General features: G+C 29.8%; 7 protein-coding genes across 12 annotated transcripts; 3 read left to right on the plus strand and 4 right to left on the minus strand.

Annotated features, from left to right (window-relative positions):
- Window positions 1–14,574: 14,574 nt before the first annotated feature.
- Window positions 14,575–26,219, minus strand: LOC114167527. Its single transcript, XM_028052629.1, has 11 exons — window positions 25,965–26,219; window positions 25,517–25,587; window positions 23,789–23,833; window positions 23,667–23,711; window positions 23,534–23,578; window positions 22,434–22,481; window positions 21,890–21,934; window positions 21,758–21,802; window positions 20,510–20,557; window positions 20,169–20,225; window positions 14,575–15,327 (listed from the first exon to the last, which is right to left on the minus strand). Exons 1-11 carry the CDS (start codon window positions 26,107–26,109, stop codon window positions 14,758–14,760), a joined length of 1,164 nt encoding a protein of 387 aa, XP_027908430.1. The 5' UTR covers window positions 26,110–26,219; the 3' UTR covers window positions 14,575–14,757.
- Window positions 26,220–26,395: 176 nt separating this feature from the next.
- Window positions 26,396–27,429, plus strand: LOC114165051. Its single transcript, XM_028049699.1, has 3 exons — window positions 26,396–26,612; window positions 26,796–26,915; window positions 27,001–27,429. Exons 1-3 carry the CDS (start codon window positions 26,592–26,594, stop codon window positions 27,325–27,327), a joined length of 468 nt encoding a protein of 155 aa, XP_027905500.1. The 5' UTR covers window positions 26,396–26,591; the 3' UTR covers window positions 27,328–27,429.
- A 9,835-nt stretch (window positions 27,430–37,264) lies between these two features.
- On the minus strand, window positions 37,265–41,890 carry LOC114165980. The gene is made up of 6 exons (XM_028050625.1): window positions 41,438–41,890; window positions 40,464–41,367; window positions 39,154–40,374; window positions 38,890–39,082; window positions 37,918–38,792; window positions 37,265–37,842 (listed from the first exon to the last, which is right to left on the minus strand). The coding sequence occupies exons 1-6, from the start codon at window positions 41,888–41,890 to the stop codon at window positions 37,265–37,267; spliced, it is 4,224 nt and encodes a 1,407-aa protein (XP_027906426.1).
- A 3,509-nt stretch (window positions 41,891–45,399) lies between these two features.
- Window positions 45,400–50,219, minus strand: LOC114165898. Of its 6 annotated transcripts, XM_028050524.1 has the most exons (17): window positions 49,942–50,219; window positions 48,552–48,712; window positions 48,210–48,478; window positions 48,054–48,129; window positions 47,840–47,967; window positions 47,664–47,763; window positions 47,406–47,538; window positions 47,163–47,320; window positions 46,967–47,087; window positions 46,726–46,896; window positions 46,544–46,624; window positions 46,379–46,468; window positions 46,204–46,296; window positions 46,036–46,125; window positions 45,868–45,957; window positions 45,715–45,762; window positions 45,400–45,622 (listed from the first exon to the last, which is right to left on the minus strand). In XM_028050524.1, exons 5-17 carry the CDS (start codon window positions 47,916–47,918, stop codon window positions 45,452–45,454), a joined length of 1,425 nt encoding a protein of 474 aa, XP_027906325.1. In that variant the 5' UTR covers window positions 47,919–47,967; window positions 48,054–48,129; window positions 48,210–48,478; window positions 48,552–48,712; window positions 49,942–50,219; the 3' UTR covers window positions 45,400–45,451. The 6 variants fall into 6 exon arrangements, with proteins under 6 accessions (XP_027906325.1, XP_027906326.1, XP_027906323.1 ...); XM_028050525.1 differs by lacking the exon at window positions 48,054–48,129; XM_028050522.1 differs by having other exon boundaries at window positions 47,664–47,751; window positions 48,054–48,478.
- LOC114165900 lies at window positions 49,680–52,964 on the minus strand. Its single transcript, XM_028050527.1, has 7 exons — window positions 52,744–52,964; window positions 52,297–52,376; window positions 51,988–52,047; window positions 51,798–51,839; window positions 51,535–51,591; window positions 51,300–51,344; window positions 49,680–50,604 (listed from the first exon to the last, which is right to left on the minus strand). Exons 1-7 carry the CDS (start codon window positions 52,814–52,816, stop codon window positions 49,942–49,944), a joined length of 1,020 nt encoding a protein of 339 aa, XP_027906328.1. The 5' UTR covers window positions 52,817–52,964; the 3' UTR covers window positions 49,680–49,941.
- A 263-nt stretch (window positions 52,965–53,227) lies between these two features.
- LOC114166328 lies at window positions 53,228–54,308 on the plus strand. The gene is made up of 3 exons (XM_028051041.1): window positions 53,228–53,390; window positions 53,566–53,685; window positions 53,778–54,308. The coding sequence occupies exons 1-3, from the start codon at window positions 53,373–53,375 to the stop codon at window positions 54,138–54,140; spliced, it is 501 nt and encodes a 166-aa protein (XP_027906842.1). The 5' UTR covers window positions 53,228–53,372; the 3' UTR covers window positions 54,141–54,308.
- Window positions 54,309–59,020: 4,712 nt separating this feature from the next.
- LOC114166483 (cyclin-U4-1-like) lies at window positions 59,021–60,645 on the plus strand. Its single transcript, XM_028051220.1, has 2 exons — window positions 59,021–59,431; window positions 60,270–60,645. The coding sequence occupies exons 1-2, from the start codon at window positions 59,082–59,084 to the stop codon at window positions 60,547–60,549; spliced, it is 630 nt and encodes a 209-aa protein (XP_027907021.1). The 5' UTR covers window positions 59,021–59,081; the 3' UTR covers window positions 60,550–60,645.
- Window positions 60,646–62,619: the final 1,974 nt, after the last annotated feature.

The raw sequence follows: 62,619 nt of genomic DNA on the forward strand, positions 1-62,619 counted from the left end.
TAAGTGATGTGTTATTGTCTCAACGTTCATGTTAGCACGTGAGTGGTGCATGTAAGATTACTCACCGCTCGAGTGACAACTCGCTGCTCGAGTGGTACTAAGAGCAATAATTTTACATTTTAGTATAATTACAACTATTACCAATTATATTTAGTTTAAATTATTTGAAACATATATTATACGCTATTAATAATTATATATATTTTTTAAATTTCATAGTAATATTTCAATTCTCCGACAATTCCAAATAAACTTACATATAATTATATCTTAATATCTCCACGTAATTATACCCATTTGTACATAATCATACTCTAAATCAATCCACCTTAAAAACAATACCTTTCACTTATATGATGTAATACATACATGAATTGATGTACTTAATTAGTCTCCTTAATGTAGATAACATGCTTATTAGAAATATTGTTTATGTATACCTTCAAAGTCCAAAATGTGTTAGTGCAACTCCCAAAGTTTAACCTTACACCATTAACACCTCCCTCTAATTAGAAACCAAAAGAAAAGAGGAAAAAAGAGTAAAATCAATATTAAGAAACTGAATACTTACTTTGATTAAAAAAAAGTTGTTCGAATTATCTTAATTTATCAGTTGCTATCTTTGAGCTATTAAACCTATTATGAAAACAGATAACTCAACAACTCAAACTTGAAAAGAGAATAAAGAAATGTAATTCTTATGAAATAAAGAATGATTCTGTTATAGACTATTTGTAAATCTTTTCGTTCTTTATTTATTAAAACTTATATTTTGGAAAGTCAAGTCTTACAAAATGTTGAAAGTCTTTAATTTAAACATCAATGACATCTAAATCAATTTTACAATAATGTGGAATGTCTAGAATAACGTATGTAGAATTCGCTTCTTCTAGTAGTATTATAATAGTTTACTTTTCTTCCTTCAAAATTCTTAGAGTTTTATATACAATAAAAATTTAGATTGATTTTATAATAGATAATAGTAAGAATTTATGTTTATATATATATAAACTATTTTATGTATTTTTTTATTTTTATAAATTTGTTTTGATAAGTGAATTATCATTTATATATAATTATATATCTTCACTATTAATTTACGAGTCTAAATTCTCTACTAATTTTTTTTTACGATCCTCTACTGAACACTAAAAATATACTGTACTGATATTTTAAATATTTTTTTAATATATTTTAAAATATTAAAATTAGTAGTAATTAGTATATTATAAAAGTACAATAGATAAACAACATACAAAGCACAGAATCCAATTTCTTAATTTACTGATATAAAAATAGTTTTGATATTTAGTTGAGGTCATTAATATAGAACTATTTTTAGTTGAGGACATTAAAAAAAAAGTTTATAAAAATAACTTGATCATTAATATCTCTACTTTGTTTGAAAATGTTCAGTATTTATTCATTGTAAATAAATAAACACAAACTTTATATGAAGAGCCATGTAGGAATGTTTGTTCATATAAATAATTAAATAGTGACACAAATTTTATGAACCTTGAATGTGGACATATCTCTTCAATTAAAATAGACCCCAAACCCATTAAAAACCTCTGTTTTTACAAAAGTCATGTCCAATAATTTAAAATAGAGACCCAACTCTGCATCTCTATCAAATACACATTAATTTGTCCAACACAATCATATATACTTTTTTTATTTTATTTTCCTTTTGCAAACTAATATTTTGTCCAGCATTATTACGAGACCAAATATTGATACATTCAAGTTTGTCCCACAAATAGTGGAGCAACGTAGTAATAGGTAGGTTAAAAATGTTCTAACTAGTTGCACAAAAGGGGAAAAAACAACTTTAAATTATTTGCAAAATAACTTGGCTCTTAATCTGTTAACCAAAATTGGAATTTGATTTTTGACCCTTTTTTTATAATATAATGAAATTTAATATTAATCAATCCTAGATACATATTACAGTATCACATTATATAAAGAGATGATAATAAAAAAAAATATTATTTTATTGAAATAATATCGTTATGGTCAATAATTAAATATTCAAAGTATTATTTATTTTTGAGTCTAGAACTTTTGTTGTGATTTTGTATTTTAAAAGTATCTTGGAGTATCGAAGAAGGAATGTATATTTAAGTTTTTCTTGATTTCGACTTCTAAGTATATAAGATTAATAAGTATAACAAAACATGTGCCAAAAATCAATGGATAAAGGTTTGTTCCCCACACATGACATCAATATTTTGATCTTCATTGAGATGACATTATTAATATCAATCACCACATATGAGATGTTGTTTAATGACAAAACTTTGATAGGAGTTTCGCACTCTAAAGTGAACATTACTTCAAATTTGGTGATTGACTTAAAAATGTTATCTTAATAGACTTAAGGTCAGGACACTAATGTCATATGTGGAAATGAAAAACTCTTGTGACCCTCAACTTATCCAATAGTCTCACATCACTTAAGAGTAAAAATCATGGATGAATTAAATATATATTTCTCCTACAATCCTTCAAGACGTCCTTTAAGAATAAAACCATGAAAAAAATTCTAAATTTCAAAACGAACAAATACCTCAAATAAAATAATTAATCATAACTATATTTTCTCAACGTATTTAAGATTGAAATATTTATATAACTAGTGGAATACAATTATACATTTCATACTTAATGACACTTAGTTTTCTCACTCCTATCATATATGAGACACAAAACTCTTATAAATTCACATAGTGTAACTCGATAGAAAAGAATATTATATTTTCGTAAAACATGTCATACATATCGGATACATTCATATTTTGACATTGTAGTTAAAAACAATTAGTTCACAAAAGATCAATGATTTATTAAGTGTCCAATAAAAACTCAATATCTTTTTAGTTAAATTTGAAGACTCAAAACCCCTCTTTGAAGCTACCTTTCATAGTTTTATGATGTATGAGACATGGCACCTTAAAGCAAAGAAAGAAGGCTTAAAAAAGTTAACATTGATCACAAAGCAAGGGTGTGGAAAAGAAGTAGACATGATTGGTGGTGGTTTCCATTTGATGTAATAATAGAAACACACTAGAATTTGTGGGGGAAGAGATATAGAATGATGTGGCATTTCACTTCACATGAGGGCATCACCCCAATTAGGGTACAAGTAGCTTTCACTTTGTCCAACAAGCAAACCAATGATCTAGACAAGAGGCTATGGCATTCCATTTGAAAAAAGAATGACATGGGTCACAAAGTTGAAAATGTTCATGTGGAGTGATATTGGCATGACCAATGAGAAGCAAGTATGTGTAGGGGCATGGTGCTCAATGATGAAGCATGTCTTAGCTTCCTCCAATGTTAGTGAAAATGTGGTACATCTTTTTGTCCTATTGTGTTCATTGGACACTTTCTTATCTTCTTTGTCAAGTGGACAGGTTGGAAAGATAGGACTTTAGGTCTTTGTGGTCTCACATGTCACAAATATATATTATGTACAAAACCTTGTGGCCTTCTCAATGCTATAATAATTTAACCAAACCTTCCCAAGGCCACACACATGAACACTCATTCCTTGGATGGAGAATTTGCTCAAATTATTAATATGTTAAATCATTTTTGTTCTTTTGAGAATCTAGAATGAGTTTGAGTAGTCAAATCAAATCAATTGGTTTCAAATTAAGGTAGAGTAGGGTATAACTCTTTTTTTTCCTTTTTTTTCAAGTTAAAATTGTAATGATTTATTTTTTATAGTTGGATAAATTTATTTTTAGAAGAAGATAAATAATTTTCATAAATTAAATTAATTTATACATATGTTATATTTAGAAAATTATAAAATATAAAAGAAGTTTGTATAATAAATGAATTCTATGTTTAAAAAAAGTTCGTTCATTGTTTTTTCTAAATCGAGTGTTTTTAATTCATGATTGAGTATGAACTACCTTGGCAAAAGTGACAAAACAACTACTTGGTTCGATGCAGACCATGAGTTACAACTCAAATAAAAATAATGTTTTTGAGTTTAATCTGATCTTATAATTTGTTGCTAAAGTAAAGTCTGATCTTAAAGATGGTGGTGACTTTTTATTTGATTTTACAAGGTTTTCTCTTTTCTTAATAATTAAAAAATGGTTAAATATGTTTTTGATCTATCAACTTTTAATGAAAATTGAAATTAGTTTATCTACAAAATTTTAGCCTAATTTAGTATCCAATTTTAAAACTGTGTAGATTTAGTCCTTTCTATCCAATTTTGTTAGATTTATTTAACGTTTCAAATGCATCTCATGATAATATTTGAATTGTTTACCTTGTTTCATACACTTTTGCTTCAATGTGAGCTAATAAAAATCATTGAGCTGATAAAATCATGAAACACATTTGAAACGTCAAATAAACTTAACAAAATTTGATTATAAGGACTAAATTCACGCAATTATAAAGTTGGAGACTAAATTAGACCAAAGTTTTGGAGAGAGTCTAATTTTAATTTTCACTAAAAGTTAAAAGGACCGAATACATATTTAACCCATTAAAGAATATATATGGATTTTTATAATGATTTAAATTTTTTGTTTGTTTTATTATCTCATATCATTCAGCCTAAATAATTTTATTGTTTAAAAAACTATTATTTAATAAGATAAATTTAAAAACAAATAAAGAATAAAAGAAATAAGTTTAATTTTAATGGCTAAAAAATTATTCCCAAAGTAAACACGGTTTTTTGTGGGAAAACACGTATATTAATTATTATTTATTGAAAATGTATTACAATAAAAAAAAATGTTAACGAAGGAAAAGATAAGTTGGTGATGATGCTTTTTCTATATTAGGAATGTATTGAAAACCGATAATATATTTAAATATTTTAAAATTATTTATATGTTTTGTTAACTTTGAGATCTTAGTTCGATGAACCAACCATTTGACCAGTATTTTTTTATTAGATCAATATAAAATATTAGGTATCTGTATAATCTCGATGGAGTATAATTTAGTTGTTTAATGTAAAAGGAATATCGTCATTAAACATTCGAAATTAACATTATATTTATTTTAAACTATATTAATAAGAATTATTTTTATTTGAAATAAGTGAAGATGCCTTTTTATTTTCTTATGTCGCATATTTTCCATTTTAAAAATCTAAATTATTTTGTAACATCTCAAAAACATAAAATATAAATAATATACAAGTATTGTATAAGTTTTATTTAAACATTTGCACGTTTCTACATATAAAATATTGAAATTCAGAAGAAATTTTGTTGGAAAGTTAATAAATGAGACAACTCATGTGCCATGATGTCTCTACATCCGAAATATTATTTGTTTTCCCTTCAAAGCACAATCACAGCAATGTTGGTAAATAATTATAAGATTTTGATAAACAATTTATAGGATGTAATGTTTTGCAATTTACTCAATTTATAGAATATTCAATTCAAAATATTTTAAAACAATTTTACTATAGAATAAACGGAAAACTTATTTCTTTTAAAAATATAATAAAATATAAAAAATCATATTTATAGATACAAATCAAATAGTTAATATAAATCAAATAGTTAATATAAGAATATTTATAAAATAATAAATCATATATATATTAATCATATCAATCATGTGAGTAATGATATCAAATCGATGGACAGTCATTAATTTATAATAAAATTTAATATATTTCTCATCATTGCAAGGAAATATTATATATATAAATTTGAAATTAACTTAATAGTACTCCCTACATTGATTATTTTTTCTTCATCTTAAAAACTAAACTAACTGAAATGCATAAAAAGCACATGAAATAATAATGAAAAAGCTTCTATCCATAAGATATTAAGTATATTTTTTTGTTGCAGCTATCCAACAAAAATGAAACAGTTCTCAAGGTCTTCCAAAGATTTGGTTTGTGTTGGTCAAATCCTGGTGGGACTCATAGGTTTTGTTGTTAAAAATAATTATATTGCAATTTAATCTCAATTCATTTTTCTATAGTGGGGTTCTCTGTTATTGTAACACTTGTCGGTGTATTTATTTTTTATTTTTTTATATTTTTATACAATTTGGTGGTTTTTCATTACAAATAATTGAAATAATAAATAAACACATTGTATTACTCACTATCACATTCTTTCGATTTCCACACTCAAATGTCTTCCATTCGAGACTAGTTTTATTATATTGATAATAGAATATATTTTTTTTTTCATAATATCAATTTTTTAAATATGAAATATGGATTATGAATGAAAGTATTAATGATAAGATGTTGCCTGTAATTTTTTTAATTTTATGAAAAATAAGTTCAATAATAATGGAAAGCATGTTACATAAAAATAATATAAAAAAGATTACATTCAAATTATGACAGTTGAAACATCCATACATTGTAAATAATGACATTTCTAGATGCTATATTTCGCATGACAATTCTTTAAAAATAAACAAATTAAGATGATTTTCATTGTCATTATTTACGCACAAAATATGGCGATTCGAATTGCCATTATTTATACAATGCATTTAATGGCGGGTGTTACATTGTTTCGTCCAAAACCGCTATTCATTGTGGCGGCAAGATATTTGACAGTATCCATACCCGCCATACGCATAAAATATGACAGTCAAAACTGTCATTTTATACTACAAATAATAACTGCTGTATTTAACAATTTTTTTTGTAATGCAACAATAATACTAATTTTAAAATTGAGAAGTGATTTAAAAGTAATCCTCATTTCCATATCTATATAGTTGAAGTAGCAATACCTAATTTGTTCTAGATTTTATTGTTTTTGGTTGTTGGATTATATGATGTAAAAGATGAATAATGTGAATATGTGACACCACAATAATAGCAAAAAGTTTTTTATTTTTTTATGTGAGCTGTGTCATATATGTTAATAATGTCCATCCAATATGAAAGTACATGTAGAAAAAACATACATGCGTATAATTTCCGTATAAAGCAACATATAATAATTAATGAAACTAATTTTTCAATAGTACGTTCAACCAAACATTTTGATCCTTATAAATTTCACCCATTAAAGTTTGATTTGTTAGCATCATAGCAACCCTTTAAGTTAATTTTAAGCTTACAAAATAGAAGTTAATTTCAAATTTTTTGTTTTTTTCTCTCTTTAAACTTTTTATAGAAAAAATCGACCAAACATACATTTAATTTCACACAAAAAATATCTAGATTCAAAAGGATATTTATATTTAATGCTTTAGCATATTTTAGATACATATGTTTTGATAGAAATATTACATATATAGTAACGCATTTACTATTGTTATTATTTATTTTGATATAAAATCCTACTAAAATAATTGATTTCGAATATAAAGTATTATGCATTTTTTTTTTAGTTTAATTATGCCTTTGGTCCTCATTTTGCATTTTGGAGTCAAAATCTCCAAATGGTACCCAAATTTTTAAAAGTCTCAAAATGGTCCCCTTTTTTGTTGAAACGTCTCACGTTTGCCCTTGCTGTTAAGTCAACATTGACGTCGTTAGAGGGAGTGCCACGTGTCAGTTCCTCGATTTTTTGAATTTTTTTTTGAATTTTTTTTTTATTTTTTTTTATTTTTTATTTTTTTTTTGAATTTTTTTAAAAAAATTAAAAAAAATTGCCACGTGTCAAGCTGTCATCGTGCCACGTGGCAGTGACAGTGACACGTGTCAGTATTACGCCACGTGTCATTTTGTTAGTCTCAATTTGGTCCCTTTATTTTAATTTGTTTCAATTTAGTCCCAATTTTTGTAAAAATTAGCAATTTTGTCCCTCTCCAAATTGAAATCAAATTTAATTTTTGTATAAATGTACACAAATATTTCCATCAAAATTGATATTTCAAGTAAATATTTTTAACCAAATTAAGTTCATTTAATTAATATTTTACATTGAACTTTATTTAAAATGGTTTAAAAGTTGTTAATAGAAAATAATGTTAATAGAAAAAAATTATAAATTACCTAGTTCATGTTACAATAAAACACATATAAATTTAAAATTTTAAAACAATTTTAAGTAAAGTTGAATGTGAAACATAATTTTAACTAAACTTAGCTATGTTAAAAATATATAATAAAAATATCAATTTGAATACAAATATCAAATTTAATAAAAATATTTGTATAACATTTATATAAAATTAAATTTTGTTTCAATTTGAAGGGGGACAAAATTGCTTATTTTTAAAAAAATTAAGACTAAATTGAGACAAATTAAAATAAAGGGACCAAATTGAGACTAACAAAATGACACGTGGCGTAATACTGACACGTGTCACTGTCACTGCCACGTGGCACGATGACAGCTTGACACGTGGCAATTTTTTGATTTTTTTTTAAAAAATCAAAAAATCAAAAAAATCAAAATAAAATAAAAAAAATTAATAAAAAAATTCAAAAAATCGAGGAACTGACACGTGACACTCCCTCTAACGCCATCAACCTTGACTTAACGGGAAAGACAAACGTGAGACGTTTCAACAAAAAATGGGACCATTTTGAGACTTTTAAAATTTTGGGTACCATTTTGAGATTTTGACTTCAAAATGGGGACCAAAGGCATAATTAAACTTTTTTTTATAATAAAGTTGCATCGACTTATATCCAGATCAATAATAATTTAATCATGCAAACGAATAGTGTCAGATGAGGATAAACAAGCACACCTCCTAATCTTATTAAGAATATTACTATGTATATAAACAAATTTTATTTTGTCTGCCTTAAATTTTTATATTTTATTACTTAAAAAACTCATATTTTCTATCAATTTTTTTTTGAATTTTTTTTTCGTGGATACTTACAAATTTTGTTGTGAAAAAAATTTGCAAGAAATTGCTGTCAATTTTCTTGCAAAATATTTTGTATAAACACTTTTCGTAACAAATTTTGTAGGAAATACTTACAAATTTTATAATTTTGTAGGAAATGATTACCCACGAAAAAATTACCTGACAATTAAAATTTTTAGAAAAAATAACATAAAAAAGTATTTTCTTACAAATATTTTTAACAAATTTGCAAGAAAAATATCATATAATATGAGAATTTCTAATAGTATTTGTTTCTGCTCAACATATTGCCCACACTAACTTAGAGTTTTATATTCGTCACTAAGTATATGGATTGTTGGTACATGTTAGGTTTCCTTGCTACACCCTTTCCTGATCAAGGATGATACATATCATTATTTTAAAACAAAATATAGGGTAAATTTATTTGGTTGGGTCATGTACCGATGCACAAAAATATGCTTTAAGTAGTAGAACATCATCGTATATTGCTACAAATAAAATGCTTTTAAATATATAATATTTTTTAAATATATGTCCTTGTTATATACATCTTATTCGAATATGAAGTATTATATATGTAATTTTTTTATAATAAATTTAGTAATAACTTAATTAAGCAAATGAATAATGGAATATATATATATATATATATATATATATATATATATATATATATATATATATATATATATATATATATATATATATATATATATATATATATATATATATATATATATGAAAAAGGTAGACAAGGACATCTCGTGATTTTATTAAAATTATTACTAAGTATATGAAAATATTTTGTCTTTTTAATCTTATATATTTGTTCCTTCTCGGCATATTACCCTCACTAATTTAGAGTCTTAAATCTGTCACTAAATATATGAATTATTGGTACACGTTAGGTTTCCTTGCAACACTCCTTCCTAATAAGGGTGATACATATCATTATTTTAAAACCAAATATAGGATAAATTGATTTGGTTGGATCATGTACCGAAGCACAAAAATATGCTTTAAGTACAAGAAAATATTGCTACAAATAAAATGCTTTTAAATATACAATTTTTTTTAAATATATGTCCTTGCTCCATACATAGTGTGATAACCTACAATCACATATATAAAGAGACATATATACCTATCATTTTCACTAGTGGTTTGTAGCTATCACCAACACATCTCCATCATATTTAAAAGTACAATGCAAACCCTTAACAATGACCAAGTGTTTTGCTTTGTAGACAAATTGATTCATGTGTATCTTGATAAGATATGTTTTATTTATGTTTGTCCTACAAAATCAACATTCTTTGAGATTTAAGAAATGTAAACTTAGGGTTTCAGGCAACATCTTAGATATATATTTGTGAAATTGATTAGGAAGTTGGAGTTAGATAAATATATGGTTGGTTAATGCACAAAATTTTTGTTTTATAAGGAATTGATTCTTTAAATTTATATGATACTTTTTTAAGTCAATAATACTCTGAAAATATTAGTAACTTACTCCATTCTTATTTAAACATAAAATATTCATATAACTAATTTCTAATATCATATAACTAATTTCAAATAAGGTCAAGGTTATGTTTGACACCATTATAAACTTTTACATCTCAACTATATCGATAAATTAAAATTTATCAATTATTTATCATCACATGAATATTTATTAAAAAAATAAAATAATGCAAGACAAGGGAAAAACTACACAAAACCATGATGAATTATATCATACATAAACTATACATATACATGTCATGAAAAAAATCTAAATAAATATTATACATATTCATAACTAATTCAAGCTTAAATTTTTTTGTTAATTTATTTAATAATATTAACTTGTTTTTAGCCGTCATATTTTTCAAAAATGCCCTAAAATACGGCGAGAATATAATAATAGTAAGGAAGCTTTAATTTTTGAAACAAAATGATTGAATTCTCTTTTGTTCTCATAAGGGAGAAAAAAGTGATAGTTCATGGTATTTATTGTTTATAAGATAAAATAGTTAAGGCTATTTTAGTCAAAAGTAGTTAATGCAAATGATTGATTGGAAAAACAATAAAAAAATTTGAATTTTTAAGGATAATATCTTATAATTAAGGAGTGGTGTATAGCAACAAACTACTTGTATTTACACAAATATTTGAGCCCGCAATAATGAATGATTAAATAAAAATAATCTTGAATGTTTAAGTACATAATTGGGTGTTTAAATGCATATTACTTAATTAGTGAGTACCAATCTCATTGCCAATGTTCATGTACTTATGCTCCAAACTAAGTGGAAGCCTATTCAACACCATTAATGTCCTCCTAGTGGGTCTACAAGCATGATTAAAAGAAAAAAAATAGGTTTTGGTGATTTTTTTAGGATAAACTTTACTAAACCTACACAAGACATCACACAATAATTTTCTAATAATTTAATAGGCACGATTTACTAATGCACACACTATGCATGTACCCACTAGTTCACTGCATTCTAACACTACAATTTTTATTATTCATTTATAACCTAACTTCTTGATAAGCAATAATACATGTAGCACGGATGAATAGTGGTGAAAAGTAATGATTCCATGTCACAATTTTATGAGAAAATAATAAGTTAGGTTCTTGATTTGGTGTAGGGGAAAAGTTGTATTAAGATCATAAGTACATAGATTATAAGTTTAACAAAAGGAATAAAGAGACTTAAGAGGATTTAAAGAATGTATGAATAAAAGTCCTTTTTTTAAGAAATATCTAAACGAATGGAATTTAACTAACAAACTCCTATACTTATTCATTCATTTATATAATTTCTCATGTTATTCTCACAATTCAAAACATCTAGCCAAAGTTAAAACTAACCAAAAGCAAAAATTAAGCCTAATTGATAATTATTGGAATAGAACCTTTTAAAACACCGCTTCTTCACCAATTAGTTTGCTTTATACCTTAAGCACATGAAGGGTATCATCAATTTTCAAACTGAAAACCCAATTTAAATCCTAAGTTAATATTGAAAGAGATGGTTTCTTTTAAATTATAGTTTCTGTAAAGACTTAGGTTTTCGGAGTTGTTCATGAAGTAAAACATCAAAAGGACTTGTTGATTAATTACTCAAACATAAAAACTTAACCATCAACCAACAATGTTTAATCTCAAATCACAAATGAAATTCCCTTTTTCTCCCACAATTCTACGCATAGGAAGAACAACATAAATTAGTAAAAAATAAAGGGGAGAAAAATTTACTTAGGACAAAAAGATCCCAAAATGAAAACTATACCGAATATCTTTAGCTTAAGTCCCACATCGATTAGAGATAATACTATTTCATTATATATAAGTGGGGTGCAAACCTCACCTTAGAAGCCGATGTTAAGTTAAGCTTAAAGTCCACTTTTTTTACTATCCTGCATCCTATTTTTCTTCTAGCACCCTAGTTCTACAAGTACCTTAAAATTCTCCTTGGTCAGTTTATCATATAAATCATGGAACTCCTACCTACAAATAATAATGGTGTGTTAGGATCAAATAATTTAAGAGAGTAATTCATTTATTTGGAGAATTTGAAATTCACTTAAAAAAGAAAGAAATTGAAATTTTACAATTTGTGGAATTTCTTATTGTTCAAGATGAAAAAAGTCGAGGTGACAATCAACTAGGACTAATTCAACCGAATTCAGTAAAATTTCTGTTGGTACGAACTTAGCCAAAATTCTGTCTGGACTGAGTCGGCCGAATTCAATCAAATTTTGGTTGGGACCGACTCAATCGAATTCGACCTAGTTCAACGAAATATTTGTCTAGGGCCAACTCTATCGAATTTAGTCGGGGCCAACTCGACCAAATTTGGTCAAGGACGACTTGATCGAAATTTGGTCGGAACTAACTTGACCAAATTCAATTGGGGCCTTCTTGACCGAGTATGGTCAAATTTTGGTCAAGATCAACTTGACCTAATTTGGCCAAAGCAGGCTCGGCCAAAATTTGACCAAGTCGTCTGCAACAAAACTTGACTGAATAGCCGAAGTTGGACTTGGTCGAATTCCACTGAAACAAACATGTTTGAAATTTGACCAAACTTTCTGTCTAAAATTTAACCAAATTTAATCAAGTTGACCTTTGCCGAAATGTGGTCGGATTAGGTCAAAATCATGCAAACTACACGTCCATTCTGAAGCCTGGGAAATATGGAATCCAAGGAAATTGAACTTAGGCAATAATAATGTTAAAAAAAAATATGGCCAAAACAGTAAGTGAATGTTAAATTAATGGTGCAGAAATGATTGTTTGTGGTCTTGCAACACATTTTTTTTTCCTTCATTGGTATGCTAGCTACCACTGTAATTATGGGTTCTTTGTGGCAAGTAGTGGCTTCTATAGTTACTTTGCTTAAACTTAGTCATAAAAATTTGTGTGCACAAATACTGAAAAATTTACTACAGTTTTGAAATAGAAATGGTCAGCCAAATGTAATCTGACCTGGAGATTTTTTCCTATCAAAATCTAATCTGCAAATTGAAAGTATGTTGTGAAATATCTATGGATAAATATTAAGAAATATATATTTTGAACAATTGTGTTGTGTATAAAGTAAGCACGATCACCTCTTACTTATTAATCTTTCCATATTCATCTGAATCAGATCATAATGAAAAGAAACCCTCAATTGTTGTACATAAAAATAATAAATATATGATACTTGAGAAATAAAAGTGAATTCTATTTTGATAATAAATTGTTACTATTTGATTTTATAAATACCTTTAACTTGTCTTGTGTCTTCTCATGACAAGGTTCAAAGTACTCCTTCATAAAAACAATAAATATGGTATTTGATAAGTAAAGGTGAATTCAGTTTCAACCAAAAAAGTTCAAACTCAAATCACAAAAAATCCATTTTTTCCCCACAAATATCTACATGCATGTGTTTAATAGTAGAAAATAGTAACAAAGAAAGGAAGAAAAATTTACACAGAGAAAACAAAAAAAAAACCAAAATGAAACCTCTACAAAGTCTCTTTAGCTTTAAAAATGAAGAGGTTTTTGATTTTCAATTTCATGAAGAGAAGAATCAACAAGTTTTTGATGAAGAAGAGTGAAAAAGAAGGGAATGAATGTTTGTGATTTTGAGAAGGAAAGAAAGAATTTAAAAGATTTCTATTGGCACCCCAACTTCAATAAAATAAACTGTCAAAGAAGCCCAAATCTAAAGCTCACCTCACACATTGTTAAGCTCACCTCACACATGGTTAACTAAATCTATCCATTTTTATTAATTGATAAACTATTTTAAGAAATTTATCCTTCATGATTTTGATAAGAAAATTATTCATTCCATCTATTAATATTTTTTCACAAATGAATGTCATTCACCTAAAATCTATAATAGACTACATCCAAGGCATAAATACATAATTACGAAGACTAATTCAAGTAGTTAAATTATTTAGTTTGAATTAATAATACAATAAATTTAAATATTATTTTAAAGCTGCCTATAAGCTAATTAGTTTAAGTCTTAGTTATATTTAATGATACTATTGATAACTGAATATTTTTCAAAAAAACAATGATGACTTTATATATATATATTTCTTTCATATTTTGACTATAGCAAGATTTATCATGTTCTATATATAAGAAAATATATAATTATAGAATTTCACTTTCAAACCCATTCAACCAACCAAATAATAATTTTTAGCACACAACTTTCTTGAGTAAATTGGAAGGATTAGATAATCTATTATGTGCTAACTAAATATCTCTTGATGATAATATTCATGATATGTTTATCAAAATAAATACAAAACAAGATATGATATATGTAAAACGATAAACCACACATTCAATACTTGATGTATTGACATATATTTTATCTCAAAAGCATAATGAAATCATGCTTTTTCTTCTTCATATAAATGAAGCATGGAAAAAGGTTATAACCTAGACTCCTTGAACTCCTTGAAGTAGAACTTTACTCCCATGATAATGGCAGCAGTGAAAACCATAAAGCAAATTGCCCCTCCACAGACAAACAGAAGAGAAGGGATTTGAGTTGAACCCCACAAAACACCAGAACCAGACATTGCTTCTGCTAACGCGAAAATGTAATAGATGAAAAGTAACATCTGGATTGAGTTTGCAGGTCCACGAAAAGCCAATGATTGTGTAAGAATTGTGGTGTAAATGGAGTTCATGAAAAACATTGCACTCAATGTTATGCATGGGAGAAGCACATGAACTGCTTCTCCAAGATTCATAATTGATTGCTCCTTCACCTTACCACTGATTCCCAACTTCGGTAACTTGTCGAAAGGATTACCCAAACAACTTGCTATGCCAATTTGTGCTGTGTAGAAGGTAGCCCATATAGTGAGATCATCATGTTTTGGGTGTTTCTTGTGAACTTTCAAGTGGTTTTGTGTCATATCTGGATCTCCATTTGCCGAAACTTTCTTTCCATCAATATTTATCCGAAGATCAGGGGAATCAGATTCCTTCTTTATCTGCAGATTGTGAGTAAGGCATTTTGATAAAATAATTCAAACATATAAAAACACATAGATTTTGTCATTCAACAAAAAAAAAATAATTGTAAGAATTTTCAAGAAGATTGATAAGCATATATTTAAGACAAAACACTTCTTGCAACCGGATACATAGAAGATATGCGAAAATGAAGAGAGAAAAAAGTAGCATTATATATATATTCTCCACTTCAAGATGGTGTCTATGAAAAGAACAAGAATCATGGAGTCATGAAGATAGATTAATGTTGAAAGAAAATTGTTTTCTACTATTTATGTACTATAAACAATTTATACTTTTATTAAATATCCAACTGACAAAACTCATATCGAAGTTTGGAGTGGACACTTTACCGGTTTGATTAGAAGTTTATAGTAATAATTTGCTAAAGAAAGAAACACACAATTACAGAAATTACAGAGATTATGACCAATATCTTGATGGAGCAATATTGTCCCTAATATATTTTTAGCAAAAATCCACCAGGGTTCTTTTATATACTATGTCTCTTTCATTGATGATTTTAATGGTTTCATTTGGATATTCATTTTATGAAACGTCAATATGATTTTTTCATAATTTTTAAAAATTTTAATGTTCTTATAAAGATCCAATGTTATACTACCATAAAAACCTTTCTTTGTGGCTTTGGGGGTGAATACACTTCTAATGGTTTTACCACTTTACTTGTCTCTAATGGAACTATACATCAAACTTCTTACATTGACACTCCTCAACAAAATGGTGTTGCTGAAAGAAAACATCGTCATCTTGTTGAGACTACAAGATCATTTTTGTTTTCTGTTGATGTGCCAAGTGTATTCTAGGGGAAGCTATTCTTACAGCAACTCATGTTGTGAATCGGATTCTGACTGCACATAATTCTGGTTTGTCTCCTTTTGAAAAATTGTATGACCATGCACCTGATCACTTTGCTTTGCGTGTTTTTAGATGTGCCTTTTTGTTTTGAAATCACATGTTGAGCATACTAAATTATCAGCTAAGTCTGCTTTGTATGTCTTTTTGAGATATGATCTTGGTCAAAAGGGATATCGTTTCTTTGATCCAGTTAGTAAAAAATTGTATGTCTCACGTCATGTTGTGTTTTTAGAACATATTCCATTCTTTTCTATTCTAGCTAGTTCATATTATTTGACTACATCTGATGTCATTAAAATTGATCATTTTGATATTGATGAACTACACCTACTTCCGTACCAACTTCAGAACCTGTCTTAGCACCAATTACAAACACTGCACCGGAGATTGTATATGTTGGTTTCCCTACTACACCTGCTCAATCATCTCTTGAGGTTGTGGTTCCTCTGCCACTTGTTCGACTTAGTCGTAATCGTAAGTCTACTTAACCACCAAATTTTGTTTATTCCTCTTATTTTAGTTCATTTGTTGCTTTTATTGTCTCTATTCATCATCTTCATGAGTCTCCATCCTATAGAGAGGTTGTTTGTGATCAACTTTGGGAAAATGTTGTGGCTAAGGAATTTAGTTCTCTACATCAGACTCATACATGGGACCTAGTTCCATTACCACTAGGAATACATCCTACTGGATCTTGTTGGGTATACAAAATCAAGATAAAATCAAATGGTTCAGTTGAAAGGTATAAAATTAGAATTGTTGCCAAAAAATATACCCAAGAGTATGACATGGATTATGAGGAGACATTTGCTCCCCTGGCAAAGATGACTACTATTTGTACCTTGATTGTTATCGCTTCTATTTTTCAATGGAAGATTTTTCAAATGGATGTGAATAATGCCTTTTTTAACGGGGATTTACATGAGGAATTCCACATGATTCCATCACTAGGTGTCTCTCACAAATTTGGTGAAGTTTGTAAACTTCAAAAAGCCCTCTATGGTCTTAAACAAACACTCGTGCTTGATTTCATAAGTTTTCTACAATAATTGCCTCTCTGGGTTTTGTTGTTAGTAATCATGATTCTGCATTATTTGTCGAGAAAACTAATGCATGACGTATTTTGCTATCCTTATATGTTGATGATATGATTATTGTTGGTGATGATTTTAATGGAATTGCATATTTAAAAACTACATTATCCCATCGTTTTGCTATGAAATATTTGGGTGTACTGCGTTACTTTTTGGGTACTGAGATTGCTTCTTTTCCCGAAGGTTATTTTCTGTCTAAGTCCAAATATATTGCTAACTTATTTGAGTATGCTCGACTTATTGGCAACAAAATTGTTGCTACTCCCCTTAAGACAAGTGTATGATATTCCCCATCTTATGGTGTTCCTTTGATTGATTCTACTTTATATCGAACTATTGTTGGGAGTCTGGTTTATCTTACTGTAACTCGTCCAGACATTGCACATGTTGTCCATGTTGTTAGTCAGTTTGTTTCAGCTTCCACAACAATTCATTAGGGTGTTGTTCTTCGTATTCTCAGATATCTTCGGGGCACTCAGTTTCAGTCTCTTTTGCTTTCTTCTATGTCGTCTTTAGACTTGCGTGCCTGTTGTGATGCGAATTCGAATGGTGATCTTAATGATCGAAAATCTATTATTGGGTGGTGTATTTTTCTTGGTGATTCACTTATATCATGGAAGAGTAAGAAACAAGATGTTACATCTCGATCGTCCACAGAAGCTGAGTATCGCGCCATGGCTTTGACTACCTTTAAGGTTATTTGGTTGCGTTGGTTACTTGTAAATATGGGTGTCTATTTGAAAGATCATGCACCTCTACATTGTGACAATAAAAGTGCTATTCATATTGCTCGCAACTCTATTTTTCATGACCAAACCAAGCATATTAAAACAAATAGTCATTTTACTCGTCATCATTTTCAACTTGACACTATATATCTTTACCATTTGTTCATTCGGCTCTACAGATTGTAGATATATTTAATAAGTCGCACTCCATTTTACGCTTTTGTTTTTTATTTGACAAACTCCCAATGCATTTAATCATAACATTGTGAGTTTGAGGAGATGTTAGCATATGCCCGTGTTTTAGGCCTATTTACTTTTGACTCTTAGGATTAGCTTTATCACACCTCTTGTAACATTTTATTCACACTCAATAATATACAATCACTTTATTCCTATATTTCTTTGTTTTCTACATCTTTTTCATGTAGATTAACAATCACAAATTATTCTAAAGACTTATGTTTAAAAAAGGCAAAAGAGTGGTAATCCATGTGAACTTGATTTACCTAAGCATGTAAGGAATGTGTGGATGGGAGGACTGATTTTAATACCTATAGTCCAGGTTTTCTATTCTATTTGCAGGTGTGGTTACATATGAATGATGAATTGGAAGATGGAGGAAACAAAAGTTGTTCACTATTACAATAAGGCCACATAGATACCAGTGTGACAGTGACCTTCTCTTCTTACGAGATAAGGAACATATTGAAATATTGATTAAAGGATGTGAGAAGTCTGATTTTGAATATAATGCAAAATATATTGCTATTTGGAAAAATAGGTGTGAATAGTTTTGTGGTGTGTTAACACATTGGCCCTTGATGTGTGAATCATATAGTAGCATCTAGAGTTTTCTGATGTATTTTGCTTCTGTGATGTTGTTGATTATATTCATTGGCTTGTGTGAGGTTTTCTATTTTGATGAGACTATGAAGCCAATTTTTTGTTTCTATATATACAAGTTGTACATCCTTCTGTATACGAATTAGAACATCCCTAAAGTATTCTCTTTAATTATTTTATTCTTTGCTAATAAAATAAAAAAAAAACATCATTTTCTTCTCTTACTTTTTTATATAAATCTTCTCAAACCCATCTCCTTTAACCTTATCATCACTTGATCCACCATGAATTTTTATTTTATTTTTTTAATTTTGTGTTTGTTTGTTTCAATTTTGTTAGAAAGGACAACTGAGGCATTAGGGGAGAAACAACTTTTATTTAAATAATTGTTATTCATGCTAAATTAAATAAATTTTGAAATAAAAAATAATTAGCATTGGTTCGGTCGACACTAAATTATATTAATTAAAAATTAATATAAAAAGTAGTGATGTCGCTGAGAATCATTAGTATTCATGTGGTTTTATATCATTGTATGTATGACATAAAAACTTATGCTTTCAGCTAGCGACCATTTTTTACTTGTTAGCATGAACCAAAGTCGACACTAAATCTTTGTCTACTTGTAGTGTGTATGTATTATGATGATAACTATTTTATATTTTGTATTACAAGAATTTTTTTAATTATCAATTAAATTTTACCTGAAAGATTTTACTCTTGAAATTAAAATTTGTCTATCTCAATTAGTTAACAAACATTAAAATTAAAATCAAATAAATATAATTATTTTAATCAAAAATATTAATTTTTTATTCGTGTTAAACAATATTTCAGAATAACATTGAGCCGATCATATTAAATATTGTAAACAACTCGAACATCATCGATATATAAAAAACTTAACTTAATACGGTTGAATTAGGAAAATTATAACTATTTATTTTTTTTAAGATAAACCTATATCAAAGTTTTGAAGAAAAATAAATTATAATTTTATATATATCAAAATTTAAAGATTAACAACATATTTCATTACGTTAGTATTGGTTTCCATAACATTATTTTGTACTAATTCAATTATATAACTTCTAAATCATGTACAAGACAAATGTTGTGTTTTTCTTAATTACAAGGTGCCTACATTAGCTTTTCTTGTATCAACTTTGTTATTAGTGTTCCACTTCAAAGTAAATTAATGATTGATATAACCTCTATAAAAAATTAGCGAATGAAGAAGCAAAAATGACTTGTTAATAATTAATTAATAAGTACCTTAAACGTCTCTACATTCATCTGAGCCACATCATAGCCGGTACGACGTTCCAGTTGCTGTACATAATTGAAAACAATAAACACTTGGCACGTGAGAAAAAAAAAATTACAATTCAATTTCAATAATAAATTGCTACTAATTATAAGTACATTCACACTCTCTTTTATCTTTTTGGAAAAAAATTGTTTAACACTATTTAACAATTATTTAATAATTTGTATAGAATAAAATAGTTAACTTTTATATTTTTAAAAGAAAAAGAAAATAAATAATTATAAAAAATAGTATCAAATGATAATAAGAAAAAATAATGTTAAGATATCAGTGTCCTTTGTCATACCTCATTGTCAAGAAACAGTTTCGATGCATACAAGCCATAGAGCACTTTCTGTACATAAAAAACAATAAAAATTAGGCAATCGAGAGGCATAGAGATTTTCAAATGTTCAATTATGATTTTTTTTAGTTATTTGATTGAAATTTCTTTTACTACTTTTAAAACAGATGCAAACAACCTTCTTCCAGAAAGTAAAATTACCATAATACCAAATAAAATTTTAAATATATCGATTTCATTGAAACTAAATTATTTTCTTTAAGAAATACTTATAAATTTTGTTGCGAAAAGGAATTTGCAAGAAATTGCTACCAATTTTCTTGCAAAATATTTTGTATAAAACACTTTTCGTAACAAATTTTGTAGAAAATACTTGCAAATTTTATTATTTTATAGGAAATGATTACCCACGAAAAAATTACCTACCAATTAAAATTTTTAGAACAAATGGCAAAAAAAAGTATTTTCTTACAAATTTTTTTAATAAATTTGTAAGAAAAATCTCACGTAATATAAAATTTTTTAGTAATGTATCATTTATAGTTAATTTTTTAAAAGTCGATATTAATGAATTAATATTCATCGTTTTACAGTTTCTTGTATGTGCAGTACAAATCCAAAGTTATTAGCTAACCAAATTTCTATTTTCTTGTAATGCGTGTATAATGATGCTGATTTTGCTATGTTTTGAAAAATCAATTTTTCCTTTTTCTTCCAAGTATTGACAATCACTAGCTTAAATTCAAAATTTAATAATATCTGTTGTTAAATTATCATTTAGTTAAAATTAACTTTAATATCTTTATTTTAGATAACTTTGAAATCATTTACAAGACAAAAGTTTTATTTTATTTTTAATCACAAAGTGCCTGCATTAGCTTCTCTCCTGTCAAATTTGTTATTTGTGTTTCAGTTGAAAGTAAATTACTAATAACTGATAAGTCCTATACAAAACATTAATTATATTGTGCATGAAGTAAGAAAAAAAATAGTTAATGTCTCCATATTCATGAGTCAAATCATAATTAATACGAACTAGCAGATTTTGTAGACAAAATTTATAAAAGTATGGTATTTGAGAAACAAGGTGAATTCAGTTAATAAAGTTTTATGTAAGAATAAATCATCAATGAATTTTAAAGTGTCATCATATCTAAGATATCAAAATTTATAATAATAATAATAATACATAACATAATAATCTTGAAGTGAGATGAATTCAATTTAATAATAAACTGTTACTATAAGTACCTTAAACTTCTTCGCCATCGTCTGATAAAGATGATCAATATGTTCCTAAAACCAACAAAGACATGGTATTTGAGAAATGAAAGATGAATTCAATTTCAATAATAAATTGTAATTAATTGGTTCTATAAGTACCTCAAACTTTGTAGGTGTCATATCATTATAAAGATCATGGTAGTCCTGTATACAAACAATAAAGATATGGTACATGAGATGAGATGTAAAAGAGAATTCAATTGAAATAATAAGGGTTAAATATGTTTTTCTCGCTTAATTTTTACTGAAAATTGAAATTAGTCTCTCTTAAAAATTTTGGTCTAATTTAGTCTTTTAAATATAGAAATAAGTAGATTTAGTCATTTTAATCAAATTTTATTAAGTTTATTTGATGTTTAAAAAGTGTTTCATGATAATATTTGAGTTTGTTTACATTGTTTGATACATTTTCGCTTCAATGTTAGCTGAGAAACTTATTTGAAATGTTAAATAAATTTAAATAATTTTGGTTTAAAAGACTAGATTTACGTATTTCTAAATGTAAGGAACTAAATATGTTCAAAATTTAAAAGAGTGATTAATTCTAATTTTCACTAAAAGTTAACGGACCAAAAACATATTTAACCTAAATAATAAATCGTTACTAATTATATAAGTACCTTCACACCCTCTTTTATCTTACCATTTTATAAAAAAACCATCTCCATCCATAAGATCTACGAAGCTCTTCCTGTGCATAAAACAATAAAGATCAGGTAACAGAGAGGTATAGAGATTTTCATTTATCTAATTCAATTATGGAATTTTTTAGTTATTTGATGTAAAAGAGAGATGCAGGCTACCTTCTAGAAAGTAAATCAACATATAGAGCAAAATAATTTTTTAAACAAAAACACAATAGCATTGGCTTTATCAATACTAGTGTTTAATTAAAATGTAGTGATGCAATTAAGATACTACTTATAGTACACTTTCTCGATATTAATAAATTAGAATTCACGATTTTAAAATATGTTGTTTTTTTGTGCTTCCAGTTGAAAGTAAATTACTAATGACAGGTAAACATTATGTTGTGTCTGAAGTAAGGTCAGAGATGTCAAAATGGGTTTCAATTCCTGAGTCAATCTGACTCATCACGGGTTCGAGCCGGGTTGGGTTGAGAAAAATTTAACTTTTTTAAGAGTGGGTTGACCCACTTAACCCACCAACATTTTTTACGATGTTTTTTTAATTTTTTTTAGTAATTATTTACTACTTCTAATTATATAGGTTCACAATTTCATATTTTTAAATGTTAGAATGTTGTTCAATAATATTTTAATAGTTTGAATGTTTTATTGAATAACATGATAGGAAATGTGTAATATCAGCCATGTATTAGACTATATGGACAATTTCTTGGAAACAATTCACCATATATTTGGTGGTGAGCATGATGAAAACATTGGTTCTTGATTTTATTGTGATTGTCATCTCATGGATTGTTTAAAAAATTATTTAAATATCTGAATACTTAAAAATAAATACATAATTTTTTTTTATGTGAGTTGGTGAGCCAACCCACTTAATCCACCAACCCGTGGTGGGTTGAGTCGGGTTGCAAATTTTTGGCTCACGATAAAGTGAGTCGGGTTGGATTCACTCATTTTCAACCCGACTCGTGATGAGCTAACCCGTGTGAGCCAGGTTGGCTCACTTTGACATATTGGTTAACTTTCCATATTTGAAATCATAATCAATAAAGGTGAATTCAATTTCAATAATTTGTTACTAATTAAGTACCTTAAACCTCTCCGCTATCATCTCATAACCATGATCAACTTGTTCCTGAAAACAATAAAGATAGGGTATTTGAGAAGTGCAAGTGAATTCAATTTCAATAATAAATTGTTATTAATTGGTTCTGTATAAGTACCTGAATTTCCTTTGGTGTCATGACATCACAGTTATCAACGTACTCCTACATACATATACAAACAATACTTGGGAAGTAAAAAAGAATTAAGTTGAATTGTTATTAATTAGTTCTATAAGTACCTTAAGCTTTTTCCATGTCAGCTTATTACAATCATCAAGGTAATCCTACGTAGAAACAATAAAGATATGATAAGGATATATAATACTTGAGAAGTAAAAAGTGAATTCAAGACACAGTTCCTATTGTACATAAAAGCGATAAATATTAGAAATATTCAGTAATTGAATTAATTTGACTTTCAAATACAGTATGACTCGTTACGAGAGTTTTCAAATATATAGGGTTTTTCAAATGCCTTATTCAATTATGGAACTTTCAAGTTATTTAATTGAAGTTTCTCTTCCTACTCTTGTAAGAGATAGAGATGGAAACAACCTTATTCTAAAAACCAAACACAATAGGACAAAACCGAAGCCTACATGCAATAACACCAACTACTAAAAATTGATGATGTTGATGATAATGATAATTTAAGATTTATTTATTTTTTGAACTATTTCTATTAAAAAAATGTCAAGTTGGTCTTTAAATTTTTTTTTTAATTTCAATTTGATTCCGATTTTTAAAAAATTAATACAATTTAATGATTTTTGTTAAATCTTTTTGAAGTGGTCAAAGATTTTTCATCAAAGCTGACATTAGGATTATGTTAATTATCCTAACAAAACAAACAATCTTTAATAATAGATCCAATTTTGATGAGAAATTATTGATCCGTTTTAAGAAATTTAACGAAAATAACTAAATTGTATCAATTTTTCAAAAATTAAGATTAAATTAAGAATAAAAAATATATTAATCGTAGAGCACTTGGTATTCCTTATACATAAAACTCAAAAAGAAAAAAACAAAAATACAAGACAAAAGTATGTAACCTCTATATAATAATAAATAAGAAACTAAGTGAACCAACCTAAGAGACATACACACATCCAAAACTAACGATAAACAACATTGAATATAGATTTTTCAGACACTCTGTAAGTATGTAGCTTCTATATAATAAGTAAGAAACAAATTTAACCAACCTAAAAGATATACACACATCCAAAACCAACAACAAACACTATTGAGCACAGGTTCTTCAAACACTCTATGTTTTCGAGATAAGACTTTTGTTCAAAGTGAATAACTTATGTTGCAATGCTAAAATCTCGACAAGGAGTATGATAGTTAGACTATCTGATTTTTAAGGATGATCCACTTTCCATATTGTAGAAAAATATGTGAGACTCTATGTCTTTTTCTTGATGTGAGACTCTTTGTATTTTTCTTACGGCGCCATTCAAAATGTCTTTGAAAATGTCACGAGAAATTTCCAAAACTAGGTATATGATACTTGATATGTAAAAGTAAAATTCAATTTCAATAAGAAATTGATACTAATGATTTAAGTATGAAATTTTCTAGTTATTTATTTGAAGTTCCTTTTATTACTTTTAAAAGACTTTTAAAGTAAAAAAAAAAACAACCAAGGACAAAACTCAAGCACACACAAACGATTTCAAAATCTTATAATAATGAATTTTTGGATCTTCATGAAATTCAACTTTCACAATTTTACTCATTGTGAGATTTAAAGCTTTACTCACATAAGATATTGACACCAATTTCAATAAAAGATCTTAAGATAATGAATTTATAGGTCTTTATCCATATATGATACTCAAATTCCTCAATTCTACTTGATTTACTCGATATATGATGATAGTTTAAACAAGCACTCAAAACACAAATGTGAAATATTGATGTTGGAGAGAGCAAATGGTATAGTGAGAGATAGTTACTCTGAAGAGAGATGGATGAGAGAACTCTTTCATGTTCAAATTTGAATAATAGATAATCTCCTCATTCTTTCCTGCATGCAGATAACAAAAAAGTGGTTGTTAGAAATTATGACACTGAATCAATACATCAAATTTCTTCTCTAACACTCTCAAAATGTTCGTAAAGTAGAAGTAACTTATATATCAAAAATAAGAATTCGAAAACCCTATACGAGGGTTCCTTTTTTCTGTTATTTTTTTCTCCGTGCGTGTCTGTTTGATGTAAGATAATGTAAAACTTAAATTCATGATCACCTTGATATTTAAACTACTCTAAGTAAGTTCTATTTTTCATCGTTCAAAACATGAATAAGACCCCAAAAAACTAAACATGCACTCCTTATACTAACAATACTTATCCAGAAAATTTTCCTTACAACCCTAAATCCATTGCAAACGTAATATTCACCCATTGAAAATTCTTCTTGTAGCCCATGGAATGCCTCTAAAGCTTTCGCTATTATTTTTAATTTTTTTTCCATCGAATCTTCATGAATTTCCATGGATGCTGCGCTGCTCTCTTCCAATCCTTGCGATGCTCTCAGGTAACTCATCCTTTTCGCTCTCTAAAATCACTTTTTCTTTCTGCTCAAGATTTAGGGAAGAGAGACACTGAGTTGCTTAAACCTATTGCCATAGAATCCACATCATTACTTAGTCCTACTTTTGGATCAACCGCGTAAAGGGTCCACGATTCAATGATACAAAGCTTCACGCAATTGCTAAACTTTTTAAATTAGGGTTTCAGACTTGAAGTCCATGGATATAACTTTTTAAATTAGCGAGTTCTGTAAAATATGTTGCTATTCTTCTCCACAATATCATATAAAATGTTTGGCACTGGAAAACGCGGATTGACTGAGAATTTTCCGCGTTTGAAACGCGGAATTTTACCCAACACCACCAAAGCTGTGGTAAAAAAATAATTGTTTGAAAGCGAGGGTTTGGTTTCAGACTTTCACATATCATCGAGTTGAACCAAATACGCAGTACGCGCGTGAAGGATTATTCTTGCGCTAGGCAGTGATACCAAATCATGAATAACTCTTCCTTCTTAGTAAGTAGTTTATGCTTGATTTTTGGCTGAACTGTATCATGATCGTGTTCAATTCTTAATGTTTTCTGAATCATTCTTCATAAACCACCCATCTATCTGTTTATTTTTTGATCATTTTTTGCGTAAACTGGCTCCACATCGTAAAACTCAGGTTTTGAAATGTTTCAATTAATGCTTTTGCAGTTGGAACATGGAAACAGTTATGCAAAAACCACTAATGGAAAGTTGAAGATCAACAAAAGGGAGAAACATGATGAGATAGGCCAGGTTCTTGAATCACTAAGACGAATAAAGAGTTTGAGTGTAAGTTGTTTTCTTTAAATCCAAATCCTACAATTAATGGAGAAAATGATGTCGTTATGCTAACAATAGTAATTGAATTTCTCAGCCATGTGGATCAATGTTAGAGATAGGTAATGGAGTTGAGGAAGAACATATTAGTTGTGATGGAAAAAGAAGAACATCAAAAATGATGGGAAGAACGGCATCATGGTGGGCGACCTTTGGGATTTCTCTGTGTTCATCATCATTAAAATACAGCAAACCAGTTCTCCAAGCACAACAACCTCATCCACTTTGGCTTTCCATCATAGCAATGTTGAGCTTTATTTTGTTTGCAAGTGCTGTCACTGTTATGGTTCTTGTTGGAGCAAGATTCACTCATATGCAGATGATTGTTATGCTCATTGCATTCTTCACCCTGGTGTTGGCTTAACATGTTTTCAGATTCGTGCACAAGTAGTATCTTGCTTTTTATATAATTTCATTTTCAAAACAATATTGTAACAAATGTTTGAGTGTGACATATTATCAGCAATTAATGATAAGATCTTAAGAAAGCCTCTCTCTCTCTCAAAATTAGAATTAGCAGCAGGTTTCTCGTAGTGTTCTTCTGTTAATATTTTAAGCAATTTGGCAGTATAATTTAATTTGATTAAGAAAAGCTTACAAAAACAACCTACATCTCTACCCATAACCAATCACAAAGTTATGTATCCTACTTTGATTGTGAAATCATCCTTTTAAAAATCTTGATGTGTTTATGTATAACTCTCACATCAGCTTTATAATTTCTTGATTCCTTCTCCCTACTCTCTTGGTGTGCTTCATCCCATCTCTTGACTTAGATTTTGTGTTTCCCATTTATTGCAATATCAATTGGTAGTCAAAAGTGAGATTGTTGAATCTTAGTCGATGTGTGTTGTTGTTTCTCCTCTATTTCTCTTCTACTCTATCGGTTGCATACTTCCTGATACATTAGGATTTGCCTCTGTGTCAGCCTTTTTCCTCCATATGCCATTACTTCAGCTTGTTCTTTTTAACTCGATGATGTGTCCATGCCCTACGTTACCCTGTTTATAACCTGTTTGTACTGCAGTCAAGGATCATATGAACCAGTCTCTTGGTATTTATTTTTGTTCCAAACTCAAGTCTATTGAAGTAATACGTTGAAGTAATTCTTTGTTTTGGAGGTTGGGGCTTGTCATGATTTTGTTAAAAGACATTTTAGAGAATTCAAGGAATTAGGGATATTTAACTTGCCGTGAGAGGGTCGAAGGAATAAGGTTTATGAGTTCCTCGATACTAAACATCTCGATTATGGAGACATTCGATACATAAACATCTGAACCGATTATTAAGATCAACATTTGATTTTATTACCACCGATGATCTTTTGAAAGAGATTTAATAAAGAGATACAACACCATTAAAACTTTAATTTAATACACATAAAGAATTAATATCACCTTCGATCCAAAACATTAATCCAATAGATTTTTGAGTCTTCGATCTTATAAGGTATTCAATTTTTTTTATTCGAGATGAGATTTAAACTCACAACTAAACACTCACCCAACACATGTGTTCTACACAATATCTCTTATCGAGTATTTTCACCAAAAAGTCCATTAAATTTTCTTGATTTATTGAGTATTGAAAAGTTTTATATTTTTCCCGTCTAATTTCTATTGCAACTGAGTGACGTGATCGACATCTTATCGCATCATCTTTCTTACTTATTTTCATGTGTTAAGAAATGTGTGAGGTTTTGTTATTGATATTAAAATGATATTTCAGTTAATATAAAACAAACAACAAACTTTTGTGACTCTCATTGAAATTTTTTTGGAAAACAAGAAGGATTCTATCAATGGTTGGGGATAGAGATAATCCCTTGATCAACATAGATGATGATGTGGAAGTCATCCCATGAATGACCGCTGCAACCTAATTTGATATCATATATATCATATATATATATATATATATATATATATATATATATATATATATATATATATATATATATATATATATATATATATATATATATATATATATAATAGTCATCGCAAACAATATCAAAATTTTTGAGTCCTTTAATAAATAACTTAATGTTGTGCTTTTACTTAAAGATCTCTTATTTAAAGACTTTTAAACTGGACTGAATTTGAAATTTTTACTTCAATAAATTGACGTGACTAACTCTATTAATAATTAATTATGTGGGTAACTTCTTAAATATCTAAGATTTTCACTCAAAAATATAAACTAAATACTTATTTTTTTTCTAATTTATTAAATAAAACCTTAATTATCTAATAATAATGATAAAATATTTATTTTTTTAAAATTATTTAATAAACCCTTAATTATTTAAAAGATAATAATAAAACATACCAATAAAATTTAGAAAATAAACATAACAATATGATAATGCCAATAATCAATAAATAAATAAAGATGAGTATTTGTAACAACAAAGGTGAGGCGAACTTTGTGACATGTCTTATTATGTTTTTTAATATCTATTAGAAAATTGACTAAAACATAATCTTTATTCATATTATTAGTTTCATTTATCAAGTGTAGACTAAAACAAATGAAGTTATAGATAAAGTGTTGTATAATTAATTTCAAAAAACCTCTTTGAAAGATAGGTGACAGAGTAATTGGTTCATAAGTTCGTTTGAAAACCAATCTCAGCCTAATCTCTGACTAATCACATTGAATAAAATGAAACATTACATATAACTGTAACTAGGTAAAAGGAAGTAGCAGCATGGTTTGGTTCTCCAACTCAATCATACCTCCAAAACCTAATTTAGACAGAAGCATCTTGTGAAGTAATGAGGTATTTTTAGATAGTTTTTAGTCTTAGGATTGTGCTAGTCTTGTTTTAATCTTTGTAAGTTTAAAATTTAGTTTTTGAAGCTAATCTCGTGAGAATTTCAGTCCCAACATTTTAGTGCAAAGCAATTCAGTGAGGAACCAAAACGAAGGTAATGTTTGACAGAGAAGAGAGAAAAGAAAAACAGAGAAGCTGATGCAGAAAAGAGAAAAACTGTGCAATATTGTGTCTTGTGTTTATTACAAGACCAGTGAGCTTGTTAGGTTGATAAGGAGGGAGTTTCACAACGTCAATGAGACCTGAGTCCATTCACAATAAAGTATTGACACTATTCTCAATTCAAAACCTTAAGACCCAAAACCTCAAAATAATATATTTAGGGTCTTTATTCTTATATAGTGCTCTATTTTTTCACATTTGAATTCCTAATAAAGATGTGCTTTCATTGGGAATGCAAAGTAACCTCAGAGAGGAGAATGAAACCATCTGTACTTTTTTCTGAAATCAATACGAAGTCTGCTATTTCTTCTCAATGCCAATTTACTTTCTGCACTTATTTACCAAAACTAGGGTTTAGCCTTTCAAGATTGAAATACCAGTGCTGTTTTTCTTTCTTGAACATTAAGCTTTAGTTTATGTTTCCTTTACTTTAAGTCTATTTCCATAAATTTGTTCTGCTCTTTAATACATTTTTACAATTTACATGTTTAAATTTTCATTCCATTTCGCCTACTCAAATTACTGCTGCTCACATTGCATCATGTTAATCTAGTTAGGTAAATAGGTGATTTCAGAATTGTAATTTTAGATGTTTACTTTAATTTTTCCATTCAAATTCTGTATTCTTGCATTCGTTTTACTTTATTTTTCATTAGTCGAACTTGATAGTAAAATAGAATTTGATTCTTAACCACAATCAAAGGTTCTGTAAATATCAAAACATCAGTTTCTCATTTTAACAAGTAAGTAATTATGTTAATCTGCATTGATTTAGAGATTCTGATTATGTAACTCTTTTGCTTCAATTGATTAACCAGTAAAATATGTTTGTATTTTCAATTGCATGGTTGAACCATTCCATTAGACAGAATTCAATTCATGTTTGATAAACTGCTGTCAGGTTTTAATTAGTTATTTTTATTTCTGCATGCATTTCTTGTGATTAAACTGCATCTTAAGACTTTTCCATTCATTGCATACCCTTATGTCATAATTCATAGTTCTTCTATTAGAATCACCAGTTTTCTTGCATTTTAATTCATTTTATGATTCTCACATTTTCTAACACCAGTGCAGAAGGGGATTTAACCGCAGTTCTTTTCTTCATTTTGCATTGAGACGTATAAAGGGATTTAACCGCAGTTCTTTTCTTCATTTTGCACGAGTTAAAAACCAGAATCTGCACTGATATAGGACTGAATTTATACAAACTTTTCATTTAAAATTACTGTTATCTCTTGAGATTTGAGAAGAAGTCTTTCCTAAACTATACATTAGGTGAACTTTGAAACGTGAGAGAAAAAACAGTTCATCAATAATAGACTATAAGTAGCAGTTTATCTTAGCGGCTGAAATAAGGTCACTACAAGTACACGAAAAGAGTAAGAATTGTGGTTTAAATGAAGTTCACGAATAAATAAGATTGTACTCAATTATGTATGGGACATCTTCTTCAAATTTGTAATTTGGATGTTTGTTGTGGAACATAAAACCAAAAGGTTTTGTGCCATATTTGCCGCCGCTTCCTCTCTGTCAAAATTTATTTGATGAAAGGGTAACGAGATTTATTTTTTACATGAGACAATAATCATTATAATGAAATATTTAGCATTTTTTTGCTAGATACAATTATAAACTCTTGCAAAGTTATGTGATATTTATCATTATATATAAACTATGTCTTCCTGTATAGTGTGTTTGAAGAACAAATTTATGGAGAGCAGACGCATTTATAAACAAAAACAATAAGTAAAATGTTGAGACTAAAAAAAGTTTTGCATGATTTATAGTAAGCTTCACAAGATATGTATTTCTCTAAACAACAATATAAATTAAAACTTAAGGTTAACATGATATTTTATTGTCACATATAAGTTTTAATCATTTAAACAATAACAAGTGTAACAATTTAATTTGTGTTGCTATTATTAGAAGGCATTTTTGACATTAATACTATTACAAAAACTCATACTTACTTGTATAAGAACTAAAATTTGAACTCTAAATAGACAAATACATATAATGGGGTAACTAATAGACAAAAAAAAAGAATATAAAACTGTATAACAAGCTTCAAATGATTTGCAATGATGACATTTCAAATTATTCATTTTAACAATAATATATCACAACAAAGTAAGAAGTGTATTAAGAGGTAACACTAGAATAAAAAGTAAAAAATAATCTTATCAGACGTATTACTAGAAATTTTCACATTACATAAAATTTTTCTTATAAATTTGTTAAAAAATTTATAAGATTTTTTTTCTATCATTTTTTCTAAGAATCTTAATTAATAGGTAATTCCTTTGTGAATAATTATTTTCTATAAAATTATAAAATTTGCAAGTATTTTTTATAAAATTGTTTATAAAAAGTGTTTTATACAAAATATTTTGCCAAACAATTGGTAGCAATTTCTTGCAATGTTTTTTTTCACAACAAAATTTGTAAGTGTTTTTTACGAAAAAAATTTTAAAATTGACAAAAAATATAAATTTTTTTTAGTAATGACGTATATAGAAACTTCTCATTTTAAAAAATAATATTGTTTACGGTCTTTCATAATTTTCCTATGGTTGCTGCTTTAGAATAACATTCTTGGTTTTCATTTGGATGTATTTAAGTCTCACACATTTAGGTTTCTGATTAAAAACTCTTCACAAAAACTCTTACCATTGCGTCATCCCACCATTATGGTTGCCATCATCGCCATAGCCATACCACAGGAAGAAAGAGAGAATGAAAACACTACAATGGAGAAAGAAGAGCGAAAATGTGAAAAATAATTGTTTTGATTTTTATTTTTATTTTTCAAAACGTATTTCTGGGTTTCGTAATTTTTTTTCCGAAACATAATTCATGTAGGAGTGTTTTGGAATACAATTTATGTGTTTTATAAAGTTTATTCTAAAAAATCTCATTCCAGAAAGCTTGTTTTGAAATATAGTTCATGTGTTTTGGAAATTTATTTTTGAAAATCTTGTTTTAAAATTCTGTTCCGGAAATTTCTTGTTTGAGAAATTTTGGAAAGCTTGTTCTAGAAAAATTCGGAACATCTAATCCATAAGTCACTTTGAAGGATGGTATAATGGTTATTTTCAAAATCTAATTGCGTGTACAAAGAAATTATGGGGTGCAGGAAGTAAAGACCCTCTGAAAACTTTCTTAATGAATTTTTGGACTATTTTTCCTTTGGGCTTCTGTTGGTACTCCCCAGATGAGAATTCCATCCTTGCTTCCTGTAGCACCATTGTTTCTAAAATTCTAATTATACTCATGCTAAAATTAATAGAAAAGGGTAGTGAAAGATTTTTCAAGTGTTTTAATCATAGTTTCAGATTGTTCGTTCCATAGATATTAAAAGTTTTAATTTTACACATTTTGAACTGTACGATAATTCAAAATGTAAATTTATATTTTAGATTGTATAATTTGTAATACAAATTTACATTTTAAATTATATAATTCATAATGCATAGTCGAAAGACAATTTGATATACAAATTACATTTTTTATTTGATTGTACAATGCATAATGTAAATCTATATTTTAGATGATGCTATCCATCTATGATATAAATTTGTATATAAAATGTAAATTATATTTTGAATCGTACAACAATGTAAATTTACGTTCTTAATTATATAATTCATAATACAAAATTGAAAAACAATTTGTAATGTAAATTATTTTTTAATAGAGGGTAACTAGGTCATTTCACTAAAACCATGGTAGTGCAGGAAGAAAACATGGGGCAGATTACTTTTGGGCTTTCTTTTCCCGAGTCCCATGACTACTAAATACACCCGATACTACAAGCAAAAGAACTATAATATCATTCCTCATTGTAGCACATCAATGTTATTCCTGCCATCACAGTTGCACTAATTGGAGGGAAGAAAAAGAAAGAGGACGATAGAATTTTGTATAAAAAAACATACATAGATAAAAAATCCCAAGATGAAAACTTTACAAAATCTCTTTAGTTTGGAAAATAAAGGGCTCGGGATGAAGAAGTTTTTGGTTCTTAATTTTATGAAGAGAAGTGAAGAAGAAAAAGGTAATGAATGTTTGTGATTTTTAGAAGGAACTAGGTTGAGACCCGTGCGTACGCACGGGTCTTTTTGTGTTTTTTGGTTTTGCATTTAACATTTATTTATGTCTTATGTAAGTATATATGGGATTATTTGATTAATAGAAAATTTAAATATAGATATTGGTTTTTAGGTAATAAATTAATTGAAAAGGAAAAATATGATTATAATATAATATTTGATTGACAGCAGAAGCAGTATGATAATTGTGTTTAAGATTCGATTTGGAGAATCTGATTTTGGCGGTAAGTTATTATATTTATTATTTATGTTTCCGATATATGTGCCGTTTCGTTGTATGTGGCGTGTCGATGTGATTAAAGGAAGAAAGGAAACGTTGGAGAGGAGAGAAACACTTTATTATGTTTATTGTTGGGTTTCTGGAAAGCATAACTGAAGAAAACCGTTCAGAGTCCACAGGTTTGGGTTTCCTTTGGTAGAAGGGAAAATGTCAGCTTGCAAAGGTCTGAGTTTCAAAAATTTTTACCAGAACTCCATGATGTTCTTGGATCCTTCTGAGGTTAGTGTTTATTCAGTAATCTGTTTTATGTATTTTTTTGCTTATTAATGTGTTTTGGTTTTAAAACAGTCATTTCTGGTATGATTTCGTTTCAGAGCAGGAATTTCCTAAAAACCAAAATTATTGAACGCATCCCTTTCCGTTTCTGTTTTTGCCAGGATTTTTTAGTGTTTGATGAAGGCTTCTTCTTGGAATGGGGTAAATCATTAGTATTAGGGACGAACTATTTTTGTGATCCTGCCGGAAATGTGCTTAACATTAAGTTTGATGAAAATCTGTTGGCGGAGAGGAAATTTCGTGGTGTTTTTCAGATATTAGGGTTCTATAATCTGCGATTTATGTGTTACGTGTGCACCCTGTTATGTGGAGATAGGTTTTTTCGGTTAAGAGTCTTTGACTCATATTGGAAGGAAGTTGAGTATCCTGTGGTAGGGGAGTCAAGGACTGGGATAACGTATGACCTTTTGGGTTCCCCAAGATTTTTTCAATGTTTTAGAGTGAAGTTGCTGCGATCGATGGTATAATCTTGTAATCTTGAAATAGTTTGATTAATTTTGGCCACGTTTATCTATATTTACTAATTGTTGGTTAATTTGTGTTGCCTGTTAACAGCCATGCATTCTACTCCCAGACGAATTTCAGATGTTTTCTAAGGATGATCTAAAACTTGATCGTAAAGTTGAACTTTATGATCCTCTTAGGAAAAAGTTTGAGCTGTCTGTGGATACAACAGATGTAGGCAGTATTGTATTGTTTGGTTTGGCGGAATTTCGGAAGTACTATGGGTTGAAGAAAGGTTTTTTCTTGCATTTGAGTTATGTAGGGAAAAATCAATTTATCCACAAGATTTTCTCCCTTGAAGGGGTAGAAATTGTGTACTGTAGGGGAAATGATATAGAGCATGCTGCTGTCGATGAAGGTGATGGTAGTTGCATTCCTGATAATGCTGGTGTTAGCCCTATTGCTGGTAATGCGTCACTTATTACTGATGGAGTGGTGAAGTACTTAACTGGTTATGGTATTCGAAGTTCATGTTTGGTATACTTTATGTTAACGGCTGTATACTTGTCATAGTTTTATTGTTATAGAATTGGTGTGTAACATACTAATTTTGTTTGCAGTATCTGAATTCCAATTTTGCTGGGCACTTTTTGGATAAAAGCCGCAAGAACTATTTGCTGACAAATGAAACTGGTATATATTGGCCTTGTTCAATTCGTTGGACTGGAAGGAGCAATTTTGAATGCTATCTGACGTGTGGATGGAAGACGTTCTGCAAGGACAATGCCTTAGGTGCTGGTGATGGCATAAAGTTTGTAATAGAGAATGATAAGAGAAATATCATCTATGTTGTAAAGGTGTAGGTGTGTTGCTTATTTTAAGGTTTTGTAAGGACAATGTCTGTTATGTGAACTCGTGTTTAACTGTGTATTGTTATTTTGTTGAATGTTTAACCTCGTAGTGAACGTTCTCCACGCTGATATTAAATATGTTTAAAATGTTTTAGTCATTGATTGAGACTATAGGTAAAAATATTTCATTACTTGAAATGGTTGGCGTGGTTTTAATGTAGTGATTAATGTAGTAAATTTTGTTCGTATATTAATGTGGCACCAAATTACATGAATGTAATTTGAAATAATAAATTCAGGTGTACTAATTAAAGTAATGTGTATTTTGGAAAAATTATTGATGTTATATAAAATTTACGAATAGAGAATTAATCCCAAAAAGAAATTAATAAACCAAAGCTTTGTAGGAATTTCATGAAAATATTTAACTGCAATCATTGATTAATAACGAAAATTGTTAATCTTAATTTTAATAAAATAATTAAGTGCGATGATCCTTTTGTGTACCCATAATATAGTGATGGGTACTGATATATTTGTACCTAATGTTTGTGGTGGTGTGGTTAGTGAAAATTTGGTTTGGGTTCTAGGTTGACGTACTCCCAATGGATGGTGAAAGAAAACAAACTGGAACATGCATGGCTGTTAATAAAAACTGGAATTGGAAAAAAGCTGAATGTAATTAATTTTGTCGTAGTGGTGCAGAAATGAATTTTGGTGGTGTTGTTATGAAACTTGAATATAAGTTAGGTATGTTTGTTGGTTTCATTTTAAATGCATTTTCATGTGTGGTGCAATAGGACAAAATAATGGTCAACCTGAAAAGATTCTAAAGTAGTCATTGGTCACGGGTTGATATAGCGGAAATTGTAAGCTTTTGGGAACAATTGAAAAGTTGGAACAATGGGAGGCGCTTGATATCTGTTTTGGTGAGTTCTTGTGTCCTCAATAACGTTGAATGGTTATTCTTTTTTAATCTCATATTGATCAATTAGTTTACAAACCATATCTGTGGGATCTGGATTTCTTTATTGAAGATTTTTCGTTTTTGCAGCTAAGCTTGGGAGGATACATGTATCATTGTTTGCAATTGGGATTTCGAGGTTTTAACATGCGTAGATCTTCATAAGGTAATTGCAATGGTTCTACTATGCCGAAAGGTAAGAATTTATTCCCATGTTTGGCATGACCTGTAATCATAAATAATAGATCGAACTTCTTTGTATGGAACTTGTTTGTAAACAGAAATATATCTTCTTCCAATAATTTCTTTGGCAATGTTTTACAAAACGTTCAGTAAATAGTAACAAAAGGTTTTGTGTTAAGAACAACTATACATTTTGGAAGACTTCTTTGTATACAACATTGGTTGTTGTATTGCAAGGCTTGTTGTCCTTATCATGGATTAGGATTCTTAACCCAAATTTACTTTGAACTCGAGAGACTGCAACATATAGCTGACCGTGACTAAAAACCGGAGTCGGTAAATACAATCCAACAAAACGGAGAGATTGACCTTGAGATTTGTTGATTGTCATTGCATATGATAGCATGATAGGAAATTGTTTTCTGATAAGCTTAAATGGCCAAGGGGATTGTGAAGGGGACATTGACATTCGTGGAATATAAATGTCGTGATTATCATTATTAGCTGTAATCATCTTAGCTCCAATAACATGGTTTGCAAGTCGTGTAATTATTAATCTGCTTCCATTGCACAAACCTTCTGCTTGATCCAAGTTCCTCAAAAGCATTATTGGTGCTCCAATCTTCAGTTTTATTCTATGGTTGGGAAGGCCAGACGTAGACAGAGAATTTAGGAATTCTGAAGTTATAGTGTTGTAGCTATTATTTGCAGCAGATTCTGTTTCATCAACTGAATCGCAGCTCAGATACTCCTTCTCCTGCCCTGTATTAGTAATAACATTAGTCAAACTAAGTTTCCAAATTGTAATCGTGAGTTCGAGGGTGTAGACTAATATACCTGGAATTAGTGATAACATGTATTGATTGATTTCATTAACTGTCTCAATCCTACTTGCCAATATTGCCCTACACTGTAGATACGACTCATCCGTATGCTTTTGTATCAAATTTGGGTAAATGGCAGACACAATTGCTTCTATAGGATCATTGAACTCTGAAATTAGAAATTCTTCAGGTATTTCAATTTCAACTAAACCGTCATTAGGTTCTTGTAACTTACCATCACCAATTTGAACTATCCAGTCTGAGAATTCTTGAATCTCTGATGCAAGAGTTGATTGTAGGCCTTCTTGTAACAGACGCATGTTTTTTGTAAGTTTTAAAACTTCACAGTAGTCCCATATATAAGATGAATTAATTGTGGCGTTGACAATATCTGATCTCGACCCTCCTGGTATAACAGGTAATATTTGCCTAAAGTCTCCTCCAAATACTATGACTTTTCCTCCAAAAACTGAACCTTCTTTTGTAATACCGTTCATTATGTCTTTTAGAGTTCTATCCAGAGATTCAAAACAAAATTTGTGTGCCATAGGAGCTTCATCCCAAATAATTAGTTCTGCTTTCTTTAACAACTCTGACACTTCGGATCCTTGTGAAATGTTACACATCGAATGTTCTAGTGTTGGAACCGGTATCTTGAATTTAGAATGTGTTGTTCGTCCTCCTGGCAATAAGAGTGAAGCTATTCCACTTGAAGCTACTGTGAGTACAATTTTACCTTCGGAACGAACTGCTGCTGAAAGCGTCTTCCACATGAACGTTTTGCCAGTTCCACCATACCCATACAAGAAGAATACACCTCCTTGTCTATTAACAACTGCTTGCTTGATCTTTTGAAATTTTTTTTTTTTGTTCACCTGTAATTGAATGGTTATTCAAAATGATTGCATTATGTAATTCGATTTAGTATTGAAGTACAAAAAACGATAATAATGCTTTACTTGTCATGGATTTGAAATTTTATTGGAATATTTGTCGTTGGTCACCTGTGTTATAGTCAAGTTCTGCATATATCAATCTATTTCCACAATTTTGGGTAACAAATTCATTTGGGTATGGCATTGTTGGAAACAACTTTAAACTGCTTCTATTACATTCCAAGATCTTTTCAATCTCAATCAAGGTTAGATTTTGGATTACTTCTGGAGTTAGATTCAGTTCTGCACACAAAAACATATAAGACATTTAAATTTGGATTATATATTTATGAATACAATTTAGTTGAGCTAACTTGGATTTCCTGCTATTATTCTTTCTCGATAGAGAATTCCATCTGCTAACCACTCCCATGTCTTGTTCCATAGGTCTTCTGGTCGATCAACACTATTTGACAATATGATAGTCACAAATAATTTTCTTAGATAATGTCCGGAACCCCAATCCTTTGCTTCTTTTATAGCTTCTACATATTCTGTATCATCTGGTAATATTCCCAAAGCTAAGCAAGCCTCTCTAAAAGTAGAATATACTACATTGTTGACTGTTCTGATATCAATGTAAGATGTTGGTCCTCTTACATGGGTTAGCATTCTTCTAAGATAAAATACTTCGCCAGTGCTTGGAGGAACCCAAATCAGTCTTCCAATAGTATTTCCCATTTTCCTTGGTTTCCAACATCTATCTTTCTTGACGTATACAAACTTAGAAACGAATTCAGCATATGTTAATTCCCTGGCTTCTGCGTATTTCTTGTTACATTCCATCCAACTTATAAACATTGATTCCGAAACTGTTGCCTTTCCCATGATGTCGTCAATCACGTCATCATCTTTAAAGTATACTGCTTGTTCTCCAGGCAGATGGAAAAACAACCTTTCTACTGCTGGATTTCGTCCATGAATTGGAAATGAAAATATTCTCCAACATGCTTCACAAGGTGATACATATCTGCAATCAAGATATTGCTTGATTTCATCTATTGGTTCTTTGTTCAAAACAAATTCATTTTGCTCAGGAACTATAGCAGCCGTTATTCTGTCGTAACCCTTGTTGATGTATTTGAATAAGTACTTGATGGAAGTGCTACGATTACACCATTCAACATTTATATGTGCTTGGTACTTCAACAATAATTGTGGATTGTAAGGAATCACAGACCGATTGTCAAGACAAACCCCATTCTTGGTTACTGTTACTGAATCGTTCCTTCTACGATAATGAGGAAAACCATCTTCTGATATGGTAGTTGTGCTTTGAAATTTTTTGGGAAATAGGCGTGAACATTTTCCGTTTTTCATGCAAGGGAGAGATTTGTTTGACATTCCACAAGGTCCATGAATCATATGATCTTGAACACATTTATGCAATTCAGGATTACTTATTGGACAGGGGATTTCTGCAGATATTACCCTATCAATATCATCAGGAGTTGGGTATTTGGCACTGGGATGCAAAAAAATCAGTAGGTGTGCATGAGGTAGACCGCGCTTCTGAAATTCTATAGTATACATGACTGCAAATAAAGAAAAAGACATTTATTGACAGAAAAAAACAATCCAAACTGTGGGAATAGAAACAATATTACAAAAAGGGATGGCTTACATGCAATGGTTTTGCCTAGTAGATGGTTCTTAGTTAAGTCTGTCAAAAGTTGTTCAAACTTGATTTTGAAGACCCTTGAAACTATATCAGGACGGTCTGTTGGAGATAACTTTAGCTTAGCAAGCATTCTGGTTATTTCTGGCCATTTAGGATTGCATGTGAAAGTTATAAAAAGGTCTGGGAATCCCATATAACTACAAATAGCCATTCCATCAAAATATAGTTGGTCCATAAATCTGCGGCTACCAATAAAAGATGATGGAAGAACAACCCTCTTTCCCTGTTGTGATCCTTGAGTTTGTGAGCTGGTGGAAGCCTGACAGAGGTTATTGTATTTATCCACCCTTAACTTAGATTGATTATATTTAATGAATGACAATCTTTCAGATTCCATCATTGTATATCCATCCACTATGAATTGTTGAAAAAGTCGTCTAGATCTAAGCACAGTTTGTGCTTCACATTCTCTGGTTTGTAGTCTATAACAAAACCATTCCCTAATCGTGAGTCTGTTTCTTTTGTTGTTTAATCCTGGTTTCTCTCGATGATTGACATCATGTCTATAACCATCTTCCCCATATGGGAAAAGTAAAGGATATTGAAATCCTAAATAGCTAGTGTGCAGTTCATTTATTCTTTGCAACTTCCCAGACTGCTTTTCCATTATGATGTCTCTGCCTGAAGCACTATCTACATCACCAACTATAAGGGCTGCAACTTCTGAAACATTGGGGATATTATATATCCTTCCATCTTTTGTCCTATCTGCAATAAGTCTCAATTTCAAGTCATCAAATGGTTGGTCTCTATATCTGTCTCTTGCCATTCTAAAACATTTGGCATGAACATTGAATTCGTCTAGCATCATCTTTAATTTGCTGACAATTTCCGAATCAATGATGTTCTGATTCCTGCAAAGGTTAACTGGTGAAATAACCAATTATTGTATTTGATTAACATTAAATAGAGGAAACATTCGTGTACCTTAAAGATTCCATTCTGTGTTGAACTTCATTTTCAGTGTCGTAAATATAAAGTTGAGCAAATTTGGGAAGTCCTCCAGGGATTGGTAAGAGGCTTCCTATTCTATGACAAGATTGACCTTGAATTCGTAAATTAGGTGGCCCTTTTCCATTGTTGAAACTGGTATCGACTTTTGCTCCAGGAGATGTGAATGCAAACATCATATTGTATGTTCTAATGTTATTTTGATAGTTCTTGCTCTCTTTTGAGTCATTATCAAACAAAAGACGTTGCAGAAGAGTTGGCGGGTCCTTTAGATTTGGTAATTGAACTTTACCATTACCACAACACAGATGAAATGCCGGATTGGTGGACCTTCTGCTCTTGTTAATCCTTTCCTCGTACCACATATAGGCTTTGCATTCCTTACATATGAATAGTGGATCACCAATGTCTGCATACATTGTGCACAATTAAATAGATGGTTAGTAAATAGAATTCAATATACGTTTAGTACAAGCTATAAGTATGAAATACAATCTTATCTTGGAACTATTTTTTGTGGAATTTCGTGATCTTGTTCTACACTTTGATCTTCCATTTCCTCATTAGGGTCTGATGCTGAATCTGAGACACTTTGTCCTATGTCTAAAATGGTGTTATTATTTTGTCAATAGATACTTAATTTAGAATATATATTGATATGCGCAACAATTTAGAAACTACTACCTGTACACATATTTTTGATTGAAATGGTTGTACTTGGACATATTGTAGTATCATTTACTATTCTCTGGAAAGATGATTGACCTATGGATCCAGCAACCTCAAACTTTCGAAATAAATTTTGACGATGAGAACTCTGCTCAAATAATCTGTGGTTCATTTCGTTGGTCCTTGTTTGTGGTGGTTGACCTTTATAATAGCCACCCATATGATCATGTGTTGGAGTATCTTGATTGAGGAAAGCATTCATTGTTATATCACATAATGGTGTGAAATTCCTTTTCTTGCGCTGTTCCTGGTCAAGTAGGAGACTTTGAGTCTTTTGTGCACACTTCATTTTCTTTTCTTTTAGCACCAACTTTCTCTTTAGTCTTGCATTTGCACAACCTAGGTTTGATAGGACGTTCGGATCACTCATATTGCTTACTATGGCAATAAACTTCGAACTGAAACAAAAGCAATTTGGACATTCACATTAATTTGCTAAAGGTAAAGTCATTAATGGTGTAGATAGAAAACTTTAAAATTTTTCCCAGTACATAAACACATTCACATAACATTAAAGTTGAAAAATTAATTCCAAGATGGAATAAAGGCAGGGTAGATGTCTAACATGTGCGAGAACAAAACATTAAAAATAGCATTTAATCCAAGTTACCTCTCACTTCATTTACTTGACTGGTTGGGATTGATTCCTTGCATTGCCTGCTGCTATGTGTATTAGTTTTTCTGATGTCTGAAGCTTTGAAACAGTTCTTGCTAAAAAAGCTTTTGGTTCACGGTCCATGAATAAAGCGCGCCAAAATTAATAAAATTATTAACTTAATTTAATTTTATGAAATCCTTTATTATAGAAATGATTGATTGCATGGTATAGGAGCAGTTCGACTTCTGAACGCTTTTCTAGAACGTACTTGATGTAAATGTCTACATCCATTAATTAACCTTTCATTTCTATGAGTTTTTTTTTGAATTAAATAAAAATAACTCTAACGATAGAACTTTCCATTTGGATAACCCCTCACATCGTTTCAGCTTTTATATATGTTGTTAATTGTTTGGTTTTTCGAACTTCACCATCCAAACTCTTCAATGGCAACCTATAGGGAAAATGAAAATAACTCTGCAAAACGTTACTCCTTCAAAAACTGGTTCCAGACTTCAATGACTTTGGTTCATCCACAATGGGTAAGTCATAAAGTTGTGTTTTCATTTAGTTTTAACGGTTCTTTTATTGTTAGATTGCTGGAAGAAAGCAATCTTGAATGAAATGTTCAACCACTGCACCGTGTATAGTTATTAGTTTTCTAAAAATCCCATCTTTGTTGGATTTTGTAATTGTTTGTAGGAATTCGTAGAGTTTGATGAAACCTTCTTTGCTTATTGGGGACAACACATGGTAATGGGCCCAAATTATTTCCGTGATCCGGTAGGAAATTTTATTATGGTGGAATTTGAAGATTCTTTGATGGAAAACCGCAAATTTCGGATAGCTAATGAACTTGCAAAGTTTTATAAGTTGGATGATCTTTACTGGTTAATGATCCTTTACTGTGGAAACCGCTATTTCCAGTTTAGAATTTTCAGTTTACCCATGGAAGAAATCAATTATCCTGCACCCAATATGCTTCCTATGCCGCAACGCACTTTGTCTTCTTCAAGGTTTATGACTTGCTTTAAATCAGAGATATTGGTATCTGAGGTACTATTTAATAGTTTGAATCATTGTATCCCATTATGTAAAACATTTGGTTTAAATGATTTGTCTATGTTTAACTTGCTTGCAGAAAACCATTCGCCTAGATGACTCCTTTGTTATTTTTTGGGCACATGAATTGACTATCAACAAATTTAAACTTATTGATCCGCGTCAGAAGAAACATGATGTTGGTATCCAGAAATTAGAGAATGGAGATTTTATAATACATAAAGGTGTGTTGGAGATATGTCAATACTACGATCTGAAGGAAAACAAAGCCATACACATGAATTATGTTGGCAAAGATACGTTTTTATTCAAGGTTTATTCGGCTGAAGCCATTGAGATTGATTATACTTCGCATTTGGTGAGTATTAACAATTCGGAAGCCTTATCTACAAATGATGGAATATCTTCAAATGATGGAGGTTATGATCCTGCAGACTTCTACCATTCAATGTCAAAATGCTTATCTTCAAATGATGCGAAATCTTCTTCAATGGTAACAGATTCTTAGACTTGGTTATTTGAATTATCAATTTGTTTGATGTCTTCTAATTTATTAAAATTCAAACGTCTTTCAATACTTGGATTCTGAATTTGCTCGAAAAGCTTTGGTTAAACAGAGGAAGGGCTATTTATTGGTGAATGCAGAAGGTGATTGTTGGCCTTGCAAAATTAGATGGTCTGGAACCAATAACAATCAATGTTATTTAACTTGTGGGTGGAAAGACTTCTGCAATGAAAATGGATTCAAGGAAGGCACTATGATCCAACTTGGTGTTGATAGGGACCTGAGCATGTATATTCATGTAATGGAGATAAAAATTTAGTTCTAGTTCTTTTCATCATTTTGTAAAGATTATCTATATTTTGTGAACATATATATTACGTGTGTGTGTGTATATATATATATATTGTGGATACTAATTGTCTAATGATTGGTTATGGTTCTCGTTTTGATATGGTAGTGCTCCATCTTCCAATATTCTTAATGCTTTAAATATTATTAATGATCAGGTGTGTGACAACATGAAGCAAATTTTGTTAACATCTTTAATGAATTATGTGGTAGTGCTTGATCTTTAAATATTATTAATGATCAGGTGTTTGAAAACATGACGTCAATTTTGTAAACATCTTCAATGAACTATTGATGTAGTGGCATACTATTTTGCAATCAACGTACTTTTTTACACCAACAAATCAATAGTTAATAAACCCGAAATATATGTATAGTATTACCATAAGAATAGATGTCCAAAACCATTTACATTGCAATAATAATGTGCGATATAGTTTGGTTATACCAACATTAATTATAACCATTTTGCATCCTTTATAGCCAACTCGAACAAAATACAGCCAAGTCCAGCACAAAAAACATTAACATGGGTATGGTTTCCAAAAGCCAAGTTACCATTTACCACCCATTTACCAGTTACCATGTATATATATATATATATATATATATATATATATATATATATATATATATATATATATATATATATATATATATATATATATATATATATAGATGTCTACTATATATATATATATTACATAGATGTCTAATTACAAACAGCAGTGGCCCAAATTAATGTTTTTCCTGTTTCATTCGTTTCTTAGTCTTGGACCTCGAAAATTCTACACTTGGTATATCTTCAAGGTGGTCGCAATCAACTTCAAAGTCCAGCAATAAGTCCTTTGTAGGGGTAACACAAAAATCAATATAAGGATCATGATCTTCTGAACCACTCACAGTCAACTGCAGCATATAAAAAAAGTATTACTATGACATCCATTTTGTTAGTTATAAAACATTTAATATTTAATAATAAAATTATATATCTATCTTACCATGGCATTGTCAGCTTCGGTATTTTTATTACACCTAGGTTCTTTAATCTGTCCATTAAAAAAGAAAGTGCTTAGAAAACGGGAAGCAAGTGGAAGCAAGGGTTTTAGAAACTGCAATGAAATAAGTACACAAACAGTTTTAATTATAGAGACCTTTCCTGTATGACTTGGAGTTTTAGTGGAAGCAAGTGTTTTAGATTGCGTACTGCAGGGACTTAGATCAACAGGATCAGACTCTTTAACCTGTATATTGCATAAAAATAGCATATCATCAATTTAGTGTCAACTGAAAACTATAAAAATTGGTTGAAGTACAGATACCTTATTTCCATGAAATCCAGTTCTTATCAGATTTGTAGCTTTCGATTGTGTACTGGACCCATATATTGCAGTGGGACTGGATTCTTTAATCTAAAATTACCATAAAAGTACTTCATTAAAAATTAGTGTGAACAGAGAACTATAAACATAAGTTAAAAGTAGACATACATTTTTTCCACGAGATCCACTTTTAATCAGACCAACTGCCATAGATTTCATCTTGGAACCACATGTATCTGTGGGACTGGACTCCTTATTAATCTAGAATTCCCAAACCAACAGGTATTACATCATTATTTAGTATCAGAATTAAACGACTAACATAAATTTGAATGAGTGTTACCACATCTGTCTGAGACTCATAAGCAATAATGGGAAAGGATTCATTTTGGTTGTTAGAGTCACAAACAGGTACATGAGAAGACTGTTTACCCTGTGCATTTAGACAAATATTTATTAGATCATAAAAAACTACATACAATGCAATTAGTGACATAAATAATTTCACCATTTGTATCTGGTCTCTGGCCTTAGAATTTTCCTCGGTACTGGAATCAGACATAGCTTCACCGCTGGACTCTTTATTATTCTACATATCAACAATCAAAAATTTAGTAATTAAAAACATTTAATTTGATGTAAGTATCCCAGTAGGGTAGGTAAACTTAAAGCATCATATAAATGAGTTACCATCTTTGACTCAAGTTTACTTCTAATAAAAGCAATGGTTTCAAGACTGTTTGAAGCTTTCATGACCGATGAAGATCTGTTTTTTGGTTGAACTCTAACCTTGAATGCTAGAGTACATCCCAGCATAACATCAAGATCCTCTGGAAAACATTTCGGATCATCCTCCCCATCCTAAAAAGAAAAGAAAAACCCATTAACAATAAACTTTTATTAAATTAATAAATCAACATACCAATACTACCTCAATCATCTTATTCATTAACTCAACAGCTGATACACCAATCAAGTTAGTACAGTCTTGATCCCACATGACGAAATTCGCATAACTGTCTCCATCACAGACCTGTAATTCCAACTTATATCTACAACAAAAATGACTCTTTTAATTAAAACCATACAACATACATTAACATATCTAAGCTATAAGAAATACAAACCTAATTCCAGGTTTTCCATTATTAAACCCACACATGACACACTTAAAAGCACCTATCTCTTCAGTCTTCTTCCTGCAACCATTGCATACTGGATAACACCATCCATCATTCCCTAAATTAAACTTGACGGTAGTTGCAACAGTAACACAATACACTTCCTATATACATAAAAAAAAGTCATTACAATAAAAAACTTAAAAATTTGGGTAACGATGTTAAAACCATTAGTTAGTGCTATATTACCTCCTTCATTGTTGTGATTTCGGATATTGTACTGACAACAGCTTTATACATAAATTTCTCATGTTCAGTATATTGAGACGGTGAACTCAACTCGCTAGCTTCTTGACTTTGACTAACTTCATTGCCAAAACGTCTGTAATTCCAATATGTATGTGAGTATTCCAATATGTATTTCAGTATATAAAATAATAAATGGAAAACAATATTCTAAGAACTAAGCAATTCAAGAAATAATTCAAGAAATTCAAGAATATATACTGTATCCATTGTTCCTTGAACCGGACCAATTCAGAACATTCATCACCCATAAACAACTTCGAACCATTCCACGAATTTGATATTGACACTGGCCACCGTCCTAAATCCATCAGAAAAATAATGAAATACAAAATGACATTACTCCAGCACAAAACAATGAATTTAAATTGACAAACCTGAAGACGGTTTGATCTTAGCTTGAGTCAACATAACAACAACAACAAAGGAATCTGCTTCTCCCCTCCAATTACTCATAAATTTAAAGTAATAGGAATCCCACAAGGTACACCCAATAACAGCAGAACTGTATAATGAAAACACAATACATTATAAATTACGATACATATAATGAAAACACTATACTTAAACCCTTATATCAAATACACAAACCTTAAATCCCTTATATGAAATACAACATTCTTGGACTGGGGATTACACCTCACATTATCCACCACTCCAATAACATCTAAAACCAATATTAGCATGCAAACAAAATTATTAAATTTGTATAGGGTGAAGTAAAAAAGCATTAGTATATGTACGTACCATAAACCAAATCAGCAGAGAATTTTCCATCAACTATATCCTCGATACTTTTGAAATTATAAATGTTTTAGAGGAATACTTGATATTGGTTGATCTTTTATAGTTGTTGCACCTATGAACAATAACTTGTAAGGGTGGTCACAAACACGAAATTGTCCCTGGTTCTTCATGATCTTAAAATTATGCATTATGTAGGTATGACCCTCAACCAACTTCTGTTCCCACAAACCTATATCTTCTTTTTTTACCATTGCAGGAATCATATCTCCCTGCAAAAATAACGTTAACAGTAAACATGATTACATATACCAAAGAATAAAGAAGACAACAAAGTTGAATTACCTTCTGATCCAAAAGAATCAACTCCATATGACGATTCGTATCCCGGTTTTCAACGAACCACAAATCCTTTACTCTCACAGCAAGCTTCAAAGTCTCTTTCTTGTCATCTATATCTTTGATCAAATCAAATTTTCTAGCCATTTGAAGACAACAAATGCAATCTCCACGAACCCGAAAAAGCACACACCAAAAAAAATCCATTTATACAACCCGAAAAGTATAGAAATAACAAAATATAAAACTGAAAACAAAGCAAAGGAAGATCATACCTCACCTAACTGGGGAAACGACAATACAAACCAAAAGCGTTAAACACAATAACAATAAACAACAAACAATAACAATAAACAACACACAATGAACTGGAAAATACAAACACGAACCCTAAAATAATATTACAAAATATATTACAGAGGATCGAAGTCAGAGGAAGTGAGATACACGATCAAAGTAAACAACATCCAAAAAACAGTATTTTATTACAGTTAATAATAAACAATGCACTAAAAACCTAAACGAAAAATCATCTCAAACCAACCCACCTACACCTTGAAAACAAAACGAAAAATCATCTGAAGCCAACTCAGGAACACCATCAAACCAAAGAATCAGGTGCAACAACACAGAAATTACGGTACTATATGGAAGGAGAAATTGAGACAGTAAACTGGAAAAAAAAAACGCATACCCAAACCGGAGAAAGGAAAATGCAAGAACCATATGAAAAAACCAAAACACTAAACACTACCCTTAAAAAATGATTTCAAACACGGCTGACATAATCAATGCATGGAACATCAATCACCTCATGCACAGTTTCCCTTCTTCCAACACGTAAAAGGCGGGAAATACAAAATGACTTTTAACCCCGCCCACTAAACCAAGTTCAATCTCAAATAAAGGGTTAGAATAGTCAATTACTGAGGTTTGGGCTTCTGATCAGTGCCAACGTTATTATTTTACCAAAACACCAGTTTGGAAGACAGATGTCAAGTGAATCAGTGGGGTTATTTGGGTAATTTCCTTAAGTGAAATGACGGAAAAACCTAAAAAAGGGACATGTGTCAATGATTTAAGTGGGGTTATTTGGGTAATATCCAGAGGTATTTGTTTTCTTATAGTTTAGAAGAAAGAAATTTGGAAGATTTTTATTGGCACCCACCACTTTTCTAAGATAAACTTTCACTGTTCTTAAACAAGCCTAAATTATGAACAGATTAAACCCATGACGATCTCAATTTCATTTGATGGCAATCGCAACCTAATAACTACACATCCTCACTAAAAGGAATCGTCACTGATTATTAGTGTGAACAGATAAGAGGAAGTAGCAGTGTATGAGAGAAAATCATTGATTTAGTTCCCAACAGATATCCAAATTTTTTTTTACCTATTTTGGAGAGAAGCGTGAATACTTCAGCCCCGCGATGATGGAGGCGATAAGCAGCACCGGAACAATGGCCCATCCACAAACAAACAGAAGAGCAGGGATCTGAGTTGAACCCCACATAACAGCACAATCAGACAATGCTTCTGCTTCTGCTAAAATGCAATACACCAAAAGTAGCATCTGGATTGAGTTTGCAGACACACGAAAACCCAATGGTGCATGAATTGTTGAGAAAATGAAACTCCCAAAGAGTATTGCGTTCCATGTTATGGGTTGGGCAAACACACGAAGTGCTTCTCCAGAATTTATAACTGATTGCTGCTTTACCTTACCTGTGCTTTCCAACAATTTTGGTAACTTATCGAAAGGATTACCTAAACAACTTGCTACGCCGACCTCAAGTGCTAAGAAGCCAGCCCATACAGTATGATCTTGTTTTTCATGTTTCTTGAGACCTATGATATCTGGATTCCCATCAATTGCCTCATGAGTATGATCTTGTTTTTCATGTTTCTTGAAAATTGTGGTTTCTGCATTCCCATCAATTGCCTCATGAGTATTATCTTGTTTTTCATGTTTCTTGGAAGTTGTGATATCTGGATTTCCATCAATTGCTTCATTCTCTCCATCAATATTTATCACTTTAAAGGATCTCTTCTTTATCTGGGGATAGTCACTTGGTTAGTAAGAAATTTGATAAAATTTGTTTCTAGTATCAAACATGCAAAAATAAAAAAACATAGGTTTTGTCACTCACAACAAGATATGAGAAACTTCAACAAAATTGATGAGTATCAAAGTAAAAGTTTTATTAGGAAATGTTTTTTCATTTTGACTTTTAAAGAAAATCTCATCTCTTAATAAATGAAAGTTATAACTAAATTTGGACAACCTTCTTGAAAGTAAAAAGGCTTAAATACTTTTTTGGTCCTCATTTTCGTAGTGTTTGTTGCGGATGGTTCTCGTTTTGACAGAATATTTAAAATAGTCCTCATTTTTTTACCGAATGTTTAAAATGATCCTCATTTTCGCAATTTGTGTTTTATTTGATCCTTTTCTGTAAGGCCGTTTAAATCATTAACGAAGCATTGTACATGTGGCATATACAATGCTCCGTTAATGATTTAAACGACCTTACAGAAAAGGACCAAATAAAACACAAATTGTGAAAATGAGAACCATTTCAAACATTCGGTACAAATGAGGACCATTTTAAACATTCTGTCAAAGTGAGGATCATCCACAACAAACACTACGAAAATGAGGACCAAAAAGGTATTTAAGTCAAGTAAAAACAACATAGAAAGATATGGTACTTGAGATAATAAAGATAGAATCCAATTTCGATCTACAAGTACCTTGAACTTCTTCAGTGTCAGCTTCTGATATAAATCATCCATCCCCTACATTCAAACAATAAAGATATGGTAATTGAAAAGTAAAAGTGAATTGAATTTCAATAATATTAGTTGTATAAGAAAATGGAAGATTTGTTTTAGTGTCTCATCCAACGTAAAAATAATAAAATATGGTACTTGATAAGTAAAAGTGAATTTCAATTTATATAATAATTTATTACTAATTATAAGGTACCTTTAACTTTTCATTCATCTCAGCAACACGATCTTCAAGATGCGACGGTTGAAATTCCTAAAAGCAATAAAATATGAGGTAATTGAGAGTTTATGGGATTTTGCAGATATTTGATGAAGTTTCTCTTGCTACTTTTAAAAGAGATAGAAATGCAAACAACCTTCTTCTTCTTGAAAGTAAAAAGAATGGTACTTGAGATAATAAATATAGAATCCAATTTAAATAATAAGTTTCTATTAATTGGTTTACTAATTATAAAGTACCTTTTCATTGATCTCAGCCGCGTGTGCTTGAAGTTTATACACCTAAAAGAAATAAATATTAGGTAAATGAGTTATTTGATTGAAGTTTCTCTTAGTACTTTTGAAACAACCAAAACAATTTATTACTAATTGAGATAAAGATAGAATTCAATTTTAATAATAAACTGTTATTATTTGGTTCCACAACTACCTTAAAATTCTCCTTTGTCAGTCCATCCTTTATCAGTCCATCAAATAGATCATGGAACTCCTACATTCAAACAATAAAGATATGGTAATTGAAAAGTAAGAGTGAATTAACTTCTCTAGACTCTCTGTATTGCACTTGTTTCGATATGTATTTTGTTTTTGTTTTATTATTTTGGTGACTTCATCAATCATAAATGCAGTAAGAATTGGTTTAAAGCTTATATCCGATCAAATTTCCTAATGTTTGATAAATGTATAAAATGGATTACGACTTGAGTCGGTTCATTAATGAAGGGGTGAAGGGTCACACCTTTAACTTTCTTTCCAACTCAAACTTTCTTTCCAACTCAGCGTCAACGTCAAAACGGGAAAACCACCGCCGCATCCCCTCTGCACACAGATGAAACAAAATATGTACATGAAAATTGGTTGTTAGAAATTATGGCATTCAATCAATTCAACAAATTTCTTCCCAAACACTCTTAAAATGTTTGGAAAAGTAAAATTAACTTATTTATGAAAATTTGAAAACCCTGTGTGACGATAATGCGAAGCTTCTTGAATCCATTGCAATCATAATATTCACCAATTGAAAAGGCTTATTGAATACATAGCAGTAAAAAACAATTTTTAAATGACAAAAATGCATGATAATGAATTTTGAGCGGAGAGAAAGCACCATAATTATAATTTTCTTTCTCAATTCAGAAATTGCAGTTGCAAAATGGTCTTGAAGGTGAAGAGTATTAGTACCAACCTATGAATTCCTGTCTATAGGACTTCTCCGTTCTCTGTGGCTGAATTTCTGGCGGAACTTCAGGAAGGGACATAGCTGCTGAACTGCTCTGTTCCGTTTCTTGCGTTTCACTCAGGTACCTCAAAATTTTCACAACCTAAAATCGCTTCTTGCTTCTGCACAAGATTTAGAGAACAGAAGAGTAACCCTAAGTGATGGAAAACTTTAGTTTTTCCTGTAGCCCTAACACTTTACCTAATAAAACTTAATAAAAGGGAAGTGATTGGTTAACAAAGTTTTTTAACAAAACTTTTTGACAAATTACTAATTTAAGTAAAAAAGTATTATTTTATTATTTTATTTTGGTTAAAAAATAAAATGATAATCTATTTTAATTTCATTTATAATAACTTTGTCAATTTTTGTCAAAAAAAAATTTGTCAAAACATTATTTTCCTTAATAAAATGGACGCTGTAGATGACGACTATTGTTGTCCAACGCGGTATTTCTTTTTCCACGTCACCAAAGCTGTGGGAATAAAATAATCGTTTGGAAAAGAGGGTTTGGTTTCAGACCTTCCCAAATAATCAAGTTGAACCAAATAACTCGTGAGAAGCTAAACCCTAAACGCTACGCAGTGTTCCAAATCATGAATTCCTTCTCCTCGGTAAGTAGTTTATGCTTGATTTTTGGCTCAACTGTATCATCATCATCTTCAATTCTTAATGTTTTCCTCATGAACCATCGGTTTATTATTAGTTTATTTTTCGATCAATTTTGGGGAATCTTGATTTCATACGCCAAAGTCAGCTATCGAAATGTTTCAATTAATGTTTTTGCAGGTTCGATGTATTCTTAAAGAAATCTTTATAGGATGGTTGAAGATCAACAAAAGAGAGAAGAATGCACATGATGAGAAAGACAAGCTTTCTGAATCACTTGGACGAATAAACAGTTCAAGTGTAAGTTCTTTTCTTTAATTTCCTATCCAAATCCTGCAACTAATGAAAAGAAGTGATGTCCTTATGCTAATAATAGTAATTGAATTGCACAGCAAGATGGAACAGAGTTAGAGATATGTGGCAATGTTAATTGTGTTGAGGAAGTACATAGCAGAAAACGAATTAACCATTTCCCCAATAGTTATGGTCAGAAAAGAAGAACAGCAGACATGACGGGAACAGCGGCATCACGGTTGGCGGCCTTTGGGTTTGCTTTGTGTTCATTGTCACTGAAGTACAGCAAACCAGTTCTCCAAGCACAACCACCTCATTCACTTTGGCTTTCCATCATAGCAATGTTGAGCTTTACATTGTTTGCATGTGCTGCTACTGTTATGCTTCTTGTTGGAGCAAGGTTCACTCATATGCAGATTATTGTAATGCTCATTGCATTCTTCAATATGGTGTTGGCTTAACATGTTTTCAGATTGATGCACTAGTAGTATCTTGCTTTTTACATAATTTCATTTGCAAAACAAGTTTGTAACAAATGTTTGAGTGTGGGACATATCACTATCAGCAGTTAATGAGATCTTAATTAAGAAAGTCTCTCTATGACAGATATATGTATTTTGTCTACTGAATGTTTTGCTAATTATACTTTTGAACATTAATACGGCACATATATAGTTTTTGTTTAGACACAGCAAATAGTCAAACACACATTCAAAACTCAGTAGTGATTCATACATGCCTTTGCTAGTACTTGTGAACTGAGATGACTTGTCAAGTCTGTATACTTGACCCAATTGCACTGCATACAGGGTATAGCTCATATGGTTGATGAGTAGAGAGAGTGTGTTAAGTTTCTTGAGAAGCACTTGGAAATGAGTTTCATTTCTTTTATCATAATATTTGGATCTTCATCCATTCCCCCTATCATTTGGTAAGCTTCATTTGATAAAATGGGGAATAAAAAAGCAATATCAGTTTCCACATCTTCAGTGAAACCTGCAAATAACTACCTCTGCTGCATCCAAGTTTTATCTGCCTCTTGTTATAGTCTTCAAATGTTCATCCCTGCAGATTTTACCAACTTGACTTAGATTTTGTGATTCCCATTTATTGCAATATCAAAAGTGGCATCCTCTAATGTTAGTCAATGTGTGTTGTTATTTTCTACTCTACTTCTCTTCTATCCTATCTGTTGCATACTTTTGCCTCAGCAGCGCTGTATTAGCCTTTTCTCCATATACCATTACTTCACCTTGTTCTGTCTAACGTGTTCATGTGTCCATGCGCGCTATGTACCTACCCTTTTTATAACCTGTTTCTCTACTGCAGTCATGGATCATATACCAACATTCCTACCTTATAATCATTCTCACGGTGGTGAACTCAAGTCCATTGAAATAACATTTTTAACATAAATTATGAAGTAATGGTTTTGTACTTAAAATACATCTTGAAGATATACTTCAATGCATAACGCTTTTCCGTTTTTCTGTTTGTTTCGTTTCCTCGGTATATAAACTTGCACTCTCTCTCTCTCTCGATGTGTGTGTGAGATCAATAATATCTTTTTCTCCTTTCTTATGCTTCTCTACTACTGTGATATCCTTACTTGGTATCAACGGCCCTTTTTTTTCTTTTTTACATAATGTCTTCTCTAATATCCTTACACGGAAGTTTGAAAGAATAAGGTGTATTTAAGTTATTCTTAATTTCAACTCTCGAAAGATGTGGAACTATTATACATATCAGAATAATCTTAGTCAAAATTTAAGAAAAATAAGGGTTCATAATCTCCTAGTTAAGGATTAAGGAAACCAAGTTTCAATTTTATTAGAGAACTGGGATTTATATTTAAAACTTCATTTTCATTCTCAGATATTTGGAATCTCAGACTCCAAGAAGATGTCTATCTTCAAACCTCGAATAACAATTTTCATTTACTAGCAATTGTCATTCTAATACAAATAATCCTTACTTGTACTACTTTCATCACACTTTGGTCACAACCACCTAAATAAGTTTATATATATATATATATATATATATATATATATATATATATATATATATATATGTGTGTTTTGTTTATCTTCTTCCAAACTGTCTTTAAAGAAAACTATTTTCTTCCTCCCTAGTGCAAACCCAAATACTAGGCCCAACCTACACAGTAGTTTTTGCTTATTGCACTCCAACAATTACTTATTGCATCCTAGAATAAGAGAAAAAGACTCAAACACCTTTCACTACTACACCACATCCATCACCATTATTGCTATCGTCACCGCAGTTGTAAAGAAAGAAGAAGAAAAGGAGAGCGTTGCAGAAGAAGACGAAAAATGTGGAAAAAAACTTATTTTGGAAAGTTTTTACGTAACGTATTTCATGTGCTTTGAAAAACTCTTTTCAGAACATATTTCATGTAGGAGAGCTCTGGAAGACATATTATATGCATTATCCAGAAAGTTTGTTATGGAAATTTCATTCCATAATATGTTTGTTCTGGAATATATTTCATGCGTTCCAAATAATTTATTTCTGAAAATCTTGTTCCAGAAAGTTTCAAAATTTTCGAAAAGCTTGTTTAGCAAAGTTTCCAGAACATGTTATTTGGATGTCACTTCTCAACTCTTGTTGCCCTCATCAAGAGGAAGAAGAATAAGAGATAGAACTTATGCTTTTAAGATTTTTTTAATTTAATACTTTAAAAGTTAATTAATAATATATTATGTTTTCAAAAACCAAAATGATTGATTAAAAGAAAAATAAATAAACAAAAATAAAATTTTCAATAAATCAAAATTTATAAAACTTTAAGATTTCAATAACTTTTACCAGAAGACATGTTTAGGTTAATTTTCTCCCAAGTTTGGACAACGACAAACTCCACTTTCTTCACTTGCAAGCATCTAACTCCAAACAACAGTTTCTTTCTGAGAGATTAACCAAAGTAGAAGTGATTAGATACTTAAACCAAGTTACACAATGTGCATGAGATCGTGGGACACAAACATTACAGTGTTTTTTGCTTTTATGGCACGTTAGATTGGATCCACACACGTCGGAAAAGGTTGTTGTGTCAGTATTTTGGAATTTGCAAGTAGAGTCGATAGTTCCAACTAGGTTTTTGTTTCTTCTTCTCATTCTATCTCTTCTTTCTTTCTGCAAAGTTGCTTCACGTTGACTGAAGAGGATATGCAGCCTTGTCGGTCTCTAAAGTGTCCAAAACTTTCATTTTAATATTTTCGATTAATGTTGGATTTGAGACAGAATCATTGGTCCTCAAGATTTGGGGTGGTTGCTATGTACCAATCAACACGACAACAATACATTAACCAGGTTGGATATATAGCAAAAAAATTAATTAGCCTCTCAATAATAGTGTTTGATGTGTTTTTTTACCTCAAGATAATTGATTACAAATATAATTAAATTATAATTTATAATATTTAAGTGATTACGAACCTTAATTGTTAATTCAATTTAATAGGATTTTAAGGAAATTTATTTTATAGAAAAGAAATAAAATGGACTATATTTAAGTGGACTATAGTTTTTGTTATAATCAAGTATAATTAAAACCAGTTTTTATTTGAGTAAATATGTCAAAAAGGGTCTTTATTAAATTAGTAGTATTCACATTAGAAAAAAAATTATTGTGTCAGAAGCTAGAGGAGAAAGAATGGGTCAGAAAATAATAATAATAATAAAAATGTTAAAATTTTCCATATTTCCTTTTTACATATTTCATTATTCCTCTAAATTTAAACAGATATGAACAAAATCTATGATAGAAATCTAATATATCAAAGTTAGATAGGTTCCAAAAGCTTTAAATATTATCACAAAAAGAACACCATGATTCAACCTTTGGAATTCATTTGGGTCACAAGAACCAATCTTTAACAAAAAGCACCACCCCTATATATAGTGTTTTCCTTTATTCAAGGGAATGCAATATATAAATATATATAAATGTATAAAAGAAGAAAAACATAGAATAGTAATGGTGTGGACCAACACTTGAAGTAGAATCAAAACACATGCAATAGTTTCAAATTCCCCACATGTAATCACATGAAAGGGTATGTGACATGCAATTTTTTTCCATGTTCACAAAACAAATAAATTAACCACAAACCAAAAAATTATTAGATCACTAATTAATCTAATTTGGAGAAAGGGTCATTAATTAATCCACAATAAACTCACCACCCCCTTCCCTCTTTCACAATTCAAGTTTTGAAATTAAAGAACAAATCAAAATCATTACCGAACAACTCAAACCCCAAAAAGGACACAACTTGCAACCCATTATTTAAACTAATAGGCCCATTTTTGCATTAACAAAAGTACCTACCCTTAATTGTAATTTCAATTCACGTACTTTTTGTGTTTGTAATTTTACTCTAACTATACAATATCGTAATATTTGTTAAAGAATATTAACGTGACATTTCATTTAAAATAAAGTTGCATGATTGAAAAAAATATCAAAATTTTTGTTAAGCATTGAAAGTTAGGTTATTAGATAAACTAAATTACATAATTAGAATATTGAGAGATTAAATTCGAGGGAAAAGGGGACCAAATTCATGCAATTAAAAAAATCTAAGACAAGAACAAAACCTTGTTTTCATGTGTGAACATTTTTTCCATCACATGGTCCAAATAGTTATAAGGTTAAGAGGACAAAATAAAAACAAGTCATTTATTATATTAAAATATAAAAAGTCTAATAATATTAAAAATATTAGTGTGGGTCTAAATCTCACGTTGAGTAAAAATGATAAAGTTAAACATCATATAAGAAAAAAGACTCATAACTTCATTCTCTTACCTGAATTGAGCTTAATACCGTGTCTCTTCGATGAAACTTCTTCAAGACTTATCATATGATTAATCTTTTGATAGTATATTTATAAGAAAAATAATTTTTTAACAACTAAATTTTGACAACTTTTTTTATAACTTAAGATGATTTTTTAAATGATTTTTTATTTTTTTCATTTTTCTATATTCCAAAACCAGTTAAAAAAATGTAACCATTTAGTTGTCAAAAAATATTGTCTTATTTATAATATCTTTCATCATATATTCCTTTTACCAATGATATTCTAAATAATGAGACAAAAACTAATTATTTCTTTAGTAAGATGTGACCAAAACAAAACTCATTTTCGAAATAAAATTTTCTCCATTCACATCATTAGAAATTATACTTCAAACAAAACATACTTTAAATAATGGACTCATCTATCTATATGGTGGACCATGTTGCTTTTAACTTAACCTCAGCATAGAAAATTGACTCTATATATCTATATATATATATATACACACACATAAACCCACATCATGAAAATTTGAAAGATCTGTGGCATCAAAACCTTGTGATAGTGTTAATGGCAGAGGAGGAGAGTCCAAGTGTGATGCCAAAAGTGATCACTTTCCTCTCCTCCATGCTGGAAAAGGTAGCTGAATCAAACGATCACAACCAGAAGCTTCTTCAGCAGCAGCAGCAGCAGAACAAGATCTCAGTGTTCCATGGTTTAACACGACCAAACATCTCAATTCAGAACTACCTCGAAAGAATCTTCAAGTACGCTAATTGCAGCCCCTCGTGTTTCATCGTTGCATATGTCTACCTCGATCGTTTCACTCAGAGACAACCCTCTCTCTCCATCAACTCCTTCAATGTTCATAGATTGTTGATCACAAGCGTCATGGTTGCTGCCAAATTCATGGATGACATGTCAGTCTCTCTTTCAATGTTCATAGATTGTTCAGTTTTCTCATTTTTACTGAGACTTAGATTCCCGCTTATAGTCTTTCATTCTTTTAAAATCTTCAAAAAATAGTTTTTCAAATAGAAATCAAGCACCCAGTAACTGTTTCAATGTTCTTGACAGACATCCAGAATCTGTTTTTCTGAATTCTGAAACTTAGACAAAATTCTAAGTTGACAAATGATTAATGATGGATCTTACTTTTCTATTCTTGTTTCTTCGTTTTTTTCCTGTAAATTATATGTATATGAAAGTGAAATGAGTTTCTGTTATCTTTTCATTTTCCATGAATTTTTCTTGTTCTGGATTTTGAAGTGTTACAGTTACCTGCAGAAAAATGAAAAGTGTTAAAACCCCAGATTGTGAATTGTAGTTTACCCAAAAAAGATTATATCTTTTTCCTTTTGGGTGTGATTTTTAATCTTCTTCATTCCTCTCTGACGTAAAGTTTTGTGTTTATGATAAGAATATATTTGCTTAAAAATATAATGTTGGTTGTGGAAAATACTATGGCCAGCTGGATCTCCATTGAGAAGAGACAATCTCCCATGTGATCCCATGAGTTTACTGCAAATATCCACCAAATATCTCTTATTTAATTTTATATATATAGGTAGGTAAAAATAAATAGACAGTGTCAATGAAAATAAACTAAAGAAGTCTTAAGTGATTTTGAAATATAAATAAATAAGAAATTACTTAAAAGATGTAATAGAAAATTGTCAAAATTGTCAAAATTTAATCGCTGAAAGAACATTTTGCATGATATTGACCTAAAATGTAGTGATGTTTGATATTTTTCAGGTATTACAACAATGCATACTATGCAAAAGTCGGAGGAATAACAAAAACAGAGATGAATTTTCTTGAGTTGGATTTTGTGTTTGGTTTAGGTTTTCACTTGAATGTGACACCAGGAACCTTCCAAGCCTACTGTGTCCACCTTCAAAGAGAAATGTTGGTGATGGAACCTCTGAGTTTTGCAGATTCGTCCTTAACTTTAGGAAAATCATTAAAAACTCACTTCTTGTGCTTCAATGAAGATGAATCTCCTCATCAAAAGCAACAACAGCTAGCTGTTTGATTCATTCCTTGCATCTATCACAGTTGTAAATGTAGTGAATCTATCACAGTCTGGCAACTAAACTACTTTTTTTATTCTAATTCCTCTTACTTTTTCTTCTTTTCTCACTTTTATATATATATATATATATATATATATATATATATATATATTGGTTTTTTGAGTATCTTATACTCCTTCACACTTCTCTCTGGACAACCCCTTCAAGGAAAGGTAGAAATTTTTTAAAATTGAAATTAAATATGTTTTTATCCTTTAATCTTTGGTAAACACCGGAATTAGTCAATTTTTGAAATCTTGAACTAATTTAATCATTTTCTTATCTATATAAATGTTTAAATTTAGCCATTTTAACCAAATTTTATTAAGTTTATTTGTCATTTTAAACGTGTTTCTCAATTAACATTGAAGTATAAATGTGTCAAGCGATATAAACAACTAAAATGCTACTATAAAACACGTTTGAAACGTCAAATAAACTTTAAAAAAAAATTTGGTTAAAATGACAAAATTGACGTAATTTTAAAGTTGAAAAACTAAATTCGATCAAATTTTAGAAAATGACTAATTCTATTTTTTGTTGCAAAGACAAAAACATATTTAACTCGTTAAAATTTAACTATTTTTTGGCTTAATATTTCAGCTTTAATCTCTTGGATACTAAAATTGAGTTATTTTAGTCTCTTAAGTTTCAATTGTGTATTCCAAAAATTTATAAAAATGTGATTTTTGAAAACTAGAGTAACATAAGAATGGATGAGGCAGCTTTTTTCATTTGAACTAAGATTCTTAATTTATTTACTTTTTGTTTTGTCTTTCACCAAATTGGGATGGATCTATGTTGTCACGTTTAAAAGTAGTTGCTCTCACAAACTTTCTACTACTTTTTTAGTATAAAGTACATGCATCATTATACATTGTCCCAATAATTTGAAATGCAAAAGAAAATTAGTTTATATAATTTGTATGTATATTGTTTCCTCAATATTAGATCAATGATTGCTAAATATGTGCTATCACTGAGTTCTTAGGTCTAATGTTGGTAACATCATTTTCAGAGTGGCAAATACTAATTATTTAATTTCTTCAATTTTATTTTTTATTTTTTTATATAAATTGACACTTCTCATTCTTATCCACGTTTATGTTATAATAGCAACGTATTCTATTCGGGATAAAGGAAAAGGAGTAATGCTCTTCTTTTTCTACACAAGTTTGTTGAAAAAGAAGTAGTTTAGTGAATCTACACTTTCTTCAAAACCTATTTGAATAGATGTTATTTTAAATAATTTTGTTTTTCAAATGTATTGTTTGGATGTGATAATTTAAGTTTTTTATATTTTAATTTTATTTTTAAAAAGAGTATTTCGATTATCAGAAGATATAAAGATTAATCTAAGTATCAAATAATTATTAAAATTTAAAAATATTAATATTAAGAAATTATTCTTCAACTAAAATTATTAAGAAATTTTTTAGCCAATGTTAACAAAGTTTTTTTCTTAATTGATGTGATTGAGATTTTTTTTTTTTAGTTGACTACAATTATTTTGACTGACATTAATTAATATTATTTTTACAATATAATTGATTTTTTTTTACTTTTCGATCGATCTTGGCTGAAAAATTTCCCTAATCAATATTAGTAAAAAGAAGTCCTACTTAATGTTGGTTGAAATTTTTTAGCCAACTTAGAAAAATAATTCAAACGAACTATTGAGAAAATAATTGACAAAAAAAATCACTATAAACATCAACAGAACATAAATCACTATATATGTCAATAACAAAAATCTAGTTCATACCCACTAACAATAGTCCCCCCAACATTGTGAAGAAAATTTTGCCTAATTTCAAACATTAAATAATAATCGCATACAACAAAAATATTAAAAATACTCTTAACAAATTAACCCCAAAAATACTTTTATCAACATAAAAGAAAATTATTTTTATTATAAAGCGAAAAGTAATCATCGTGATAACGTTTCGTTATTAGTTAACTGCATGACACGACACCTCAACCAGAATCTAGCCGAAAAAATAATTCAAGGAGAAGAAACGTGAATC

This window comes from Vigna unguiculata, chromosome 10, assembly GCF_004118075.2.
Source record: "Vigna unguiculata cultivar IT97K-499-35 chromosome 10, ASM411807v1, whole genome shotgun sequence".
NCBI classification, from domain to species: Eukaryota; Viridiplantae; Streptophyta; class Magnoliopsida; order Fabales; family Fabaceae; genus Vigna; species Vigna unguiculata.

Bases quoted from the DNA above. Each gene is read 5' to 3' on its own strand.
- LOC114165051 (XM_028049699.1), top strand. From the start codon at position 26,592: ATGAATAACTCTTCCTTCTTA. The intron at 26,613-26,795 runs GTAAGTAGTTTA...ATGCTTTTGCAG, and splicing joins TGAATAACTCTTCCTTCTTA to TTGGAACATGGAAACAGTTA. The intron at 26,916-27,000 runs GTAAGTTGTTTT...TGAATTTCTCAG, and splicing joins GACGAATAAAGAGTTTGAGT to CCATGTGGATCAATGTTAGA.
- LOC114167527 (XM_028052629.1), bottom strand. From the start codon at position 26,109: ATGAGTTACCTGAGAGCATCGCAAGGATTGGAAGAGAGCAGCGCAGCA. The intron at 21,803-21,889 runs GTACTTATAGAA...TGTTGGTTTTAG, and splicing joins TGACACCTACAAAGTTTGAG to GAACATATTGATCATCTTTA. The intron at 15,328-20,168 runs GTACTTATTAAT...CACAATCTGCAG, and splicing joins TGAATGTAGAGACGTTTAAG to ATAAAGAAGGAATCTGATTC.
- LOC114165898 (XM_028050521.1), bottom strand. From the start codon at position 48,193: ATGCTTTTTTACTTCACCCTATACAAATTTAATAATTTTGTTTGCATG. The intron at 47,539-47,663 runs GTATATATTCTT...TTGGAATTACAG, and splicing joins TTCAAGGAACAATGGATACA to ACGTTTTGGCAATGAAGTTA. The intron at 45,623-45,714 runs GTAAGATAGATA...TATATGCTGCAG, and splicing joins CCGAAGCTGACAATGCCATG to TTGACTGTGAGTGGTTCAGA.
- LOC114166483 (XM_028051220.1), top strand. From the start codon at position 59,082: ATGGCAGAGGAGGAGAGTCCAAGTGTGATGCCAAAAGTGATCACTTTC. The intron at 59,432-60,269 runs GTCAGTCTCTCT...GATATTTTTCAG, and splicing joins GCCAAATTCATGGATGACAT to GTATTACAACAATGCATACT.
- LOC114165980 (XM_028050625.1), bottom strand. From the start codon at position 41,890: ATGTATGCAGACATTGGTGATCCACTATTCATATGTAAGGAATGCAAA. The intron at 40,375-40,463 runs GTAAGCCATCCC...CTTTATTTGCAG, and splicing joins ACTAGGCAAAACCATTGCAT to TCATGTATACTATAGAATTT. The intron at 38,793-38,889 runs CCAATAAAATTT...ATTTTGAATAAC, and splicing joins GGTGACCAACGACAAATATT to CATTCAATTACAGGTGAACA.
- LOC114165900 (XM_028050527.1), bottom strand. From the start codon at position 52,816: ATGTCCCTTCCTGAAGTTCCGCCAGAAATTCAGCCACAGAGAACGGAG. The intron at 51,840-51,987 runs GTAGTTGTGGAA...TATTTCTTTTAG, and splicing joins TGACAAAGGAGAATTTTAAG to GTGTATAAACTTCAAGCACA. The intron at 51,592-51,797 runs GTACTTTATAAT...TATTGCTTTTAG, and splicing joins CGGCTGAGATCAATGAAAAG to GAATTTCAACCGTCGCATCT.
- LOC114166328 (XM_028051041.1), top strand. The intron at 53,686-53,777 runs GTAAGTTCTTTT...TGAATTGCACAG, and splicing joins GACGAATAAACAGTTCAAGT to CAAGATGGAACAGAGTTAGA.